The sequence below is a fragment of the Eumetopias jubatus genome, unplaced genomic scaffold, assembly GCF_037043125.1.
Source record: "Eumetopias jubatus isolate StellerSeaLion01/CBP00866 unplaced genomic scaffold, mEumJub1_p1.0 scaffold_3, whole genome shotgun sequence".
NCBI lineage: Eukaryota > Metazoa > Chordata > Mammalia > Carnivora > Otariidae > Eumetopias > Eumetopias jubatus.
Window position 1 is genome coordinate 4,183,176 of NW_028274809.1, and position 70,207 is coordinate 4,253,382.

At 55.2% G+C, this 70,207-nt stretch overlaps 1 protein-coding gene across 2 annotated transcripts; it reads right to left on the minus strand.

Moving 5' to 3' along the window:
• Window positions 1-8,414: 8,414 nt before the first annotated feature.
• Window positions 8,415-44,451, minus strand: MLPH (melanophilin). Of its 2 annotated transcripts, XM_088022010.1 has the most exons (16): window positions 44,342-44,451; window positions 28,758-28,979; window positions 28,494-28,606; window positions 27,278-27,316; window positions 25,461-25,564; window positions 24,146-24,261; window positions 22,826-23,043; window positions 20,312-20,451; window positions 16,840-17,025; window positions 16,408-16,563; window positions 14,849-14,941; window positions 14,133-14,204; window positions 12,520-12,583; window positions 12,240-12,265; window positions 10,397-10,468; window positions 8,415-8,441 (listed from the first exon to the last, which is right to left on the minus strand). In XM_088022010.1, the coding sequence occupies exons 1-16, from the start codon at window positions 44,449-44,451 to the stop codon at window positions 8,415-8,417; spliced, it is 1,758 nt and encodes a 585-aa protein (XP_087878136.1). The 2 variants fall into 2 exon arrangements, with proteins under 2 accessions (XP_087878136.1, XP_087878137.1); XM_088022011.1 differs by lacking the exon at window positions 12,240-12,265 and having other exon boundaries at window positions 10,397-10,497; window positions 12,526-12,583; window positions 14,127-14,204; window positions 22,826-23,027; window positions 24,145-24,261.
• Between the last annotated feature and the right edge of the window lie 25,756 nt (window positions 44,452-70,207).

A 70,207-nucleotide genomic window follows, 5' to 3' on the forward strand; every position in this document is an offset into this window, starting at 1 on the left:
GCGATGAAGGTTCTGTGGGCTCCCGGGACGATTGGGGGCCTGGGGGCACAGATGAGGGGGCACAGTGTAAGGAGCATGGGGGTGGAGGGCAGGTGGGGGGCTTCTACCCTGAGCTGTGGGGTAAGGACACCGGAATTCCTGGGGCGGCCGTGCTCAAAAGCTCCTGGCCCTCCTAGTGAAGAGTAGTGATGGTGATGCAGGACGCTGTGGGGTGTGGTCCTATCTGGAGGGGGGTCCCCTGGGTGGCCCCCACAGATGTGTGCACAGTCCCAGGGCCCCCTGGGGCAAGAGAAGCGGAGATCACAGGAGCCCTGGGAAGCTTCCTGGCCATCACTGTGGGAGTGTGTGTGTGTGCTTGCACGTATGTGTGCATGCGTGTGCACGTGTGTGCACGTGTACATGTGGGCGAGTGCGTGTGCGTGCGTGTGCACGTGTGTGCATGTGTGCGGGGGATAGTGAATCCTCCCTTGTCAGCTAAGTAGCTCTGTCCCAGCGTGGCGTTGGCGCCTTGCCACTGTGGGGGTCCGCCAGTAGGTGAAGGCCGGCAGGGGGGCTGGGAGGCTGCGCGGCATCGCAGCCTCGCTCCTACCTGCCCTCCCGTCCTTGAACCCTCCGGTGCACAAGCGTTCAAAGCCCTCCCCCACCCCCCACCCCGCACACTTGTCTGTCAGGGGTTGGCTAACCTTATCAGCTCTGCGGGCCGGAGTCCCTGCTGCAGCCACAGGCCACCCCGAAGTGACCGTTGGTGGCTGGGCACCTGTAGGGACTTTTACAAAACCAGACTATGGGCTGGATTGGGCCCCTGGGCGGCAGTGGGCTGCCCCTGTATTTCCAGCAGGAAGATGACTCACTGTAGGTGTGGGCGCATCATAGAGGGAGGCCCTCAGACCCTTGTGGAGAGACCACAGTCTGGTTTCTTGAGGTCGCAGTGACCATGTGTGGGATCAAATGACCTGCTCCCCTTGCTAGTTGAGCGGGGGGCTTTTCATCTGGATCTGGCAGCCCCACTCTAGGTCGGCCAGCGCCTGGGATGCATGTGGCCCTGTGCACCCTGTCTCTTTGTGTCTGGAACCATGAGCTATGGCCACTGCAGAGACAGTCAGGACTGGGGCTGGAGAGGCCGCTGGAGGCCGCCTGCCGAAAAGTCTGCTGAGCGGTTCACAGTCATGAGGGATGCCTCAGAGAGGTCACAAGGGCATGGCTGCCACAGAGCCTCCCCCAGCCCTGCCCTTTCTGAGGCTGGGTCTTGGGTTCCCACTGTCCTGACGGAAAGTGCCATGAGTCTCACACACTCTCTCTCTCGCTTGGGCCGGTTTGAGTGGATTCCACCCCTTGAAATTAAAGGATCCCCACATTGATGAGACCTTCATGAGGGGCTCAACTGTCCCTGTTCTTCACGTTAGCATGATTAAGACGACCACACTTTTGGAGTGAACTGGATGCTTTTGAGATCTTTGAGCTTTTACCCTCAATAAGGTGGGTCTCCAGGCATACTCAGCGGGTAGCATGATGATGGGTGGCTGTTTTGGGGTTTGGGTTTTAGACCATAATGGTGCAATGGGTTGAATAGTGTCCCTCCAAAACTCATGTCCACCAGGAACCTCAGAATGTGACCTTATTTGGAAATAGGGTCTTTGCGGATGTAATCAAATTAAGATGAGGTCATGCTGGAGTAAGGAGGGCCCTGAATGCAGTCACTGGGGTCCTTATAGGAAGAAGACAGACCCTCAGACACATCAGGGGAAGGTGCTGTGAAGACAGAGTTAGAGATGGGAGGGACATGGCCACAAGCCGAGGACTGGCAGCCACCAGGAGGTGGTGGGGAGGGTGACAGGGCTTCTCCCTCAGAGCTTCCGGAAGGAACCGGCACTGCTGGCATCTTGAGCCTGGACTTCCGGCCTCCTGGGCTGTGAGCGGGCAAATTTCAGTTGTTCTCATCTACCCTGCTTGTGTCACTGTGACATCAGCCCCAGGAAACGGATGCTGTGCTCTGTGGGAAGAGTGACTGATGAAACACTACTTCCTGGTGCTTATTTCTAGAAGAAACTAGTCCTTGTGACTTTGGCCTGTGTGTTTTAAATATGGTATCCTTCTGGAGGCCCAGAAAGACAGGCACAGTCTGACAGGGAGGAGGCGGCCTCGGGGACTGGGAGTCAGCAGCGTCCTAGCAGCAGAGTGACCGTGGCGAGTGGGGCCTTCGGTCAGCGGCAAAGCTGCTTCTGACATAGAAGGCTTCTGAAAATCCAAACGCTTAAAAAAAATTTTTTTTTTTACTTACAATCAATTTAACTCACATATAGTGTAACATTAGTTTCAGAGGTAGAGGTCAGTGATTCGTCAGTTGCATACAAGACCCAGCGCTCGTTCCGTTAAGTGCCCTCCTTAATGCCCATCCCCCAGTTACCCCATCCCCCTCCCCTCCCCTCCAGCAACCCTCAGTTTGTTCCCTGTAGTTAAGAGGCTCTTGTGGTTTGCCTTCCTCTCTGTTTTTATCTTATTTTAATTTTCCTTCTCTTCCCCTATGTTCATCTGTTTTGTTTCTTAAGCTCCACATATGAGTGAGGTCATAGGGTATTTCTGTATCTCTGACTGACTTATTTCACTTAGCAAAACACCCTCTAGTTCCATCCATGTGGTTGTAAATGGTAAGATTTCATTCTTTTTGATGGTTACCTAATATTCCATTGTGTGTGTGTCTGTGTGTGTCTGTGTGTGTGTGTGTGTGTGTGTACCATGCCTTCTTTATCCATTCATCTGTCGATGGACATCTTGGCTCTTTCCACAGTTTGGCTATTGTGGACATTGCTGCTATAAACATCGGGGTGCATGTGCCCCTTCAGATCCCTACATTTGTATCTTTGGGGTAAATAGCCAGTACTGTAACTGCTGGGTCGTAGGGTAGCTCCATTTTTAACTTCTTGAGGAGCCTCCATACCCATTTCCAGAGTGGCTGCACCAGCTTGCATTCCCACCAACAGTGTAGGAGGGTTCCCCTTTCTCCGCATCCCCGCCAACATCTGTCGTTTCCTGACTTGTTAATTTTAGCCATTCTGACGGGTGTGAGGTGGTATCACATTGTGGTTTTGATCTGTATTTCCCTGATGCCGAGGGATATTGAGCATTTTTTCATGTCTGTCGGCCATGTGTATGTCTTCCTTGGAGAACTGTCTGTTTATGTCTTCTGCCCACTAAAAATCCAAATTCTTGAGAACATTTTAAAGGACTCATCTTTCAGTTAGCTGTTTCCCAAGTATGTGTCATGTGGGAAGCGAAGTTCCCGAGAACTGAGATCAAGTTTTAGTGAGAGATGAGCAACGTTGGGAGCATCTTCCTGCCCCGAGAGGCAGTGGCTCTGGGAACTTGGCATCGCATTTGTGGTCAACGGAAATGGTGTTCTCCAACGCTTGCACGTGACTCCCACCCAACTGGTTTCTGAGTTTTCAGTGTGGGAAATATTAGACACAGCTATTGGGAACTGTGCATGAGTCAGTTTTCTCCAGAGAAAGGGCACCAATAGTGTGTGTGTGTGTGTGTGTGTGTGTGTGTGTGTGTAGAGATTTAAGGAACTGGCTCATGGGATTGTGGGCCTGGCAAGTCTGAAATCTACAAGGCAAGATGACAGGCTGGGGACCCAGGGAAGAGATGATGTTGCAGCTGGAGTTGGAAGGCAGTCCTGGGGCAGAATTCCCTCTTGGGAGACCTTTCTCGCTTAAGGCCTTCACCTGATTGGACGAGGCCCACCCACATTACAGAGGAGAATCTGCTTTATTCAAAGGTTGCTAACTGTAGTTGTTAATCACACCTAAAAACTATTGTCACAGCAACATCTAGACTGGTGTTTGGTCAAACGTGAGGGCACCATGACCTAGCCAAGCTGATACATAAAGTTGATCATCACAGACTGTTATAAGGGTTTGCAGGGATGTAGTCAAATGCTACTTTCTCCAGCATGACCCTTGCCTTGGGGTTCTGAGCCCGGGCACTACTGAGCTGCAGGTGTGGGAGTACTTGGGCGGTCTGAGGGGACTTGGCTTGTTTAGCTACCTGCAAGGCTGTCTCTGGGCAGACTTCGCTGGAGGTGTCTCCAGGGGAATCTCGGCAGCAAGAGAGGGTAAAACCCTACTTTCCAGAGCCGGCTCCTTCCTGAGAAGCCATAGCTGTGGGGGCAACATCCGGAGTGGGTTTCACCTCCATGCCAGGGAATGCACCTGCAGGAGTTTTAAGTTGGAAGCGAATATACGGAGGGATGTCCGGAGCGACGGACAGGCTTGCTGGTTGGGAGATGATGCTGACTGTTCTTGTTGCCTTAGCTTGTCCACATTTTCTATTTTCTTCCCAACAAAACACAAAGACAGCCCATAGGTCATAATAATTCTGTGCAAAAGCAACTTTGGTGCTATGAGTTTAATGGGCACGTGTAAAGTTCACTTGGCTGGCCCGCGTGCTGGATGCCAGGCATCTGGGGATCAGAAAGCAAGCACCCAAGAATCCCATCCTGTTTTCAGGGTGGGTTATCTGGCCCCCTGTGAAGTGGGTGCTTCCACACCGTGCTGCCGAGACCTACAGAAATCGTGGCTCACTATATCACTGCGGTGGAAGAACCTTGACCCGGGGGTGGCTTGAGGCCTGATGCGCTGGGGACCTCCTGGGAGGCTGCGTACTTCCCCAGCCATCTGCTGGGAGCTGGGCGTGCTGTGGGTGTCTGGGCCTGGACCGCAACGTGTCAGATGCAAGGTGATCTGAGCAGAGAGCCTCCCGCTTCCCGCTCCAGACTCACTTGAAACTCTGAGGGATCTTCGGGAGACCCGTTCATTCAGCTCCTCATGAAGCTTTTCCTCTTTTCCCTGATAAAGAAGACTGTTGGAGAATACAACTCTGGAGAAATTTTAATTTTTTTTTTTTAAAGAGAGTGAGCGAGCCAGGGTGGGGGCAGAGGGAGGGAGAGAATCCTAAGCAGGCTCCACACTCAGCATGGAGCCCGATGTGGGGCTCAGACCCACAACTCTGAGATCATGACCTGAGCTGAAATCCAGAGTCACATGCCCAACCGACTGAGCCACCCAGGTGTCCCAACTCTGGAGACATTTTAAATGCTAACTCGAATATCCATCCGGAGTCATAACAAAAACCACCAACTTCTCTTGCTCTTGGTTAGAAACGAGTGAGTGCCAGGGTCACTGGTCCCTGACCCGTCTGTATTCAGCTTCCAGGAAGGATGTCTCAGGAATGACCATCTGCTGGAAAAAGAGACTCAGGAGAATTCTTCCAAATATTGGAATTTATAGATAGCTTGGGGAATTAAATATGAAAAAAATCACCTCTTATTTGAGACCATGGGGAGCTGTTGGCACAGGCTCCCATATCTCCTGAAGATGCAGGGTACCTGCCTCCCAGCAGGACTCAAACCTTCGCTCTGAGTGAGAGACTGGATGGAGAACAGCCTGGGGAAAGTCCCACTCAGAGGGGGCAGGAAACTCTTCCCCTGGTCACCCCTTGGGGACCAGGCCAACTCTTGTCTCTGCTGCCTGATTCCCAAGGAAGCCCTCCCCAGAGCCAGGGATGCAGCCTCAGGGCTCTGTCTGGGCTGTGAGGAGTAGTGTTAGCCCTGGAAAGGCTGGCACGGAGTGGGCGCTTTGGGGGCTTAACCATTATAGCCACGGGGAGCCCACAGGTGTGGGGTTGTCTTGTGCTCAGGCCCGAGTTATTGCTTGGTGAGGTCACACGCACAGCCGTTGTTCCCGAAGCTTTCTGCTGTGTCAGCGCGCAGGCTGGGCCCTGGGGCATCTGGCCGTGGCCACTCTGCACCCGGTCACCCCTCTCCCCCTCCCCCGTCTCCCTTCCCTGAACTGAACTGGCGGAACTGGAGGTTTACTTGCACAAAATGGGTCCTCTGGCCTTGATGAGGCAGGGAGCGCTAAGTCTGCTCCTAGGTGAAGTAAGGACAGGCATGGACACCGGGGAGTGTCCATGGAGGCGGGGGCTGGGAGGACGGGGGTGGGCAGCTGGCTGTGCGGTGGGCCGCAGGGTGGAGCAGGGAGGGAGGCCCGTTGCCTGTGCTGCGCTCAGAAGGGAAGCGTGTGCCTGCGCCCAGGGGGGGAGGCCGCTCCCCTGTGAGTGTGCAACGCCCCTTCTGCCGGCTCCGTGCTCTTTTAGGGTCTGGGTGGGGGGTTCCACTCTGTCAGCAGACGAGGTTTCCCAACTTAGCTAGAGCGGGCTGAATGGTGGCTCCCCAAACTCTCACCCTTGCTCCTGGACCCTGTGAATGTGAACTCATTTGGGGAAAGGGTCCTTGCACATGTAGTTAGGGTAAAGACCTCCAGATGAGACGATCACCCTGGATATTCGAGATGGGTCCTAAAGCCAATGACAAGCATCCTCATGAGAGAGACCTGAGACGGACACAGAGGGCCATGTGAGGACGGGGTCGCCACCTGGAGTGAGGCAGCCACAGGCTCAGGACAGAGGGAGGCCCCGTGGCTGGAAGGGGCAGAGAAGGGAGTCTGTCCTGGAGCTTCTGCAGGGAGCTGGGCCCTGCTGACCTGCTGATTCTGGACTCCTGGCCTCCAGCACAGTGGGAGAGTCAATTTCTGGTGGGAAGCAGCCCAGATTGTGATCCCTGGTTAGAGCAGCCACAGGGCCCATGGCGATCTGGGCGGGCTGCCATCCCCTACTCCAAGCTGTAACGTCTTCGGTGTTTGCCAAGACTGTGCTAATGTGGGGCGACGCGCCTCTCTCCCAACACGTGGCGGGTGGGTAGTGCAGGGGCGGAGGGTGGCGGAGAGCGTGGGGCGGTGTGTGTGTGTGTGTGTGTGGCTGGTGGGAGGGCAGGCTCGAGAGAAGCTGGTGTGCAGCCCTTGCCCTGGCCAGCCCTGCTGCAGGAGTCAGGGAGTCGGCAACCCCTCCCGTAAGGGGTCGGATGGTAAATACTCAAATGTGTTGTTGCAGCATAAAGACAACCCCCAGACAACGAAGCTCATAGATGTGGCCAGACTCGCAGGCTCAGGCCTAGACCATGCGCAGTGTCCTTGGGGGGAAGCAGGAGCATGCGCTTTGGAGAAAAGAAGCCTGCTTTGGATGGGGTCCCCCAAACCAACAGGCCTCTCAAGGTTCCCGGGTCGCAAAGCTCGCGGTCCAGGGTCTGTGTGGCGGTGCGGTGGGGCTCTGTCCACCATCGGGGGGAGATGGGCTCGCCCCCTTAGGCTCCTGGGTACCACTTCTCCATCTGCTTTTGGTTCCCAAGTTCATTTGCGCACAAACACCAAGCAGTTTAAGAGAGAAAAGTTACAGCTGACCCAAGATCACTTTAGAAAGTATCAGGATCACCTGGTAGCTTCTCGCTCCAGGCGAGGCTGCCTCACACTCGGGGCTCAGTGTCCTTCTCTACAAGATGGGCTTTAACTTAATCCAAAGATTAAACATGTGAGTCCCTGTGAAGCACGTAACAGTGCTCAGTTGGGGAGGGGGTGCAATTACAGTTACTTGTTCCAAGCGGCCCCGAGGGTCCCAGCGGGCTCCCCTGAAAACCGGATGAGCCACACAGACACCCAGAAGTAACCGTGAATCCCAGACTGTCCCAGGTGGAGGGACTTGGAGCTCACCCACAGCACGGACGGCAGGTGCCCAGCAGGCATCCCTGGTTGGTCCTGGCCCCGTCCCGCTGGATGTCACCACAGCAGCGGCAGCACCAGGCCGGACCCCACCCTCCTGCCTGCATGTCCTGGGCTCCAGCATCCGCCTCTCCCACAGGCCCGCCGCGCCTGCGCCTGGGCATCGACCTGAGGCTCACCTGCCGCCACGTGCTCGCTCTGCCCTTGACCACAGTGTAATTCCTCCTGGGCTGTGAGCTACAGGTGAACCCACAGAGTAGCTGCGAGGGGGTCGGGGGGTCAGCCGGCCATGAGTTCAATCACTCGTCGGGATGCCGGATTTCCTTGTCCGACAGCACACGCGTGCACACGCGTGCACACAAAGGCACATGCACGCGCACATGCGCACACACGCCCATGCACACAGGCACTCTGACACCGCGTGGAATACACACAGAGCAGGTGCTGCACCGAGCCAGCAGGGAAAGGGCTAAAAGATCACACTGAAAGTGTTGTTCTTTGTGTCCTTCAGAGTTTAACGCCACCCTAAAGGAAAACCAGGTCAGCTTGGATGTTTCTCACAGATCAGAGCGGGTCGGCAGGGGTGGGGGCGGAGGTCGTCTGTGAACGTGGGTGAGGAGCCGAGGGTCTGAGAACGCTGGTCCCTCGCAGGTGGGGGTCCCTGGTGGATGGTGCTGCGTCCTGTCTTCTCCCCGGACTGCGTGCGGCCCGGAGCGCGGGGCGGACGGAGGGACGGGGCGGTGAGGCGAAGGGAAAGAGGGCTGGGGCCCCTGGGCCACTCCGTCCCGTTCCCACAAAGCGCCCCCTTTAGGGCTGGTGGGTCATCACGGGTTTCTGTGGAGCACAAATACACACACACACAGTTGTGCGCAGATGGGTGTGCACACAGACACGTGCAGAGACACGCCTGTGCACACACACGAGCGTGCACACACGCACAGGCACACGTGGGCACATAACACAGACACAGGAGTGTGCACACGCACAGGCATGTACACATGCACAGAGACACACGTGGGCACGCACACATACAAGCGCGCGCACACACAGAATGCACACACTCAGAGACGTGTGCACGCACACACACAGAATGCACAATCACAGAGACGTGTGCACGCACACACATACAAGCGTGCACAGAATGCACACACTCACAGACGTGTGCATGCACACACAAGCGCGCACAGAGTGCACACACACAGAGATACACGTGTGCACACACAGACATGAGCGTGCAGAGTGCACACACGCAGACACGTGTGCACGCACAGAGTGCACACGCAGAGACCCATGTGTGCACGCACACACAAGCATGCACACAGAGTGCACACATGAAGAGAGACACGTGGGCATGCACACAAACATGGGCATGCACACACACAGAGTGCACACACAGAGACGTGGGCACACACAGACATATGAGCGTGCACACACACACACAGAGATACACGTGGGCACACAACAGATATACAAGCATGTACAGAGTGCATACATGCACAGACACATGGGCACGCACACACACACACACAGGAGTGCACACAGCAACACGCAGACACACAAACACGTTGATCAGAAGGTGCTGGTCAATCCCTGTGTGGTTTCTGCACAGCGTCTCTGTCCCTGCTCCCCCAGCTGGGTTAGCGGCACCGGCCCCTCATCAGAGGGGGTGCACGGATGGACAGTATCCGAAAATGTAAGGCTCTGAAACACGAGGAACTGTATCCTAACCTGAAAGCATTTAGATTCTCAAGTCCCTGTTGGCCAGTTTCTTATTAGTGGTCATCAGCCCTCCGTCTGGGATGGCCCTGCACTGGCCACAGTCCCGATACCTTCTGGTTAAGGTGGGCTCGCGGGCACCTCTACTCTGTGCCATCTCCCCCTACACACGTCCCCTCGTCCCCTTGTTGGGGCAGCCAAATGATGGCGGTGTCACCCACCTCCCTGTCGGCCGGCATAAGCTCACACAGTTAGGATCAGCCTTTTCCCTGTAGTTGTGCATCCCTGGCGTGAGATGCTTGGAAACGCTTTTTTAGAATGGAGTTCACGGAGAGAATCAAGCGCCGGCAGGAGGTGCGAGTGGAGAGCCACCAGGGTCGCGGGGGTTTGGGCCTTGACTGTGGCCACCAGCACCGAGTTGTCATGCCCATCCCCAGGCTGTGGGCGTGACCTTGAGGTCCTAAAAGATGGGCTCTTCTGAGCAGTCACGGAGCCATGTCTGCGAGGAGCTGCTGGGGTTGCCTCGGGCAGGCAGCGCCCATGCGGGGGGAGCTGGTGCTTTCACCGGCTCTCGAGAGGGGGTGCCAGGATGGGGCATTCTGCAGAACGCTCTCTCCCACAGAACCTGGGGGACAGCCTTGACCCCAGCATCTGCACATGCGGTTTGCTGAATGACCTTTACAGCACTCGTGAGCTGCTGGGGCTGTGAGGAGAGTGTCCTGTCTTTCTCTTGTGGACAGTCCCCTCCCCCGAGTGTCCTCACTGTCTCGTGGGCAGTCCCCTCCCCCGAACATCTTCACTGTCTCGTGGACGGTCCCCTCCCCCGAGTGTCCTGTCTGTGTCTCGATGGTCCCCTTCCCCAAGCCGAGACCCACCCCAGGGAAAGCGGGAACCCCTATCACTGGTATATGCTGGTACCTTTAAGAAATGGTCTCAATTTTTCTATAAATCTTTTGCTGATTTCACTTGTTAGTTTATCCCCATTTTCTCTGCTCTGGAGTCTTAACACCAACATGTAAATCTGACGGTCAGGGAGCTTCCAAGCCGCCACAGGAGGGAAGAGACAGGCTTACCGCAAAGCTGTGGTTGGCCACCCCTTTCCTGCCGTTGGGGTTTCTCTGCGTCAGGGATCCCCGGTACACCGACTGCCGACCAAAGGAGGCCCCGTCTTTACCTTCAGGGGCACAGAAGCGTGTCAGCAACTGTGCAAACACACTTCTTTCTCCCTTGCCTCGGAGCAAGCATTAAAATCCTATCTCGCGGCTCCAGAAATGCTCCCTCGGGCAAAACACAACACACCATTGCATTTCCTTTAATTCTTGAAGTGCCATGGGCCTGGGGGGCCTAGGGACCCTGCCCCTCAGAAGAGGGTCCCCCCACCCAGGGCTTCAGTTTAAAGCTGCGGCATTTGGTCTCACATCCTAGTCAACCGTTTGTGTTCATGGGCACGTGAGCAAATCTCGGGGGTCTTCCTCCTCTGGCAGGTGTGGTGGGGGCCCTGCCTGACATGCACCTGCTCCTCGGGGGGGGGTGCTGGGCCACGTCTCCTCTGCCCAGCCCTGTGTCCCTTGACGTCAAGGCGGCAGCTTGACATCAGCCGTGGCAGAGTGTTTACAGCATGGAAACTGGCAGAGGCTACATAGTAGGGCTGAGTGTCACGTTTTGGCAGCGGGGCTGGCGAACGAGCTCAGGGTTCCATTGTGGGCAGAGAATGAGTTGCCGGGCTTTGCCCCCGTTCCTGCTCCTAAACTCTGTGGAGGGCGCTGCTAACCCAGCGATCCCAGCTACGGGGCACTGAACCCTTCCTGTGTGGGGACGGACGTCTGGCACACGGGTGAGAAGCCACCCCGCCGAGGCTGGCCGTGGTGACTGGAGAGGCGTGTGGGGACCAGCAGCTGCAGCTGGGCCGTTTAGCCCCTGGAAAGCCCACCGCTCCAGGGGGCCTGGGACCAGGTGAGAGGCTTCTGACTGACACAGGCGCTCACCCCGTGGCCCCCCGCTGTAACCGTGAGCCTTCACTTGGGTGGTAGCCATGGGGCCTGCTGGAAGCTCCCCCCAGCGCTGGTGTATGTGCGCCAGGAGCCTCCTCCCAGCCCCGCGGCAGGTGGCCTCGCTGACAAAGTCCGTCACCCCGCTCGTGGCCCTGAGTCAGGGATTCGCCTCAAAGGGCCTTGGGACCAACTCTGTCTCTGGCCTGACCTGCCTGGGTACGGGGAGCTCTGGGGTGCAAAGAGGAAGCTGCACGGAGGGGAGCTGGGTGCAAACAGGGGTGTGCAAAGATGTCCCCTGAGGAGGTGGTGGAGAATGTTCTGGAGGTGGTGGAGAACCTCCTGGGGGGGGACGCTGCACTTGGCCTTCAGAAGGCAGAGGCGGGTAGGAAAGGGAGTGAAGAGCCCTCGGGGCAGAAGGCCCGGCCCAGGCCAAGGTACGGAGGTGTGTGTGCACAGAGCGCTCGACAGCCCCATGTGCCTGTGAGGTGTGTGTTGTTCACCCAGGGGTCCCATGTGGGGCAGAAAGTGAGGGTCTGGAAGGCTGTGCTAAGAAATCCCACTCATTCTGCAGGCAGGTGGGAGCCAACGATTATTTGGGAGCAGAAGAGGAACACAGCGCTGCGCGCTGGGACCGTGGCTGTGGGTGGTGAGGGCAGAGCTCAGATGCAGGGACAAGAGGAGATGCCACGGTGGCTCAGAGGCCTGACACAGCAGCAGAGGGACTGGATCCTGACCCGGGAAAGGGGCTGCTTCCCTCTGTGATCCTTGGTCGGGCTGCAAGGGGAGCAAGACATGATTCCCCGACAGCCTGGCCGTGCACTGTGGATGAGGCAGCCAGGCCTTTCACCCTGTTTGCGGAGCAAAGTTGATGTCCTTGTCGCCACTGAGACATCAAGGGAAGCGAAAGTTACGTTCTGTGCTTTGCATGAGAAGGCTGGGAGCTGCTTAAGCCTCAGAGCCGTTTACAAGGCAAAACGTGGAAAACACCAGCACCACCCCCATTGCGTGTTCAACCAGGCGGGTTCCAGAACACCAACCCACTGGAATGCTTCCTGGCAGGAGCGGTTTGGGGAGTCGTCCTTCAGGCCCCGGGGGCATGAGATGCTGTGTCCCAGAGGTTACACAGAAATGCAGAACACCCACTGGCCACTTTCACACCCTCGAGCTCATCTCCCAGGCCCTCGGGGTTGAGGGAAGTCACTAACTCTTACCTTGACTTTTCGGGGAATTACTGAACTTCCTTCTGAGAAGATAGGGCCCTGTCATCACCTAGAAGAAAGAAGACATCTCAGGGCTTCACTGAATTACTGTAATCCTTAGCAACACTGGGAGCTAAATTGGGACTTCTTAGGGTTCTTCCAGATTCTAGTGAATCCGGTCAGCTGTCTTCTGTTCTTTGTCGGAACTTTTGTCAATATTAAAATACACGGTATCAATAAACGAAGCACCAAATGCCAGAGCACAAAAGAGATGCTTACATTTGTCAACGGTGGGTGGGAGGGCAGGGAGAGCACGCATCTCAGCCCCGCAGACCTGGGTTCAGATCCAGGTACCCCCCACCCACCCCCGTGATGTAGACGACTGTGTGTCCTCTCTGAACTTGTCTGGAAAAGGGGCCACTAGCCCCTTCTCAGGATTACTGGGAGCCTAGCTGCTCCTCACATGTCCCCAGCTCCCATGGCTGTTGGTCCCCATGCCTTCCCTTCACTCTCCCGTTGACAGCCTCTCCGCGATGGCATCATCTGCTCCCTGTTCTGCCTCTCCGGGCACGAGCAGGTGGCCTGACCCCCCCTGGAAATCTTCCCAACGTCCGGCCCCCGAGATTCTGCCTGGCTGGTTTTGTGGGCTGCCCCTGGAGGCTGAGCTTCCCTGAGCCAGTTAGGAAGCACTGTGGCCCCCAGGAGAGGGTGGGAGGTCAGGGCCAGGGGGCCTGGGCTGAGACCCCTCCGTCCCTTATGGTCTGCGTGATCTCAATCAAGTACGTCAACCTCCCTGAGCTTGGGTTGCCTCATCGGGACAATAGGCTTAATCCCAATGCCTCCTCACCAGGTTTGTGAACCTCAAATGGAAGGGCGGGAAAAGCACTGTTTTTACCTGTAAAGAGCTACCCAGCGTCCTTGTCGCGATACACACGTGACCGCGTGTTCGCTATGGCTGCTGGTGGCATCAGGCAGCAGGCAGAACTGGGAATAGACACCACTCTTTCTGGGGCACCGGGGATGGCGCCTCCCACTGCACCCCTAACCGCACAGCCTGCACCTTGGAGACTGGGCTCCCTCCTGGCCGGCGCCTCCCCTGCACGCTGTGAACGGGGCCACCGTCTCCCACACCCCTGGTCCCCGTGCCACACTGCACGCGCCCTGGCTCCTGATGCGTCCACTGCTAGAGCTGGCACCTGCATCTCCCAGATGGGGCCTGTCCCCAGGCCGCTGGAGCCCGCCTGCCTGCGCAGGGCCAGGAAGAGCCCGGAATGGACGGCGTCCATGAGTGACAGGTGTGCAGGGGTGCACGTGGCCTCCTTGCCCCCACGCAGGACAACGCCCCATGCGTCCCTTTGAGCCAAACATACCTTGAGTGGGGTTTGCCGAGGTGGGAGGCTTGCTTCTCCTTCCCTCTCTGCCCCACCTCCCCCCTCCCCAGCTGGGTTTTCCTGGGTTTCCCCCACAGTCTGACGCCAACCCTGTCCCAGCATGAGCCTCTGAGGACGCCGTCCTGTGGGGCTGGCAGAGCTCACACGGTCCGTACGGGTCAGCCCACTACCACCCGGGCTCGCCCCACTGCTGGAAGAGCCGCCCCACTCTCTCGGGACGACCCATACCTCCTCCGCAGGGTCTGCATTCAGATCCTTAGGACTCTGGTCCAATCTCCCAGCAAGTCGGGGAAGAAATATCTGGAGGACAAGGAAAAAGCCTGTACCTGATGGCTGCTTGTTTGACCCCTGTCACAGGGGGGCCAGCCGGACAGAGGGATGGCCCTTCTCCCTGAACACGGGGCCAGGCGCTCAGGGACGGCCCGTCAGCCCCCAGCGCACCATGTTCAGCGAAGTAACACACGGAGTAGCCAGTTAGCTTTGAAGTTCAGATAAACAACGAATAACGTTTGTTTATAAGTATGTTCCAAGTATTGCACAGGGCATACATATGCTCGAAAATGATGTGTCATTTATCTGAAGTTCAAATGTACTGAGCATCCTGTATATCACCTGCAGCCGGACCTGGGGCTCTCCCGGGACCACCTTGTGTTCGGCTGCCAGGTTATTACCCCACTGGTGTGACCGGCCTGGGGACCCCAGCTTGACCTTGGGGAGAAGGGTGCTGGTCCCAGACCTGCAGCGGGGCTGGGGGGGCAGCCCCCTCGCTGCCATCCCTGGAGAATCTGTTCCAGTCACATCCAGCCAGGCTGGTGGGGCTGGAAGGGAGGTGGTCAGCCAGCCTCTTGGTTTCAGGCCCCGGGGTGTGGGGGGGACAGCGGCTGGGGGGCCGGGGTGGCCGGGGCTCTGGGCACAAAGCCGGGTGCCAGGGCCCCTGCACTCACCGGGAGGTTGGACTTCCTCCGGGGCTTTCCCGACGGCTTCACCGAGAGCCCTGCAGCCTGCAAGGCAGCAATCTTGGACTTGATGTTGGAGACCTGGCAGGAAAAAGGAAGGACACACGACGTTACTCTGATGTGCCAACTCGAAGTCACAGTCCAGGAAGAGAAGCTGCCCGCTCACTGATTTTGTTACGGTCCCCTTAAGATGGGGGTCCCGACAAACGTGCTTCCTGGGGGCCCATTTTCATGCATCTTCCATGGTTGTCGGGGAGGGGGCTGCTGTTCCTTGTGGGTCACCCTCCAGGCAGGAGCAGGGGGGCTCTGCACACTTTCTGGCACATCAGAAAGTCTGGCTCCCCCCAGGCATGGCGAGGCGGGGCAGTGCCAGGGACAGTGTCACCATAGTTCTAAGGGACGGGGCTACACTCTGGGCAAAGGCTTGGCTGGCATCTGGCAGAGCCTGGCTTCCTGACATCATTTTAAATTGGCCCCCACAGCAGCCGGAGGAAACTTCTGGAAACAGAAACAAGGCCCCATCACCCCTGTTCTGATCCCTCCAATGGCTCTCTAGACTCTGCCCTCCCCTTGGACCTGCCTCCAACCCTCTCCCCCTTACTCCCTCTGCCCCAGGCTCAGGGTTTCACTGCTCCTTCCTGAACAACCAAGTTCAAGACCACCCCAGGACCTTTACACACGTGTGCTGCCTTCTTCTTGTAATATCCCTTCCTGAGCAGCCCACCTGGGGGCTCCACCGAGCCACCCTCACTTCCTGTTTGCCCAGCTTGCTTCAAGAACCGAGCTCCTTGGTCGTTGGCTTGTCCTCTATCTCCTCCCACGAAAGCATAAGCTCCACGAAGGCAGGGGCTCCATCTAAGAATGCGACAGCTGTGTCTTTTGTGTCCTGCCATTTGCAGGAGTTTGAAATCATTTGCCGAGCAAGAAGGAATAAAAGAACGCAAAGTCTTTGGGCTGGCTTGTCCCCCTAATGAGCACAGCTCTGGAGACATGCTCCTTACTCCCGGTGGGCACCTGATGATGAGCAGAAGTGAGAGGTGGCCGTGGGTGCTGGCTCCCCTTGCAGCCTGAGGGGCAGACCCTCTTTTCTCTGGGGGCCCCCAAGGAGAGGGCAGAGCAGAGCCCAGTCACCTCGGCTGTCCCTGAGAGACCCTGGCTCTGTCCTTTGACCTTTATACGCTACTGACACAACCCTCACCCGAACTCAAGTCCTGGACCCACACTCGGGCTCACAGGATGGCCTTTGTGTCAGAGTCCAGTCCTGAGCCCCAGGGCTGTCCTCAGACCTAAGCCTGCTTCTGAAGAAGCCCCCTCCTCCTGGGACAGAGAGGGGTAAGCGTCAACGTCATTCCTGTAGGGATGAAAACCCTGCCTGCCTCTCACCAAGGCAAATGGGATGAAGACAGGGGTGGTGGGATGGGCTATTCCCACAGAAACCCTCAAGCTCCTGTCCTGGAGCTTCGGGTAGGCTGTCCACAGCCTCCAGAACTTCAGGGCCCACCATGATTCCACTTGGGGAGCCCCCCACCCCCTGGGCCTGGTGCTACCTCGCTCTCCACCTGCTGAACCTCAGAGGCCGTGAGGGCCACTCTGTCCTCCAGCTCCAGCAGGTCCTTGTCTGTGGTCCTGCCGGGCTGCACGAGGTCCTGAGGGTCCTGGGGGGTGGTTTCCTGTCTGTACGTCTGGCCGGCAGCCACGCTCACCTAAGAGAGGGAAGCATGGAACATAACCGCCAGCAGGAGAGACGTCAGGGCCCTCCCCAAGACGAGCCCATCCTACGACACTCTTTCTTCTGAACTCGGGGCTGGTTGACCAGCTGGCTGGCCAAGGGTTAAGCATCCCATGCAGCTCTTGTTGGCCCCCAGGGCCGACTGGGCGTTGCCTGGCTGCCTGGGGTGGGCCAGTGGCTTAGTCACAAACTCTTGCCCCCTGGGCCCACCTCTGCCCAGGTCCTGCCGAGCCCACTCGGGCGGCCTCACCTCCGGCGCTGCCCCAGGGAGGTCCTTGATGGAGGGGCTCCTGTCCAGGTCTGCCTCTTCCTCCCTGCTCTCCTCCTCGTCGGATGAGGCCCCCTGGTCACTGATGTGGCTGGTCAGCTCCTCCAGCTTCCTCCTGAGGGTCTCTTCTTCTCTGTCGGCATCTGTGGGCTCGTAGCTGGTGAGACACTGAAACCAACGAACAGATCTGCGCTCAGCTGGTCATCCGTGTGCACCGTGCTCAGAGGCAGGGCTCTGGGGAAGTCTCCACCCCTTCTCCAGAAGAGCTTGCCCGCAGTGCCCGTGCTGGGGCCAGTCCCGGCCCTCAGGAACTGGGCTCTGCAGGGTGGGGCACTCCTGGTGATCCTGTCGCCACCCAGGCCAAAGACCCACCTTTTGTGAACCAGACACCGAGCTTTCCCTTGTGGACACTATTACCATGGGAGGACAGTTCTTCCCTCTGACCCTAAATGGGGTCCCCAAGCTGAGGGACTGGCCGGAGGACAACGCCACCAGCAGGAATCTGGGACCCATCACTGCAGAAGCACCGAATTCCCAAGCACTGGAAGGAAAGCTAAGGCCGCGATCTGTAACATGACCTGGGGAGGGGGCGTGAAGCCCATTTTGACACCAAGAGTTCTAGAATACCAAGCGAACCATGGGAGTGGCACCAGAAGAGAGGGTAAAGGGGTGAGCGCAGAAAAAGAGGTGACAAATTCAGTGAGCAAGGAAGCTGAATCTGAAAGGGATGATACGTCATGACCGAGGGCTAGCTTGTCTTGTCACCGCTGCTCCTGATCAGCACAGGAAGGCGCCTGTTCATGACGTCAGGCTGCTCGAACCCAAAAGTCATTAGCTGGCAAGAGCCTCGGGTCACTGTGGGCCAGGAGGTGCCAGGTAACAGCCTCAAGTGACTAACATTACAACTTCCTCTCCCCCTGAGTCACCAGAGGCTATTAGCGCCCAGACCGAGACCCGAGAAAATCAATTCTTCCATCTTCTTCCAAGCCCAGCAGGTACGTCTTTCCTGCCATTATCTGTGGCTCACCTTTTTCAAAGGGGAATGGCCCTTGAGGGGCGGGAAGATGCTTTTGCTTTGTTTGATGGTTAATGAGATTGATCTGCACAGCTCTGAGGCTTCGAGTGGGCCAATCTGCCCCAAGAAGAACAGGAAGCTGAGAAACGTCAGCACGAGGGTCTCGGCGAGGACTCGGAGCGGCTGCTGGTAACTGAGCCCCCCTCTGGCTGCACTGGGCGGAGAGGTGGGGATCGATACCGGGCTGCAGGAGTGTGCACAGACCGCTTCTGTGTCCTGGAGAGCACGGTGTGCAAAGGACACGTGGTCGCCACGGCAGACCCCCCGACACGGTCACTGTCAAATGTCACCCCCAGAGTGAGAAAGAAAAGCACCCCAAGACAAGGAACTGGAATTCTCATCTGGGGTTGGAGGAGAGGCAGGAGCTGAGGGGCAGCACGAGCCGCGGCCCCTCGCAGGGACCCCTGTAAGAGTCTGCCCCGGGTTTTCCCCGGCGCACCGGGCCTGCTGCCCACTTGCCTTTACACAAAGATGCGAGGGGCGCACGCAGGGTGAGATGCCGGGGGAGGTGGAGTTGGAGATGGGCTCTAAGCATGAAATAGGGAATCGTTCAAGGAGGCAGGAAGGATGGTGGGTACCAGTAGGGCTAGATGCCAGGGCATGTATTTTACTGAAAGTTACTGAAGTTGTTAAATTAAAAACTTGCTGAGAATAGACAATTCTAGTCTTTATTGCCGTCTTCTGACTGGGGGTTTCTCTGCCAGCCGTGGCTCTGGTCTCACCGCCCCTCCACTGCCGTGCCCCAGCCCTCCCGGACACAGAGCCCTGGTCTGATCAAAGGTCACCTTCCCGCGGGATGTTCTCCTCGCTATTCCGTAAAAGGGGGTTCAGGCCCTGAGAAGTGTGAGCCACCCTGGGTGCAGAATGGTAGATGGCTTTCACTGCAGACCTTCTCAGGGCCTTTCACACCCTGCTGTGCTCAGGGCAGAGGGAGAGTGCACTTCTTCCAGAGACGGAGGGAGGGCACAGAGAACTTCGAGCCTGCTGGCTGTAGGAAGCTTCTGGGTGGCATTCCAGGAAAGAGAGTCAGCTGTGCCTGAGGGCACTGACTCTGGGGAGCGAGAGACTCCACATTTCTGTTCTGCTGACATTGTTGAGCCCAATTTTAAAACAAAAACCATACACCGATTCCTCAAAAGCCATGCAAGGAAGGGCTCCTTCTACAAGTCTGCTGCTTGTTTTTGGCAGATCATTTCCTGGGGCTCGGCGAGAGGACAAGAGGTCGGAAGAGCCTTTGACCTTTCCTACGTCAGCTGAGACTGGGGAGCGGCCGGCACCCCACCCGCCTCATGCAGGTCCTGCCCCGTGCGGGTACATCTGCTGCTGGGGAGAGAGTTCAGCAAAGCCTGGGCCCTGTTGGGCAGCTCTACTGGTCACCGACGGCTGTGGGCCATGCTGGTGGAGTGACAGCCAGGACTTTTAGCTGGTGGTGTGGGCTGTGGCTGTGTGAGACCAGCTCCCCCTGGGTTGTCTGAGTGCACAGAGGGGTAAGGGGCTGGGGAAGGCCCCACGCTCAACATCGGTCAGTCCTTCCACCTGTTAGCCCAGGGCTCAGCCCCTGGGTCCCCTGTCCTCGTACGAAGCATTGTCGTCTTCCCCCAGTAAAGTGTACTTGCTCAGCCCTAAATCAGTTGTCTGTAAGCAGGACCACGGTTTAAATTCAGTAAAGGGAACCCGGGGTACTCAGAGGAACCTTGTGGTTTAGGTCATAAATCAGGGTCTGCAATGTGAGGGAGTCGCACTACTTTAACAGGTGTTACATATTCTAAGTTAAATTTTCTTAAAACCTGCATAAGGTCTGCTAAAGGTATAAAAAAATGGAGTATTTCCTTCTCTTGTCAATGACAGAATACCTGATCCAGGATAAAGTATTTGCATCCAAAGGAATCAAGCACTGACATGAGCTACAATATGGACGAGCCTCGAAAATGTGACGCTGTGCGCAGGAAGCCAGGCACGGAAGTCACGTGGCAAACGCTTCTGTCTAGATGCAATGCGCAGAACAGGCGAAGCCAGGAGACAGGAAGCAGGCTGGCGGCTGGCCAAGGCTGGAGGGAGGGGACGGGGCGCGACTGCTCACAGGATCAGTTTCCCTTTGGGCCGATGACATTTGGGGACCAAGAGAAGTACAACGCTGCGAATGTACTAAGTGCGAGTGAATGCCCACTTCAGGACGCTGAATTGTATGTTCTGTGAATTTCACGCTGATAGAACAGTGGCTATTTTGAAGATATCACATGCACGTCTGCTACATAGGCTTGGGCAAACGTGCAGTTTTAAAGTACTGGAAGCTTTGATTTCTCTGACATGACTTGGCGTGGAGGTAAAAAGGCTCCACCCAAAGCAGCAGTAAGAAGGAACTGTTCGCAGCTGCCTTACCTGGCTCTGGGACGGAGAGCGGCCTCTCTGTCCGGAATGGCAGGAGGCCGCGCTGGGGGCCCGGGTGCTCTCGTCATCGGAGGCGTCCACGGCGGCCAGATACCGGGAGGGGAGCTGCTCACTCCCGATGGCACTCGTCCCTTTGGAGTGAGAGTGGGATCAAGTTCCTCAGAGCGAAAAGCCGGAGGCCAGTGGACACGTTTTTCCCAATACGGGAAAACGAGAGATGAGGGAAACCACGGACGTGATTACAGCCCCCTGAGGGGAGGGAGCCGAGAACCTCAGATCCAAGTGGGAACGGAGCAATGGCAAGCCCTCACATGGAAGCTTCAGGAACCAGGGCCCTGCCTGGCACTCTCGGTGGGGCCAGGGGAGCAGACAGGTACATGGTTGGTGGGAGGATCAGAGCGCACCGCATTCCACCGCCGGAACCCGTGTGCCCAGAGTGCGGCCCATGCGGGGCCCAGGGAGGGTCTGTGAGTGGAGGGGACATTGGGAAGTCTTTCCACATTGGTCTCTACGGGCTTTTCCTCATGCCTGACATTATGTGGATCCCAGTCATCCACAATGTGCCTGGAAACGCTCATCCTGGGCTCCAGATGAGGGGGGGAAGCTTACTACCCCCATGGCCTCACCAAAGGTCCCCAGGGCTCCAGGCAGCCCGGACGGCGCCGCACACACCACCCTGGGACATGGAGGGGGAAGGAGGTGCGGCCGGGGCTGACCACACGGGAGCTCCTGCACCAGGGAGTCACTGGGGCTCTTCTGCCCTCAACGGCACCAGGCCCCACTGGCTCGGTGAGCCTTGCCAAACACCTGAGCAAGCTTGGGAGAGGGCCCCGAGTTCCAGCGGGATTCCAGCCCCAGGCCCCACTGGTTTCAGCCTGGGAGCCCGCGCGCTGAGCACACAGTGAGGCTGCGCCCCAGCTCCCGGCCACAGGAATAGACAGGATGGAGGTGCGCTGTTTTAAGCCGATAGGTTTGCGATGCTACGGTCTCGTTTAGTGTCTACAACCATGCCGCACAACGGGCGTGAAGCCCTCTTCACGGTGAGGAGAAACCGAATCACAGTGGCTAAGCAGGTGGATCGAGCGGCATGCCACGTTCCACCAAACCTCAGATGGCGCACCTGCGGGTTGTCTGATGCATCTTTAGACAACGCTACCCATCAAACTCCTACATGTCCCCGTGAGAGGCTCCCAGTTTAAGGGAGGAGGTGAAAACTGTGCTGGTTGGTCAGAAACGCGGTGTCCCTCGGCCTCTCCCTCCCCGCCCGCCGCCCTGTCCGCGTCCTCAGGGGGGCGTGGGATCACGGTGGGGCGGGCGCGGAGTCTGTGCACGTCCCCGTTTGTCCCCGTCCTAGGACTTGTTCAATGTAGATTCATTTATTCACTGTTTAGAGGGAATTAAAGCCCCATGTTCCTCCCAAAATGCCTCCAGCATCCTAATCAGCCTGTGGACCATGAGATTACGGTTCCTATAATATAATGAGAAGGAAAAACAGAAAGGGGACTGAGTTCCTGGCAGACGGTGTCTTAACCACTTTTCCCGGCAGCTGGCCCCACGCGGTGGCCACGTGGGGGCTCGTGAGCGGGAGGGCCGGGCTGCCTCCGTGGTCTCATCTGCTCCTGCATCCGTAGGGTGTCCGAACTCCTGAACCCACACTCCCACAGGGCACAGGAAAAGACAGCAATTCAGGATTTCATTATGAAGCACACTGTCTGACAACAAAATTAAACTGAGCAAGTCTAGGTTCTCAGCACTTGCAGAGACCTCGAGATTCAAAGCTGGGAGCTGGTGGTGGACCAGGGGAAGCAGTGCCCAAACAGAACCTGCCCCACCGTCCCCAAGTGCACTGTCCGTCCCTAAGTGCACCGTCCGTCCCCAAGTGCACTGTCCGTCCCCAAGTGCACCATCCGTCCCTAAGTGCACCGTCCGTCCCCAAGTGCACTGTCCGTCCCTAAGCGCACCGTCGGTCCCTAAGTGCACCGTGCGTCCCTAAGTGCACCGTCCGTCCCCAAGTGCACTGTCCGTCCCTAAGCGCACCGTCGGTCCCTAAGTGCGCCGTCCGTCCCTAAGTGCACCGCCCGTCCCCAAGTGCACTGTCCGTCCCTAAGTGTATTATGGGTCCCCAGGTACAGCGTCAGTCCCCAGGCTTGGACCTGCCCTGTCCTTTGATCAGGATGGTTGGCCCAGGTGACCAGTGATCCCAATCATTTCAGGGACACCTGCATGTCCCTACCCCCAGCCGGCTCAGTACCCTCCCTACAGCCGGTAGCGAGCTGTGTGGCCGCTGAGGCGCTAATGCTGGGACTTCTGAGTGTTAACAAGAGCAGCACCCAGCCTGGGGGGCGGGGAGGAGGCGTGGATGGCGTCTACCAGGACCGCACACGCCGGACAATGCGGTGAAGGAAGGGGTTGCTATCAATCGGCCAGGATGTCTGCACAAATCAGGGCAGTGGACGGGTTTTCCATGGACCCCTTCCCTCACGCAGAGCCCATCAACGGACCTACCGGCTGTGGCAGGAGTCCGTGGGGCTGTCGTGCACGACCCTCCAGGGATGTAGAGCTCAGTGAGGGTGTCCTGTCGCTCAGGTGAGGGGCCGTCCGTCTGCTCTTCTGGACAGGGATGGCACCCAGAGGCGCTGACGTTGGCCTCCTCCAGGACTGTGGCCTCCGCGGAGGTGTCCTCTGCACGGGGTTTATCCGTGAAGGCCTGCGCACACGGGACCGGCCAGGTGCGTGACGTATTACTAGGTCTTACAGCTCCCTGGCATGTGGGTCTTTCCACCCCAGTCTGGAGGGTTTCTAGACATCAAGGAGCCAACGCCAGACACCCCTCAGCTCTGGCCCCTTGCAATTCAGTTCCCTTTACTTCCAGAAATCCTGCTGAAAGCCATTTACTGCCTACTCTGTATCGTGTGTCCGTGGAAGGCTGGGGCTCCCGAGACCCTGAGCCACTCATCGTACAAGGGAACACATCTGACAGTCTTGGGGGCTCCGACCCACCTAGAGACTGAAGCCCTGAGGAGATGGATGGGGAAGTTATTTTTGGGGGGGGCATTGTTCTAACTGCATGCACCTTAATACTCCCAGAAAGGGAAGAGGGGGTGTGGGCAGGGCTCCCGGGGGGCCCCTCGGCTGCAACCCCAGCACTTCCTCCTCTACCCTTCCTCGGGCTGGCAGAGGGTTCTCGCTGTTGTGCCCTCATCCCCAAGGAAACAAGGTGCTGAGGTCTTCTGGAAGCCACATGCCCCAGCTCCTTTCCAGCTTGAGGGGGGCAGGAAGGAAGCAGTCCTCAGGCCCCGGAGGCCGCAGGAGCTGGTCTTGCAGCGGGAGCAGGCTTGTGGCCCAAAGACCACTGCAGTGCCAGCCCGCTGCCCTCCCCGCAAAGTGGTCTGTGGATCAGCCTGGGCAGAGGCATCCCTGCCCCCGCTCTGGCCTGGACCCGCCAGTCGGACGCCCACGCACAGGTCGGGCCCCGAGTCCAGGGCAGATGCCGGCTCCCTGGCCTGCCCTCCTGAATCACAGGGTAGAAGCCTTACTTCTGGGACAAGCAGCCGGCCCGGATCCCTGGCCCCTCATTTGTCCAGCCTGGGTTCCCATCCCGCACTCCCCTTCTCCAAGCTGCCAGACCCATCTCTGCAGAGATGGGGAGTGTGGGAGCGTCTGCATCCTGTGCCCCACCCCAACTCTCCCCTGGCCTGTCATGCCCTGATGCCTGCTATGGCCATCGCACCCTTTCCTGGAGCGCTGTCCCCCACCTGGGGCCTGAGTACCTGTCGCTCAGGTTATCCCGGGAAGGACGGGGGCAGAAACCAGAGCCCACTGACCTGTAGGCTGTCTGTGGCCGCTGGGACTGGGGACGAATATGGGGGGTGACTGCCAGACCAAGTAGAGTCATCGGAGTCTGCCTCAAAGTCCAAGTCGTGAATGGAGAGGCGCTTTTTCTTAGCAGGGGCAGATGTGGGCAAGAGGAGGAGAGTCGGGGTCAGCTTGACAGAGACGACCAGGGGCGTCTCAGCCCCGGGCAGCAGGGTGGGTGCCTCCAGGGGCACATCCACCTCCTGCACTAGAAACAAACCCGAAGGAGCTCGAAGGCAGCTTCAAGGGGCCCAGAGGGCTCCCCCTCCGAATCCCCTGCAAGAGCTGCATCCTCAGCATCTCTTAGAGCAGAAGGAAACACCTGCTCAGCCCGAGGGGCCTATGGCTGCTCAGATGTGCTAAGGACACAGGTCCCGGAGCACTGCAGCCTTGGGATGAGGGGTAGGGAGGACGGGCAGTCTTCTCTAGGGCTGACAGGTACCCTTGGGAGGTGTCGGCAGGGGGAGTTCAGGCAAATGAGGGGCACCCACAGTGAGGCCACGAGGTGGGGGAGAGCTCCATGTTGTTCAGATGAAATCCTCCCTCATGAGAATCTTGATCTTTTAAAGGTACCGTACAGGGAATGTTCCAGACACTGGCTAGTGTTCTTTAAGCTCACTGAGTGGCAGGAATACAACTTTCTCACTGTAGACTGGCCAGACCTGGCCGGTGTCGAATCTCAAGGACGCTGGCCTCCTCCTGGGGTCTCCAACTAAACTCCTTGTGCCCCCCGCCCCAACCTGCTCTCCTTCCGTCATCCCCCCGCAAAACCCCGGGGCATACTCTGCTTGTTGATCACCAAAAATAAGTTACAAAATAAGTAAAGACGGAAATAAACACTAATAAAAGCAAGGCTCGTGGCTGGCTATGAAGAAAAGTAAAATGTTCACAGAGGGCAGTCTAAAGGGGTTCACTTCCCTGAAAGATGCCAAGGCCACCTTGGAGGACAGCAGGGTGCCCTCTGGGACCCCTGCCTGCCCTCACAACCTCACGAGCCTGCCCCCAGGACCCTGACCGGACGGGTCAGGCAGGCTTGCCTGCAGGCTCTGTCTCCCCCACAGCTTGCTTTGGGGTTTCTTATGGTGACACCAGGGGCTGAAAGCATGATCCTCTTTGGTGCTCAGTGTCTCAGAGACTGTCCGGGCACGGCAAAGGAGGCAGGGTCTTTGTGCTCACGCTGCGGGAACGGGCAGAGTCAAGGAGAGCACTGAGATTCTTAGGACATCAGAACCCCAGGCTCCAGCTGGGGGAGGGGCAGGGGCAGAGGTGACTGGGGAAGACTTACCTTGCTGCCAGCGGGCTGGGCCTGGGCCACTATGTCCAGTTCTCCATCCTCATCTGTCTGCTCACTCTCTCCACTTCCCTCACCAAGGCTTGGCTCAGGCCCACCTGCAATGGACCACGCACATGATTCAACCCAGGGTGAAGAAGACTGGGGGCAAACCATCCATCCACCCAACTCACCTACCCATCCAACCATCCAACCCACCCATCTACCACCTGTCCGTTCACCCATCTACCCACCCACCCACCCAACTACCTACTCTTCATCCATCTACCTACCCACCCATTCATTCATTCTCCATCCATCCATCCATCCATTCTCCTTCCATCCACCCACCCACCCATTCATCCATTTTCCATCTGTCCATCCATCCATCCATCCACTCATTCATCCATTCTCCATCCATCCATTCACTCATCCGTTCTCCATCCATCCATCCATCCATTCTCCTTCCATCCACCCACCCACCCATTCATCCATTTTCCATCCGTCCATCCATCCATCCATCCATCCACTCATTCATCCATTCTCCATCCATCCATCCACTCATTCATCCATTCTCCATCCATCCATCCATCCATTCTCCATCCATCCATTCACTCATCCATTCTCCATCCATCCATCCATCCATTCTCCATCCATCCATCTACTCATTCATTCATTCTGCATGCACATATCCATCCATCCACCCACTGTGACACATTCAGGCAAGGCCATCTGCTGGCTTTACAAAGACCTATCCAAGCATCACTCAGACTCGGTCTGAATCCCAGCAGAAAACTATTACTCTGCATCAATTTTGTCGAGGGTCACGCCTATAGGCATTCACCCTCTGTTCATGGACTGTTTCTTGGGCAATCCCCGGCCTTGTGGTGGGTGAAGGAGACCAAGGGCAAAGTCATGTTTTCTCAAACAAACTGCTTTACTTACAGTCCTTTCGTGTGCTTACATGCAGGCTGCAGACATAGCTGGGAAGGAGGTGAGCCTCAGCCCCAGGGCTCCCGCCCCTCCTTTCTCTGCCCCCCAGGCCCCCTGCCTCACCCGAGCACCCAGGTGGCCCCATCACAGCCTCTTCCCTCTGCTCTCCCACTGGCCTGGCCCCTGTTCTCCTTTAGGTCACCAGAGGGGTCCAGGCAATGAGCTCTGGGGTTTTAGAGCATGGATCATCGGCCTTCCCTCGGGGCCACGAGGCCACTCCTGCACTGGGGGAGCATGGGCTGTGGGGTTGGGCCTGCACATACTGCCCCTGCACACCCCCAGCCCGCGCCCAGGCCCTCACTCCCTGTGCCTTTGGGTGGGGGGAGGTCTCAAGTGTGAACAAGCAGGGCATTTCCTGGGCTTGAATGTGCTCTGTAAGCCCTTCTGTACCCCCCGAACTCGGACCCATGCAGCGGGCAGGCTGGGTGATTATTTTCATTCTCTGGACAGTGAGTCTTGAGGAAATTCACCCCAAACCACCAGACAGAAGACACTGAGCTGACCTCTACCTGCACCGAGGGAATGTGGGCGTGGCTCCCGGAGGCCCGGGGTGCACACCTGTGTGTGCATGTGTGTGTGTGGGTGTGCATGTGTGCACGTGGCCTGTCAGTGAGCTGCCCCCAGGACTGAACAGGAACGGGAGCTCTGTGCCCCTTTTGGTTATGGACTCCTTCCATCTCTCTCCACTTGGGACAGCAGTTTGAGAGATACTAACCCATCTCTCAAGAGCAAGCCCAAAGGATGTCCCCTGCTCCTGACACGGGAGAGAGTTCTCAGCCGCTCTTGGCAGGGAGGTGGAAAGAAACACGAACGAACCCCGGTGAGCACCAGGGACTTACTGTGGATGTCAGGTGAGCTTCGCGCTCCGTCAGGGAAACCTGGAACCAGAGGAAAGGCACCGGGGAGAAAGACATCCTCCCGCGACCGTGCTTGAGGACGGGTTTCCTCTCATTTCCTTCCCAGCCTAGGATAACCGCCTCCCGCAGCGTCTGCCCGTCCTGCTGTGGGGGCCTCGGAAAAACCCCCATTGCTCTGCAGGTTCACCCGGAGAAGACCCGGGCCGCCCGCCACCCTCACCCCAGCTGACCAGTCTGCCCTTGGCCCTGGCTGGCCAGGCTTCAAAACAGTGACTTCAGTCATTTCTATTTTTTCAGTTTGTCTACTTGAAAACAAACATGGAACTTTCCTTCCCTGCGCCCTCTCTGTCTTCCAGGCGCCCTGCAAGGAGAATTCAGCCTGGGCATCACCCCAGAGCACGGAACCCAGGGGCCCAGGTGGAGCGGCTGGGAGTCGGGGTTCCTGTTGCCCCACAGCGCCACCTTGCGGTCCTCGGTGGTGACAACTTCGAAACGGGCAGGAGCCGGTTGGTTGGTGTTGGCCCAGCAGCTCTGGACCCTGGCTGGGCATCACGATCCCCACAGCCTTTCACACAACACAGACTCCTGAGCCCACCTGGTCCCTGGAATCGGCACCTCCCAGAGCAAGGTCAGGTCCTCAGGGGTTCCAACGTGGCCTCTGGGAACAGGGCCGCCTTTGGGGTCGAGATCCTTAAACACTTTGTGGTGTGGCTTTCCGCCCTGCTCCCTGTGGTTCTCACCCTTGAGCCCTGTGATGGGGCCAGACCAGCTCCTCCAGCTGCAGGAAGACCCCTCGGCCCATCAGACGCACAGGGAATGTTTGTTGAAAAGAGAAAATCTAGGCCCCACATCAGACGCCCAGGGAGGAAGGGCCTGAAGAACAAGTTGTATTAACCAGCACCTGGTTACTCGACTAGCCACTGAGTTTGAGACCTTAGCTATGAGTTCTCAACCTGCTAGGAAGCCTTGAAAAATAGGATTTCAACTAGTGGGGCTGTCAACAGCATGCAGGACTTCCCGGGGGGCCAGGCCGGGGGTGTGCAGAAATTCACACTACCCAGAGAGTGGCCAACGTCGTACAAAACACCCGCAAGGGACGGACAGGGGCACACACCCATTCCACAGGATCTGCTTGGTCGTGAAACCCAAAACAGGCATGGGAACAAAAAGTGACCCCGGGGAGAGGTGCGCTCCTCACCTCCCCGCTGCAGCCGTCCGCACAGGGAGCGGATCACTTTGGCGCTCCCAAAGCGCTTGAAGCGGGCTCTCAGGTGCTGGTGGTACCATTCCAGGGAGCCGATCTTCACAACCCTGCAGAGACACCGAGCTCAGGCCCGCGGCGCTGTGCTGGGTGGCGCACGTCCGTGCCCACCCTTCTTCAGCCAGCCCCACCGGGGTTGGGGGAGGGGACACATCGGGCCCTAGCACCCCAGGGTCCCTTGGACACCAGGCCGTGGATCACCTGGCCAGGTGGCAGGGGTTGCAGAGCCAGCCCTGCTCCTCAGGGTGGGCGTGGCTGCAGTCTTGGCAGGTGAAGAGGCGGCAGTCCAGGCATTGCCTTTTGGGGGTCCCAAGGAGCCGGTAGGGCTGCAGGCAGTGGGCACAGTGGGTCTCATTCAGGTGCGCCGTGTCCGCAAGCAGCTCCCTCTGGGAATTCTCCTTCTTAATCCGGCCCTTCAAGCCCCTTAGGAAAATATCAGAAACAAGGAATCTATGAGACACCTGCCTTATTTTTGCAACAGGTTTTAAATGTTTGCACGCATGTGTGTGCGACACACACACACACACACACGCAGGAACTTTCTCATATACAGAAACCGGGCCGAGGCACCCCCCCAGGCAGCCGTCACCATCTGCAGAGCCACCTCCACCTTCCCACTCTCTCCCAAGTGGGAAGCCCAGCAAATTGGGGTCAAATGTGCAGTCTGGGTAGGCTGGAATCGAAACACCATATTTTTATAGAAATGAAGTTGCATTTAAACATTTCCGTGACTTTTTACAATCGTACGTTTTTCCAAGCTGCATGCCTGTGACTTTCATCCAGTGCCAAAGGGCCACGACCCATCAAGTCTCAGAATCACGGGCTGGGACTGTTGTCACCGCTTGCCCACACCACCTAACTCAGAATGGAGAGAGGAGGGACAGAGGTCCTGAACTCTAGCTTTGAGACGGAGCCTGGAACTTTTCTGATGCACAGCGCAGAGCTCAGAGACTGTGTTCCGGCACCCCGTTTCACCCGATGAGGGCGGGCTTGCAGTCACCTTCCTTGGAGGGGGTGAGGCTGGTGGCTCTGGGGAGCCCAGCAGGGCCAGGACCAGCTAGGGTCCTGGGGGAGCACCTGGTAAGGTCACATGGTTACTCCCAACCCCAATCTGTTGCCCACTCTAATTGTTTAAGAGGAGGTTAGAGAAGAGAGAGAAATCCAGGTGGTTCACGGGCTGGTCAGAGCTGCCACAGAAACCACAGAGAAGGCAGAGCTAAAGCTCATTACAAGCGCAAGGCTGTGCTCCTCTCTATAAGGCCCTGCTCTGCACGCTGGCCTGAGCTAAGGGCTCTGGGCAGAGGATGACACCAGGCAAGTGGGGGTTGGGCTGGCACCCTACTGAGAAAGTGATGGGTCACTGCACTCTCCCCGGGAGGCCACAAGTGTCCTGGGGACAAAGACGGGAGGCATCTCCTCGCAAACAGTTTTGGGTCCCTTCCAGCAGGGGAGAAAGCTGAGCTGCCCCCCCCCCACCCCGCCCGTTTGTTCCCACAGAGCAAGGCTGCAATGGTCTGGTTTGGAGCGTGTCCGGCGCAGGAAACATCCAGCACTAGGATGTCCCGGGAAAACCACGTTCCCCCCAGACCTTCCCGGTGGGCTCGCCAAATTGAACCAACTGGGAAATGTCCCCTCCACATCATGGACACATTCCACCGTTCTGGATTTTAAGAATGTCTGCAAAATGCAATATTTTTGGTTTTTGATGAGATCCACTTAACTCCATTCTTAGTGACAGACCCTGGATGCCACTGTCCTGTAGGAACTCGGCGCCTGTGGTTTCTGAAGGGGACACCCCAGAGCGTGGTGGAGGCAGGAGACGAGGCAGCACCTCTAGAAAGCTCTGGAACACTACTCCCGGTTTTAAGTGGCGTTGATTGCACTTCACTGATTTCCCGCTCCCCGCTCGTTGTTCAAACACTCTGGAACTCGGGCCCACAAACGAAACTCTCATCTCAGCTTGGACAACCAAGAAAACATGGCCTTGTGCTGGCAGCAATCCGGGGGGGTGGGGAGCTGTCATCCACGGATAAAGCTGCGCGGACATCCTTGCCCCGAGCCCGGGAGCATAGGCACTTGGAGCCAGGTGGGGAGGGCCTAACCTCCCCCATTTCCCCTCAGACAATATCTGCATCAGCCAGAAAATCTAGAGGCCACCCCTTCACCTCTCTATCAGTGAGTGCCCCTCATTCTGCATCCAGGCAAAACCACACCCCAGCCCAGCAGGAAGAAGGATGAGGACCTGTAGGATACACACCGCATCCCGGGGCCGGAAGTCATCTGAGATAAGAGCCGCGTGGGTGGCGGCTGGACACTGACATATTTCAGGGGCAATAACCCCCACCTGGAGCCGCACAGGGAAGAGGCGAGGGGGGCCAGAGCGATCCACACACCCTGCCTGTGGCAAACACTGGGTCGACCAGATGTCACTCCACGATGGCGGCATCAGCAGGCAAAGGCCCAACATGCAGCTATCAGTTCAAGTCAGCCCCAGGAAGAAAAGACACCCTGAATGTGGTCGACTGTCAGAACCAGAAGAAGACTTGAAACAGGCGTGCTTGGTGCACTAACTGGGATGAAGAGAGAGGAGGAGATAAAGAAGGAACCAGGCTGAGATGGAAAGACCACAGGCTAGGCTATGCTCACTGAGGTGGAGGAGAGATGGTCCAAAAAAAGATGGGAAGGGATGGAAACTGACAATGGGCCGGAATTACCGCCGTACATATTACGTCCCACGATTTAGAACAGTGATTCTCAAGGTGTGGTCCAGGGACCTCTGGAGGTTCTCAAGACCCTTTAAGAGGCTCCACAAGGTCAAAACTATTTCAGTGACAATGCGGAGATGTTCTCTCTCTTCTCCAAGATGTTATTTCTCCTGTACTCGTGGAGAAGCAATGGCGGCCAAACAGCTAGGACCTTGGCATGGGTTAAGGCAGAGGTACAAACCGGACCAGTAGTCTTTGCGGTATTTGTCACAAAGGCAAAGACCATGTCTTTGATGAAGTGTGTCCTGATTCAAGGCATGTCCTTGATGCTACAATAACAGTTACTCATCTTACTAACCTTGACCCTTGAGCCCATGTCTTTTTAATGTCCCACGTGAAGAAATGAGAAGCACGTCCTGAAAGCATTTCTGCTACGTCCTGAAGCACCACCGAGGTCTCGATGTAAGGAAGCAGCCAGTTGCTGGAGTTCTGACATGAACTAGAATTTCTTTTTTTCACGAAGCATCATTTTTACTTAAAAGCACAACTGGAAGATAAACTATTCTGACTGGGGTGTTTGCCAGACATTCTTTTAGAAAGGAACACTGTGAGCCCGTCACCTTGAGGAAAACAAGGGACGATATTTGTGGCCCATGACAAAACTCAAGCTTTCGAGCACGAAGAAGAACCTTGGGAAATTTATGTCTGCCACCGTGAGCTTGACAGTGTCCATCACTTAGAGGCTGCTGATGAGATCAGCCGTGACGGTCATCAATGTGATTTTTTCGGTATATAATGAAATGTGTCACCCTTTAGAAACTGTATATGGTGTGACAAAACCTCACACGGATACAAGATGCACTTTGAGCGCAGGACAGATCGATGGATTTTAGTTCACTAATATGCGTTCAGATCCCACCGTGCAACTACCTTGAAGAAATCACCAGTTGCTGGGTTCCCATGTAGTATCAAAGCACAATGTCCACAATCTGGGAAGAGGGCGCCTGCGTGGCTCAGATGGTTGAACGTCTACCTTCGGCTCGGGTCATGGTCCCGGGGTCCTGGGATCGAGCCCCACATTGGGTTCCCTGCTCGGCGGGGAGTCTGTTTCTCCCTCTCCTTCTACTGCTCCCTCTGCTTGTGCTCTCTCACTCACTCTATTAAATAAATAAATAAAATCTTAAAAAAAATCATCTGGGAAGACTACTGAAACATGCCCCATTTTTCCAACTGCATATCGGTACGAGGCTAGATTTTCTTCAAATTCTTCCGCCAAAACAACATATTACAATACATTCAAAACAGAAGCCAAAACGAGAATTCAACCATCTCCTATTACACCAGATGTGGAAGGGATTTCCAAAAATACAGAACATGCCAGTCTTCTCATTTGTTTCAGGAAAAGTTATGTTTCATAAAAATGTCATTTATTGCATGTAAGGGCTTACTGTTGTTATTTTTCAATGAATGAATGAATGAGTATTTTTTTAAAATGCCTGGTTTTAATTTCTGATAGGGTCAATGTTGACATACATAATCCATATGAACATAAGCTCTTTGTGGTTCTCAATAATTTAAGAATGTAAAGGGACTCTGAGGCCAAAATGCTTGAGAACAGCTGATTCTGGAGCAAGTTTGCTGTCCCAGATACAGAGCAAAGGTTGAAGGGAGAGCAATGAGGAGAGAGGGGGTGGCGGTGAAATCAGGGACAGATGGAGGAGAAGCTCAGCAGAGCGGCGGCCCTGGCATCAGAAACCCACAGCACTGTGCTCTGCCCGCTGACTTCCAGCCGGCCCTGGGGTGGGTGCCAACATCCAGAGCCCAGAGTGGAGGGGGGATGCCCGCTGTCCTCAAGAGAGGCTTAGGGACCTCACAGGACGAGGCGGGTCTGGTGTGAGGACAGGGCAGGGAAGGCAAGTTCCTGCTCAGCCGTGACTGGGTGCGGAAGGGAGGAGGGCTAGGGGCGACGTGAAGGGGGCAGACCCATGCATCCTTGCTCTCCCCCCTCAGGGGGGATCTTGAGGGGAGCATGGTGGAAACGTGTGAGTACTGGGGACAGCCCGGGACCCAGGGGTTGGTGGCACACCCTCTAGGGTCAGCTAGGGAGGAACACATGGTGGCCATGGCACCCATGCCCCCAGCAGCTGCTGAAAGAGGCGTGAGCTCGGATCAGGCCTTCTGCTCAGGTGATCCTTAGATCCTGTCCCTGGAGGACAGCATGAGGTGCTGAGAGGCCCGGGGACTGTAAGTCCAGGGTTGGGGTGAAGAGGCCGATGGCTGGGATCAGGGATCTCAGGGGTGGGGGCTAGCCACTCCCAGCGCCCGGCCAGGACGATTCACGAGTGATGGTCTTCATTCGGGAAGCTGGCCTGACCCTCTACTCTGTCTCGGGGACCAGCAAGGAGCCAGTGGGCAGTGTGTGGAGCCAAGACCCCAGCAACTCTGTCACCCCGAGGGCCAGAAGCAGGGGGCGTGGAGATGGGGGACTCTGAAAGACAAGACGAGGCCATAAAGAGTCGGTGTGAGCGAGCAGAGGGTTGGACCCAGACACCAACAAGCTGTAGCCATGTTCCGCTCAGGCGGTGGGGACCCACGAGCAACCTGAGACGGGCAATTAAGGGGCTGCTCTTCTCGGCACAGCTTGGGTGGCTCTGAGTTTTGACCATGCCACGGAAGCAGTGATCACTGGAAGAATACAGGAAACCTCTCCCAAGCAGGAGAAGAAAAGGAGCGGGGTCTTCAGGAGTTGCTGGACTGCAGGCCGCACACACGCGGACGGCCCGCAGCGCTCGGTTGGGATGCGGCGGGCTCGCTCTGCGGAAGCACGAGCCGGCGGGCCGGTGGCTCTCTGCGAGGCGGGGAGAGGAAGCTGGCGGCCAGGGGCAGTTCCCTGTTGCTGCTCTGGCAAATGCCCACACATTTCATGGCTTAAAATAACACCGCCTTTTCATCGGATGGCCCTGGAGGTCAGAAGTCTGACGTGGCGGTCACGGGGCCAAAATTGAGGTGTTGGCAGGACGGTAATCCCTCTGGGACGCTCTGGGGGAGAATCTGTTCTCTTGCTCTTTCCAGCATCCCGAGGGCGTACCGTTGGCCCGCGGCCCCCCTTCCTCTAACCTTCAGAGCCAGCACGGCTGGTGGGGTGCTCCTCACAGTGCTTTCCTGCCTCCCCCCTTCCTTCCTCCTGCTGGGCCCCTTGTGATCACCCTGAGCCCAGCCGGGGGGCCCAGGACCGTCTCCCCAAGTCCAGGCCCACTGATCAGCAGCCTTCACTGCAACTGCAAGCACATCCTCCCTCGGCACATGACTGACTCAATCACAGATTCGGGGGATCAGGAGGTGGGCGTCTTTGGGGGCGCGTTGTTCTGCCAGAGTTCTGAAGGGAACGTGGGCAAGAGGAGCTCTCACTCCCAGCGGTCAACTCCACAGCCCGTGCCCTTCCTGAGAAAATAACCTGCAGATGTGCTCCAGACGGAGAGAAGAATCGCAGGCGTGACCCCAGGGACGCGGTGTTGGGGCCCAAAGGCACTGATGAGTCCCAGAATCAGGATGCTAAATCATTGAAAGCACGGCGCCCAAACTAGGCAGGATGGTCAGTCACAACTGAAGGACAGCGTAGCGTAAGGAGAGCTGAAGGGCAAGTATGTGGATCTAAAGTCCTGACTCTATGAATAAATATCAGGAAGGATAATGACAGGAAACAGAAACTTGCTAACGTTTTGTGAAGTCCTTGGACGAGACTGACCACAGGACGACAAACAGGACACGTCTGACCAGTTTGCTGCTGTGAGAGCCAGAGGCCCCTGGTGTCGCAGGAGCCCCAGGGGCACTCTCCGGCTGAGCCTACCCTCCAGGCCCCGCGCGGCCCCCCAGCTAGGGGGACCTCACATCCCTTGGTAGCAGTATTTCTAACGCCCGCCGCGCTTGCCCACGTCTCACGCTGGGAGAGCTTTCAGAGAGCATTTCAGGAACTCCCATCTGTTTGTAGAGACTGCGAATCCACAGGTCCACCTGTTTGCCTTTCTGGGGAAGGCTCACAGGGCTAATATTTGATTTTCGGGCTGTGCCCTTGAAAACAGGGTGTTCTATTTAGGTGAGCTCTGTCCTCGCCCAGGGGCATGAGTCACTGCCTGAGCTCTCTCGCTCCCCCTGCACTTTGGGGTTACCCAATCCTTCCCAGCGCGGATGCAGTTGAGAAGCTACCTTCATAGATGGGGGTGCTGCTGAGCTGCAAACTCGGGACCTCACTGGAGCCCAGGAGGCAGCCCGCAAACCAGCAGGGAGTACGTACGGCCTCCAGAACGCCAGGTGGAGGCTCGCCTCTCTCTCTGCTGCGCACGGCCGTCGGGTCGAGGATGCAGGTGTCCGTAGCCCCGGCTCTTCTCCAGATGGAGGGAGTTAAAGAGCTGGGTCATTCTCTGCATGTTCCCTTCCAGGTGGTTTCCTTGGGTGCTAGTCTGTACTTATGTACAGACATTAAAAAATTAAATTAAAATTAAGAATTAAAAATTAAAAAAAGATTAAAAAATCACGCCTATCTTTTCTGTAGCGAAGACTCCTTAACAGCCGAGTAGCGAGGATGAATGTTGAGCACAGAGAGGAGCCATATGACAAACCGACGCGCAGCAAGATCTCCCCTCCCCCACACAGTCCCACAGTTAACCATTCATTTCTGGACATTCTTCACAGCCGGGGAGCCTGGCCCATCCTCAGCGGCCTCTCCTGGAAATATGGCTAAGAAGAGCAGCCGCGTGGCAAGCTTGTCTAGGGAGTAAATGACGTAACACAAAGCCCCCAAGTGCACATCCAAAGTGCACTTTGGAGTCTTTCCATGGTCAGGCACTGTTCTGGGTGCTAGTGACAAAACTGAGTCCTCACTGGGCTTAGACATGGGCGGGGAGACAGATTCTACTCAACAAGTACATGACTCATATATTAGATGAGCCCTAAGTGCTGCGGAGGGAGATCCAGCGGGATAAGCAGAAGGAAGTAGTGTTGGGACGGTGGTGGCTGTTTTTAGAAAGGGCAATCTGGGGAGGCTTCTCTGAGGAGGTGATGTCTGAGAAGGGATACGAGCACTGTGAAGGAGGGTGCAATAGGGAGACCTGCGGGAAAGGCGACTCCTGGGGGCCACGGGGAGAAAGACAACAGGGCAGGGAGGGTGGAGGGGAGATGTCCAGCAGAGAGATGGTGTGGCATGAAGCGGGGTGGCTCTGTGTGGCTGGCCAGCCACAGCCGGGATTTATCTTGAGGGCTGAGCCAACAGGGTTTGTTGAGGCATGAAATGTAGGATGAGAGGGAAGGAGTGGAAATGACCGTGATTCCTGAGCACTTGACCTCAGCAACCAGGCTGATTCCAAGATGGGGAGGTGGGGGCCTTGGGGGAATCCAGACCTGTCTTAGATGCGCTGTCTTGGAGATACTGGTTAGACCCCTGGCCGACGTGCTCCGCAGTCGTCTGTCTACCTGCTTCGCAGGTTCTGAGCACAGTTCTCGGCTGAGGGCATACACTGGGACCTGCTCTCTAGACCCGCGCCATCCAATATGGTAGCCACGAGGCACATGGGGCTACTTAACTTAGTTACACTGAGAAAAAAAAAGACAAAGTTGGTTCCCCAGTTGCGACAGGCACATTTCAAGGGCTCAACAGGTGCAGGTGGCTACTGGCCACAACCCTGGGGAGCAGACGTAGCTTAGTTCCTCGTTCCACCAGGCAGGGCGGGTCTAGGGGGCATCAGCACCACGGTGCTGGTGCGCATACCTCAGGGAGTGAGCGTGCACAGAGCAGAGCTGAGGTGGGGGCCCTGGACCCTCCGAACGTGAATACCGGGGGGTCCAGGAGGATCAGCAAAAGGAACAGAAGGGGCTAGACCCCCAGACGTGAGTGCAGGGGAGCAGAGCAAGAAAAAGCTCAGTGAGCGCAGAGCCTCTGTTATTACTAGACCTTTCTCTGCATTTTTAAAAAGTGAAATGTCATAAACCCATACGTTTTCACAATCTGCTTTTTCCACTTAATATCTTAGGACTGGTCATGAAGACTTATTGCTACAACTTTATTTTTAATGGGCGCCAGGTGATCCACTGTTGAATTCATGGTTCAAGTTGGTTACTTAGCGAAACTTGTAATTTTGGACATTAGGGTCTTTCTAGTTCTTCGCCCTTAAGATCCTTGCTGGATCAGAATATCCTCTCTTGCTTCTCTCCTTAGCATGACTTTTAGCAAAGAGTTTGCTGGCTCAAAGGGTGAGCACCAAGGGTGAGCACCCGTTTAGGGCTTTGGCTACGTTAGGCCCGACTGGCCTCTGCAAAGGTCCAATTTATCCCTCTCTTCAGCCCTTGCATTTGCCTGCACCCTGCGGCCGGGCTGACTACTGGGATTCTCATTCATCTTTGGAAATCCGTGAAAACGATATATTTTGATTAATTTGTATTTCTCTTGTTATTCTTTTAGTTATTTCTTCACGTTTATTGGCCAAGGGCATTTCTTATTTGGTGAATTGCCTGTTCATATCCTTTTTCCATTTCATTGTTTTTTTTTTTTTTGTGGTTTTCTAATTTGGAAAACCGACATCTTTCTGATTTTAAGAAGCTCCTTATAGATCAAGGATGGGAATGCTTGCCTTTTCTGTTACATTGTTTCTTCTTTTCAAAAATGAAAATTTTCTTTTAAATTTCATAGGTACATATTTATTTGGTCAATACTTATGAACAGCTTCTATTGTGATTTCTGCCTGTGTTGCCACATGTAGGTTCTTCTACTTCAAGATTCTATACATATTTATGTATATTCTCTCCCAGGAATATCCCTAGTTACGTGTTTTACGTTTTTAACATTTCCATTAAAAATCTGAGATTAACCCTCACCCCTGCTGGTGGTCAACTGTCCCCAGACTAACCTTTCTAACAGGTATGAAATGTTACCTTTGTTGTAGTAGAAATTGTTACACATACTTTGTTGTATTTTAGACCTTTCCATGTTGTTTCATTGGTGACATCTGTGAAGGACCACTTTACTTTAGTTAATGTGGCACTGAAGTAAATTATCTCCTGGAACAAAGCCCTTCTTACTATTTTTATTTAAACCCTCCTACCTTACTTTGTTTTTCCGCAACATTTTCTCATGCTCCCCAAAGTGCCTCAGGAATTTGACCAGGGTTATGGTTCACCGATTCCCGGGCAGCAAGAGGCTTCTGCTATCTAGAGCACATGGTGTCACTTGCTATTTACTTAACATTTTCGAATGTTGCTCCATAATGTTTTGTGCTATTCTTCATACTGCTATCGCACATTTATGATATGTATATATTTCTGGGTACCTCATATTTTTATTGTAAATAGAATTTTTTTCTACCTATTTTCTAACGGATTATTTTTGATGTCTAAGCTTAAAGAGGACCCTGATGTTTCTTTTATATTCTTTTGTAATTAGCCAGGCTACTAAATTCTCTTTTTTCTTGGTTTTACAGAGAACTACCTTGGGTTTTCACATCTGCAGATAATAGCTATGGATCTCCCTGACCACAGGATTTATTTTGCTATCTTCTCTAATCGCATTGGCCAGCACATCGAGAACAATGCTAAATTAGTGGTGACGAGTGCTGATGATAGAAATCCTTTTCTTGCTTCTGATGTTAATAGAGCCTGATGACTGTTGTTTGAGGGGTACTTTTATCACGTTAAGAAAATATTTTTATTTCCATTTTATTCAACAAAATTATCAGAAATAGCATGCTACCACTCTTCTGTGTCACTGAGATAATCCTACTTTTTTTAAAGATTTTATTTATTTGAGAGAGAGTGAGAGCGAGAGCACAAGAGCGGGGGGGGAGGGGCAGAGGGAGAAGCAGGCTCCCCCCTGAGCAGGGAGCAGATGTAGGCAGATCCCAGGACCCCGGGATCATGACCTGAGCCGAAGGCAGATACTTAACCAACCGAGCCACCCAGGCACCCCAAGATAATCCTGTTTTGTCTCCCTAGCACCTGGGATGGCTCGCAGCCCAGGCCCTGCACCAGGTAGCAGACTGGGCATAAAGAGGACCATGCTCTCACACAAGGGTCTGCCCGACTTTCAGGCTCGAAGTTCATCCACAGCAAGACACACGTCCTCATTATATAGGCCACTGCTCAGGACTCGATGGCAGGAAACAGGTAGTAAGTTAAATCCACCCTAAAGCACTTACTGATGCCAAGGTTGTTAACATCCTAATTTTGTATATCTTTGAATTTTTGATTCTTTGGAGCGCAGCATCACATCCTGATGGGAAGCCAGGCATAAAAGGGCACGCTGCACGGTAAACACCCCACTCCCAAGTCCCTGGTCCCACGCGCCAACTGCAGGGAGAGATTTATTTTTTTTTAAATTTTTTATTGTTATGTTAATCACCATATATTACATCATTTGTTTTGGTGTAGTGTTCCATGATTCATTGTTTGTGCATAACACCCAGTGCTCCACGCAGAATGTGCCCTCTTGAATACCCATCACCAGGCTAACCCATCCCCCCACCCCCCTCCCCTCTAGAACCCTCAGTTTGTTTTTCAGAGTCCATCATCTCTCCTGGTTCGTCTCCCCCTCTGACTTACTCCCCTTCATTCTTCCTCTCCTGCTATCTTCTTCTTTTTCTTTTCTCTTGAAATATGTTTCAGAAGTACAGATCTGTGATTCAACAGTCTTGCACAATTCACAGCGCTCACCGTAGCACATACCCTCCCCAATGTCTATCACCCAGCCACCCCATCCCTCCCACCCCCCACCTCTCCAGCAACCCTCAGTTTGTTCCTGAGATTAAGAATTCCTCATATCAGTGAGGTCATATGATACATGTCTTTCTCTGATTGACTTATTTCACTCAGCATAACACCCTCCAGTTCCATCCACGTCGTCGCAAATGGCAAGATCTCATTCCTTTTGATGGCTGCATAATATTCCATTGTGTATATAGACCACCTCTTCTTTATCCATTCATCTGTCCATGGACATCTGGGCTCTTTCCACAGTTTGGCTATTGTGGACATTGCTGCTATAAACATCGGGGTGCACGTACCAGGGAGAGATTTCTATGTGCCTGGGGCCACATCAAAGACGGCACGGCCTCCCCCTTCCTTCTCGTGCATTTCCCGAAACAGCCTACAAGGAAAGCCCCCCATTCAGGATGCTCTCTATGTGGTACCTGCCACTCATGAGTTAGAACCTAGGAAAACTCCTTCCAGTCAATTCGGAGGGAAGGCATCTGTGTTGCCTCTCCTCCCAAATATCAGGGATCTGGGCCAGCTCGTTTGTCACGTGCTTTGACAGAGGAGACCCAAAGATGTGTTGCTCCTACAGCTTGGGAACAGGTGCTGGAGTCTTTACCCCGGCCCTGTCCCAACATCCTTTATAGAGGACTGGCACTTCCACGTCTGGGGAGAAATCCACCTAATACACATTTCTGTTAACTTGTAAATATTAAGAGAAATATCATTGTTGTCTATTTTCCAATTGGTATGTTCGGTGAGCTGGTTGTTTAGCTAACTGCCCCCTTGGCAAATTTGCTCCGGGCGAATCAGGCCTAGACACGGCGTCCACCTGATGCATATTCAGGATAGGAAAGTTCTTTTCATTTAGTGAACGTGTTTCTTGGTTTCACAATTTCTTCCCCGTTCACTCAGTTCCATCAGTGACTGTGGTCGGTTCCTCGAGCCGAGACTTCCATTTGGCGTCCCTTTCGGAGGAAGGCCAAGACATCAGAAACCCATCGGAGCGATTCCCGAGCTGCTCCGGTTTGTCACACGGCTACCCAGCTCATGGTCTCCGGATGACCGATTTCTCCGCTTGGCCCATGACTGGTTCACGGAGCAGAGAACTTGAGTTAGCCAGCTGCTCTGTCAACCAAGTCTGGTGTCAAGAACCCAGAGTCTTTATTTTTAGGCTGGTGTGAGCCGTGCCCTCTCCCAGCAAAGCTGCCTGTCTGGGCTGGACTTGAACCCACGTCCTGACCTCCTGGCGCTCATCACTCCCACCCTTGTGCCTCGGGACCACACGCCCGGGTCCTGCGGCAGCCCGGGGTCGGGGGGACACTGCAGAAGAGGTTCCTCACAGTCAGAGGCAGCTTTAGTTTTTGCTGAATATTTAACTAACAGCACAGTGAACAAGAGATGAAACCATCAAAAATGGTAAGAACTGTAAAAGCCCTTCCCTCCCACCTCCCTCCCAGAATGACTCTTTACGTCCCAAACGTGTCACCTGCTAGAGCCCTGTCTGCATGGCAAGAACCAGTCACGGTGAGGCCAGTGGGCTTCCCTGCGCTTGGCTTAATGTTCGTGTGCCACAGCCTCTCTGCAGCTCGCATTTCCAGGGCCAGGACAGCACTGCACGGCATTGACACCCCCCGGGACAGCCTCCTCCGGTCTGGTAGCGGGTACTTAACAAGCCCACCCCCAAGCACATGGCAGGCCCAGTAGACATGGCAGAGTGGGCCAATCCCCCCACACCCCCGCCTCCCTCTTCCATGACTGGCCCTTTCTGAGCAGACAGCATCAGAAGCTGCTGAATGAGGGGGGGCACCCTGATCATAACTGGCCCCGGGGGCCTGGCCTGGGCCACAGGCTGCACACAGGACCGGGGGAGTCACGGTCCGCATCCTTGTAGGAGCCTTCCGTCTCCAACAGCATCGAGAGGTCAGCTGGGCCTGTCTCCTCTTGGCAATGTGAAATGACCCAAGGAATATGACAATAGGGAATGACGGATGTCAGAAGGGACTCATCTTCACGCAAGAAACGGATTTCTGCGAGACCGCTTCAGCTGTCTAGATGAAGGCAGAGCAGCCCAGCTCAAGGGTCTCTGGGAAAGAGGCTGCCTCTTGGGACCTGGCCCAGGTGGTCCTCCCTCTGCTTCCTGAGAGCTGGGTTCCCCTCCTTCCCATTTATCCGTGTTTCTATATATACTTAAAATAAAAGTCGACAACCGCTGGGTTGCCTGGAGGCAGGGTCTGGTCCATCCCCGGGGAAGGGGGTGCTGTCAAGTGGGAAGGCTAGGCTGCCTTTGCTGGCACGAGCTCGTGGCCCTTGGCAGGGCCTGGCGGCCACGGCCAAGGCAAGGAAGCTGCTGTGGGTAAGGGTGAGAGGGCACTGGAGGGGTCACAGGAAGAAGGGAAAGAGGGAGGGGCTTCACCACGTGGAGAAGTGGGGTCATCAGAAGCAGAGGGAGAAGGGGCGGAGAGCAGGGCGGGCAGCTCTGGCCCCCGCTTGGGACCTGGAGGTCGGGTCAGGTCAAGGCCTCCTGTGGGCTCCAGTGTGAGGTCTCGAGGGGGCGCCTTAGGGGCTGGCAGTCCCCACAGGCCAGCAGGGTGGTAGCGGCTTCATGGCCAAAGCCAGGGGGTGACTAGGAGCCCACGGCAGAAAGGTGGGGGCGGGGGCGGGGCAGGGGGCAGCGGGAGGCCTCGGCGGCACCGACCTGGACCCCTCCCCGCTGACACCGGGGTCGCCTGCCAGAACCACGCCTGTCTCTCTTAGTGGCTTGTCCATTGTTATGGACTTTGTTCTGTGTTGGGACCCAGAGCTCCCCTCCCCGCTGGTCCTTCTCTGTCTCCTTGGGGGCCCCATCTTTCTCTCTCTGGACTCCCTCCTGCAGGGGTCTCCTCCTGCCTGGTGATGACACACTGGGGTCAGTCGAATAACGCTCCTCGCACGTGAAAACTGTCCTACGTTCCTGGTTCCCGGGACCTGTAACTATGTCACCTCACCTGGCAAAGGGGCCCCTGCAGATGTGATTAAGTTAAGGATGTTGAGGCGGGAGGTCACCCTGGATGATCTGGGCGGGCCCAGTGCCATCACGGGTCCTTACAAGGCGCAGAGGGAGGGGGACGAAAGCGGAGTGAGGGCTGGATGCCAGGCTGGCCGCCCTGAGGACAGAGGCAGGGCCGGGCGCCAGGGAGCGGGGGCGCCTCTGGCAGCTGGGAAAGGCACGGACAGATTCCTCCCCGGAGCTTCGCGAAGGAACTCAGGCCTGCTGACACCTTGATCTGAAGACTTCTGACCTCCAGAACCATGAGAAACGGACGCGTCGTAAGCCGCTGAATTCACAGTGATTATAGCATAGCCGCGCCAGGAAACTCGTACAAATACCATCTGCCGGTGACAGCTCCACACTCCCTTCTGAGCTCCCGGCAGCACATGTGTGTTCACTTGTCCACGTGACGTCCCACAGGCAACCTAACCGCGACGTGTCTGAACCCTTTCCTGGTTCCCCCAAACCTGCTCCACCTCGCCTTCCCCAGGGGAGGCAGCGACGACCCATCCTCCCAGCTACTCCGGCCACGACCCTGAGTCGCCCGTGGTACCCGCACGACCGGTTGTGGGCAGACTTGCTGGCTCCACCCTCTTTTCTCGGAGCCCACGGCTTGCGGGGCAGAAGCCGGGTCTCACTGTTCCCCTGCCTGACGGCGGCTGGGACTCCGAAGGTCCGAGTCCTATTGAGGACCCTCACAGCTGGCACCCCACTCCTCTCCTACCTCCTCTCTGCTTCCGCCTGGAGTGCCTGCCCCCTCCTCCATGAATCTTTGCTCCAGGGTCTCCTTCTCAATAGATCTACCAGCCGCCACGGACACCAAGAAAGGGTCAGAAAGGAGCACAGTGCCCAGCTAAGCGTTACAAGTGTAGGGGGGTAAATAATGGTGGAGGGGGCTGGCTCCAACCATGGCCGCCCATTCAAGAATGGGTGCCATCCAACACGCTGGAAGGACAGACAAAGCCAGCCTTGATCCTAAAACCCCTCCATCCCAACATTCTGGGTGTTTCCCTATTTTATCACCTCTAGCTCGCCATGTCATGGGCAAAGCATCACCTGGCTCAGGAGACAACATGACCCTGAAGCTGGGTCAAGAGGAAATAAAACTATTCAGGGGACACCTGAATGCAGGCTGGAAAGTCAGGTCCCCTCACTTTAATTAGGAGGAAGCCGAGCCCAGAAAGCGGGACGTTTCCCAGCGGCCGGCTTCCCATCCGGTGTCCTGCACCCATGCTCCCGGTGTCTGCCCGCCCTGGGCGCCCCACGAGGCCCCTGCGGAAGACACCGGAGGGGCGGGCTCGGCCCCCCACACTTACTCCAGTCTTTCCTCTTCTTTCCTTCTCAGATCAAAGTCCCGCTGAACCACTTCCCAGACGTGCTTGGCCTCTTCGTCCGTGAGCTTGGACAGATCCAGTTTTCTCCCCATCTCTGCTTGTCAGGATCACACCTGGAAAAGACAAGATCACCGGTGGTCACCCCATAAGCCTGTGGACAGCGCCTAAGGCACAAAGAGGCAAAACAGAATGCACCGAGATCCCGGGCAGTTTGTCTGGACCTGGGCGGAGGGCTTTACTAAGCAGATTTGTGTAGCTGAAATGTGTCAGGTTTATGTGTGAAATTCCTGCACTCCTGGGACTCACACACTGAGCCACGGGGCCGCTGTCCCTCCACTGTGAGATAACGCTGGTGATGTCAGTATCTAGGGGCGCACCACTTTCCCCCGTCCCAGGGTCGTGCTCTGCAGTGGGAACCCCAGAAATGCTGGGGAAATGCTGGAGATGTGCTCCATCCATGGGCTTTTTGCCTTAGAACCCTTGGTGGAAGCAACACCGCCGAAAAGAGGCAACATCCCCCCCAGATTCCTGGTCAAGCTGTGGAGTCGCGGGTGCACGCCCTGGCCTGCTGAGCGGTGGCCCCAGCGTGATGCCTGCGAGGTCACTGTGTCTGTGGGGGGCAGGGGGGCGTGCACATTCTTCCCACGGTGGGGCCAAAGTGCCGGCAGATGAGGGAGGGGCTACCAAGCCCGTGGGCAGCACCGTCAGCGGGAGCTCGGTTTACCCAAGGGAGGTTGGCTGTGGGAGCTCTGGAGCCCGGGCGCACATTGGTCGCCCCGATGCCCAGGCCTCACCCTCCTCCAAGATCCTGATGTCATACAACTGCTTAACACAGTGGCACTGTGTGACGCCCTGTTTCTAGGTAACCTGCTGGCCAGGAAGACAGACTTCAGGTGATTTTATGCCCTATTTGTAGACATTACACCGGATCCCAGTCCATGTTAAAAGGACAGAGGAAGGAAAATCCAAATGCCAAAAGCCAAGATAAGCAGAACCTTAGAACCTTGCATGCTATTCAGTTTGCCTCGTATGGGGCGCCTGGGTGGCTCAGTCGGTGAAGCGTCTGCCTTCAGCTCAGGTCACGATCCTGGGGTCCTGGGATCAAGCCCCGTGTCTGGATCCCTGCTCAGCGGGGGGCCTGCTTCTCCCTCTGCCTCTGCTGCTCCCCCTGCTTGTGCTCTCTCGCTCTCTCTCTCAAATAAATAAAATCTTAAAAACAAAACAAAACAAGTGTGCCTCATGGACCAGCAGCGTTTCCTGGGAGCTTGTTAGAAATGCAGATTCTCAGGCCCTGCCCCAGACCTCCTGATTCAGAATTCATATTTCAACGAGATTCCCACAGGGTCGTGTTCACACTGGAGTAGGCCAATGTCGCCGGTCCCAGGACCCCTCTGAGCAGCAAAGCTCTAGTGAAGCAGGACAGGGACAGAGAAGGGGTTGGCTGAGCAGAGAATGAGGATCACAGAGAAGGTACACAGGCCTCACAGATGCCGAGGCTGCCGTTACTCTGGGTACAACATTGAGGCATCACCACATGAGGGAGGTCTTTGCCCGGGGATTCGAGCACACGGGGTTGGGGGTGCTGCCCAGAGGGGACCACCCTGCTCACCCCACCATGCCCATCCTTTGAACATTTCTTTGCCCCTTCTGGTGTGACTGCTGTGGTCACATCCGTCCCTGTCAAGCTCCAGGAGGGACAGAGACTTTGTGTTTTTCCTGGTACACAGCAGGTACTGTTCCGTGCTCCCAGTGCTCTGGTCCCCTACAAGGCTGCACACGGGAGCCCCTCGGCCCGAGGACGAGGCGGCTACACCCACGCCAGCTCTCCTCTGGGCACCAAAGCTCAGGGGAAGATGCGGTTTGGGTGACAGTTGTGCCGTGGGCAAGAGAGTTTGAGAACCGCTGGGTGACTTCAACAAGTCTTCACGGAGGACTGAAATCCGTTTCTCAGGAACGTCAGAGCAGGGGTCCCATCTGTCTGTGCTCCCTGGGAATTCTTCAAGCCCACGAAAGACTTGATTTTGCTTCTGAGTTCTGGGGAGCATCTCTCTTCCAGTTCTGCTGACCATTCAAGCGTTCGTCACGGAGATGTCAACAAAACTTGCTCTGGGCCAGGGATGGACTCTGATTTGTTTCACAAGGGGTCAATTATGACAAGTGACCTTTTCAGGGCGGCATCCACATATCATCTACAAGGAAAATTTCCTCTGAGTTCCCGTGGCCCTCGACGAAAGTATTCCCCGACTTCTGCCTTAAATCGGTGAAAAATAATTTCTTAATATTTTTTGCACCAAACCCTCAGTATTTCCCCCTTCAAGCACGATGCTGACCGTGAACGATGCATTCCGAAGTTGCCTCAATGGGCCAGAGTCATTCAAACTATTTTCATTGACAGCTGAATTTAGATTTTGGACAAGAAAGTGTTAAAACCAAATTCACTGTTGCTGTTCTCCTAGAATACATGATTTCTGGTTTTTAAAAACTGGAAGAAAAAGTTCTTTTTTGATGAATGACTGGGGTTTGTTCATTTTTCTTAAACCATTTTTGAAAAAAAAATGTATCCTAAGAAGCACATTCATTGAGGTTCTCTTTTCAGAGCAGACGAAAGAGCTGTGAGCATCAGCTGACTAGTTAGCGCCATCTCCTCTCCAAAGGGACACAATTCCAGGCTTCCTTTAAGAATCTTAGATGGTGAGGGGTGGGCGCGAGAGAAGCCAAACAAAAGGAAACTAGTATTCTCTTTTTACCATGAGAGCCTAGTGGCGGGTAAGCGATGGATGGGAAGTCTGCTAGCCATCAGAACCGCCCCCCGAGGCTGAGAACATGCGTGTGTCTCCCCCCCCACCCCCAGGGTTCCCTTCCAGACTGTTCCTTCTCTTGGAAGCTTCTTGCTCATAAGGAGGGCTTCTTGGTGTCCCAGCTCGGACAGCAAAGACCACCAAGGCCCCGGGGACCAGATGCATGCTGGACCTGGAGGGTCTGGGCACCTCTGGCGAGGGGGTGCCTGCCAGGAGGGGGTGAGCCCCTCAGAAATAGGCTGAGATGTAAACAGGGGAGACCAGCAGGCCGAGGGCAGCAGGCGGCGGCCCCACTTGCTTCTACAGAAACTGGCTCCATGGCTTAGCTCCCTCTTGGAAGTTCTGATCATGATGCTGGGTTATTACGGAAAGTGAACCTTGTTCGCTATGTTCTGTTTAATAAAGCCAGAACTGACATGATCTCGATGGTGAAAAAGATGCATCCGACACAGCCAAACCAAGCAGTTCAACGTCACCTGAAAATTTTACTCTAGTGTTTTATGTTTAGCTCCGACCCAACTTCGGGGGTAGAGGGAGAGGAAGGAAGGAAGGAAGAGGGATTCCGAAGGTCAGAGTTGCCCGTAGGAGGCTGTGCCATGCTGCGGGGTCGGGGCTGGCGAGGCGCCCAGCACAGCCAGGGGTTGAGAGACAATGGCCCAAGACCCGGGTCTTTATCTGCTGTGACCGAATCTTCCCACTTAGTGAATTAAGGACATGAAGATGCTTTTAGGGCTTTTTGAAAACTATCTTTGAAAAGTAACCTTAAATTGAATGGAGAATACTTTTGACTTGACCAAAAGTCACTGGCATCTTGGGGAGGCTTTGCTGGGCACCCCCTCTGGCTTGCCTCGGGCTGGTACGCTGATGGGGGCCCGTGTGCCAGGTACAGCCACACCGTGGGACCCACATGGGCTCATGGAGTGGACAGCCCTTCAGCCAATTATCAGTCTCCCGTCACTACACACTGTGTTTGCTCCCCGAGACCCCGATCCGCCCCTGGAAACCCTCCACCCTCGACAGTCACGGGGGAGCATGCTTCTGTCCCTGCCCCCGCCTGGGGGAACCTCCCAGTTTGTGTCAGGGGGGAGGGCTGTCTCCACCAGGCTCCAAGTCATGAGGTTCCTGTATGAAATGCTTTCAATTTCGCCCGTTCCACTGCTCAGATTTAATCACATTTTTAATCTCCGAGACGGTGAGCCCTCCCTGATTGTTTCATAGCTGTAATGGAGAAAAGCAAGGATGACATGGAGATTAACGAGTTGCAAAGACAGTGGAACGGGTTTTATAAAATGGATCTCCCAGAGGCACAACACTGAATTTCGATGGTGTGTTGTGTTTATCTGTTAAAGAACTGAGTCCACAGTCTGGTCAAGTTCAGGGGAAGTGTGGGCAGTGGCTCCTCCTACATGACACTTGGCTCGACCAACCTCTTGGGTCAGCTGCCCTCCGAGCCTTGGAACAGTGGTGATTACAAGTGGTCACCCGCCTGAGCAAATAAAACTGGGAAGCAAGTCAAAGTTTCTCATGAAATGCCCAACTCACAAAGGAGGCAGGAATGCTCTCTGACTCAGAGTCGAGGCTGATAGGTGCTCTTGCTGATAGAGGCGCGGGCACATTCCTGGGGGAAGGCGGATGTGCCACCTGTGGGTTGCTCTGTAACCCTGGTGGCTGTTTCTCAAACACCACCCTCTGCGCTGGCCGGTGTGGCTATTTCTGTGGCCAAGGCTTGCTGCTCATTAGGAGCAACCAAAGCCCCAGCCCTTGTCAGTGGCAAAATGAGAGCATTTCCACCCAGAAGCTTCCCCGGACTCCTGCTCGAGGTGCCCCAGGCTCTAGCAGCAACGGCACTGGGTGTGCACTCTGTAGCTTGCCCCCACCTCCCGCCCATTCTCTCTGCTCTCTCAGGTCTCAGGGCGGTTGCTGGTGATGCTCATCTACACACGGACATAGTTTCTGCATGTGCAGCTAAGGCCTCAGCCCCAGGGTCCACAGCAAGAGCGGGTCCTGGGGTGAGGCTGCAGGACGGGGACAGGGCCAAGAGTCAGGAGCTGGCGTCCCATCCCGGTTCAGGCAGCAGCTGGCCCTGTGACCTAGGACAGCTTCCCCGCCTGTCTGGGTCTCAGCTTTCCCATCTGTGTCCCGGACAGGGTTGGGCTCCGTGAGCTCTCTAGCCCTCTCTAGCCCTGCATGACGCCGGGGTGTTGGAATGAAAGGGGAGGCTACAGAACGGGGTGGAGGGGCTCTTCCTCCAGAGGCTGCTTCTCAAACAAACAAGACAGTCAGCCCCAGAAGGCTGACCCAACCACGTGAGCCGGCACACACACGAGCAGGTGCCACGTCGTCATCCAAGGGCACCGAAGTCATCTTTCCCGTGAGTCTTCAGGTCTCTGAAACCTCTTTACCACCCCAAGCCCCGCACCAGCCCCACTCAGCCGGTTTTCATGTTTCACTCTCTAATGCCTTACTCAACAAGACCTGCTGACTTCTCTTCCGTGTTCCTAGAACTGTCCTCCGTCAGTCCTCCAGAGCACCTACCACTGTGCCCATTTTTTGGATGTGGGGGAGGTCCTGGAGGTTTGGGGGGGGATGGGGCTCTTGCCCAGGAAAGCTGTAGCTTTGCTAGGGTCCGCTGAGTGGCCCAACAATGAGGCAGAGGCAGGGACGTCCAGAAAAGAGGTGAATGAGCTGGATCTGAAGGGCAGTGTCACTGGTCAGCTACCCAGGGCCTGCAAGCCCTCGCCCTTTCTGTGGGCTTCACAGCCACCGCCAGTGCCTGCCTCGGCACATGATGGGCTAGTGGGGGCCTCACCTCCCCCATTACCATTCCAACCTCTCAGAAAGAAATACATAAATAAGATTTTAAAAAACACCACACCACATAAAAAAAGAAAATGTGAAAGCCCCAACCCAACTGAAAATGGAATTTTCAATATTGGGTTAAGGTTAGTAGGAAACAGGTTTCTAAGCCTCAGAAACTTTAGGGGATTTATAAGGGAGGTTTAGCTCAGGCCAGGACCTGGGACCCGTGCCTACTATGCGATGCCCATCACCCACCAACCGGTCCCACATCTCTAGAACTAGGTGGATGGGGGGAGGTGGAAGGAGGGAGGGCTGTGTGTAAACAAAAGATGATTCTAATAAAGCTGCGGCTTTTGGAAGCCCCGGAAAAGGTCAGGACCCTCCTCCCGTGGCAAAACATCATCGGGGCTCTGTCCCCTCAAACCGGCACCGCAGTGGACGTGGAAGACTCACAGAAGGCCGTGGGCCCCTGGGAGTCCAGCCTCGAGTCTCCTGGGGTGACCCAAGCCTCAGCCCTGTCTGCACTCGGACCCGCAGTAGGCTCTGAGTGAAACCACTGTTTTGCCCAAAATGGGCTCCCTGAGAACCCAGGCTCTGATCCGGGTATCCCCGAGGCCTGGGTTTGGGGGAAAGGGAGCGCCCTCCTCAACAGCCTGGCCCAAGGCCTGGGTGCCGCCGGGGGCATTTTCACACGGGTGGAGCTGCACACATCACCACGGACCCTCCCTCTGCCTGCGTCCCCAGCCCTGGGCGCCACACTGGCCTCGCCATTCCCCTTTCTGACTGCACACTCACCGGCTCCTTTCTAGGGGCGGGCAGGCCCTGGGGCTGCTCTTGGGGCTGCTCTCTCCGGTCCTGCGAGGGAAAGGAAGGCGACCAGGCGGGTCCGAGCGCACTGGGGCGAGGCAGGACGGTGCAGGCCAGGCGGGGCGCGGGGCGCACGGGGCCAGGTAGGGCGCAGGGGGGCCAGGCGGGGCGCGGGGCACCTGACCTGCGGGGCGGCGGGGCGCGGGCTGGGTCCGGGTGCAGCCGGCCGGGTCACGTGGGCCGAGCCCCGCCCCTGCCCGTCCCGCCCAGCTCCGGGAGCGCCTCCGGGTGCCGCACGTAGGGCGCCCGGGCGCGTGGCGCGGGTGCCGGGAGCGCACCAGACTCCGCGTCCCCAGCCAACCTCCGGGAGAAAGGTGGCGGCGGGGAGGGGAGGGTTGAGCCCACGCCGGGGCGTTGCGGCGACTTCGTCGGGGTGCTGCGGCTGCCGCGGCCCCGCCTCAGCGCCAGGGGACCCGCTGGCCTGAGCGCGCCCTCGGAGCGCGCCGGACTCTTTTTTATTCCTACCCAATTCTGCAGGGGAACGCACTTTACTTCGGCTTTACCGACGGGGAAACCGAGGCTCGGGAAAGAGCTTTACTCAAAGCCACCGACTCATAAGTGGGAATGCCATCTGGTAAATGGGACTTGGGGTCCCGGCCTTCGTCGCGCAGGTCCCGTGCCTCTGGCAGCCCTCCGTCCTGCCCGGCGTCGGGTCGCGGCTGGGCGGGGAAGCCCACAGCGCCAGGAGCCCCGCGCGGGGAGGGCACCGAGGCCTTGCCTATCGAGGACCGTCCTGCAGGTCGCACTGCCGCGGCTCTCGGCGGAATGAGCACATGGGGCGCGCAGACCGGGTGGGGTGCCATCGGAGGACGCGGGGGCGACCCTCCTCCGAGCTCCCCGCACCCTCCCCGCCCGGACTCGGCGCTCAGGGACGCTTCAAACCCAGCCGGCCCAAAGCGCCGCCACCAGCCCCAGCCACCCACCGTGCTTTGGAATTCCCAGGGACCGTTAGGGGACCACCATCTCCCCTCTCTCTTCCGGAGTTGGGCGCCTCAGAGCACTCTCCCCGCCTCCCTCTCGCTTATAAAAATCCTGAAACGGAAAGTACACCGCCCCCCGCCGCAGGAACTGCCTTTGCAACTCAGTTTCCATAGCTATGAAATGGGGATAGGATGATTAATAAATACATAATCGATACTCTTAGGTGAACGCATACTACAGACGAGGACATTAAGCCTTATTAGGATCATTGCGATGTCACATTAGATAATATGTAAGGGGTCTTCAAAAGTCACAAAACGCTACTGCAGTTAGTGTTTGCCTGGCCTGCCCAGGAAGCACTGCAAGTGAATTGGGGTGTTTCAGGCCCTTGCACTGCGTTAGGATAGGAACTCTCACCAGACATCTTCAACTGGGGTGTGTGTGTGTGTGTGTGTGTGTGTGTGTGTGTGTGTGTGTGTAAATAGTTGCAACTTAAAGCCGAGTTTCCACAGCCCATAGGAGCCCGTTCCTATGGTTTTCATTTTCTTACCATATATTTTACTTTTGCTTGTAAAATCAATGAACCTGTTAAAAGTTGGCATCAGGACTGTAAGTTCCTTAAGGGCAGAGTGGGGTTTTTTTTAAACTTTAGTGTTTATTTACTTAAATGAGTGGGTTTTAAAAAATGTACAAAAGTGATAAGTGATAAAGATATATGGTAAAGAATATTAACAGTATAAAATGAAAAGTCAATTTCGCTCTTGTTCCTGCTCCCAACCCCTCTCCGCAGAGGCAATCATTGCTAATGGTGTCTTAGGCGTTGTTCCGGAATTATTGTGGGTGTGGATAAGTACATGAACTGTGGATCCAGCTGCAAGAGGTGGACTCCCAGCTGGGTGTATTACCGTCTAGCTGTGTTAACCCCACGCACGTTACCTCCCCCCCTCCCCCGGGGCTCACTTCTCCCTGTACATGGTGGGGAGAGCAATAGAATCTACATTCTGGATTGTTCTGAATCCATATACATAAAGCTCTTGGATGAGACCTGCTACGTGGTATTTGCTAAATGCTAACTGCTGTTAGTGTAGACCCAATTCATTCTTTTTAAGGGTTGCAGAGTATCCATTGCATGAGTTTATCGTAATTATTTTACAGTTTTCTATGGATGGACAGTGAACTTTTGATTTTTTTTGCTATTTTAAAAATTTCTGTCATCGATATTATGGACAATACTTAGTTTCTTGACATATATGTGGCACAAAAATTTTATTGTACGAACATACCTATCATTGTACATGTATACTCATACCAATATATTTATGGAATAAAATGCTAAAATTGAATTGCTGAGTCAAAGAACATGCAATTTTTATGAGGAAAGTCTAGAATTAAAACATTTTTATGTTGAAACAATCTCAAGATTACAGAAATTTGCAAGTATTACACAAAGATATCCTCCCCTCCTCCATTTGTAAGCTGCTGACATGATTTTTCTTTAGTGTGTATTTTACACAAACAAGGGCAATTTTCTACAAAACTATGGTCTAACCATCAAAATCGTGATACGTTGCTGTCTCTAATCACGAGAACCCTTTCACATTTTGCCAGTCGTCTCAATAATATCCTTTATTGCAAAGGATCCAGTTTAGAATATCCTGATTTCCTACATTAGCTATTTAGGGGAAAGTGGGAGGGGACAGGGAAGAGAGGAAGGGAGAGGTTAGCAGTGGTACTTGACGGCTCCTGGCCAGGATCTTGGGGTGTGCTTGCTTCTCCTCCCCCTGACAGTCCTGCCTTGCCTGGTCCTCACCTTTGGGACTCTGCCCAACCCCATCTGCTCCCCAGCTTCTTGGGGCTCCCAGTGTCCCCTTGGTGCTACCCTCTGGCTCCCTGACAGTTTGCCCCACCCCTATGACTATCCTTCCTTGTTCACTTGCTTAGGGGCTGGTGTTGTCTTTCTCAACCCTATGTGGCTCAATCCTGTCTCTGGATTGAGTGATCGAAGAGCAGTTAACATAGTGATTCGCGTACAACGTAGTGATTCGACAATTCTACACATTATGCCCCACTCACCAGGATAAGTACAGTTATCATCTGTCCCCATGCAATATTGCTATAATACTGTTATACCCCCCATGCTCTACTCTTCATTCCCATGACTTACTTATAACTGGAAGTTTGTACCTCTCCATCACCTTCACCCGTTTGCCCATCTCCCTGTCCCCTCCCCTCTGGCATCAACCAGTTTGTTCTCTGTATTTATGAGTTTCTTTCTGTTTTGTTTTTTCATTTTTTTTAAAGATTTTATTTATTTGACACTGAGAGAGCGACAGTGAGAGAGGGAACACAAGCAGGGGCAGAGGGAGAGGGAGGAGCAGGCTTCTCGCTGAGCAGGGAGCCCGATGCGGGGCTCAATCCCAGGACCCTGGGACCATGACCTGAGCCAAAGGCAGACACTTAACAACTGAGCCACCCAGGCGCCCCTCATTTGTTTTGTTTTGTTTTGTTTTGTTTTTTTTTAGAGTCTACATATAGTTGAAACCATATGGTGTTTGTCTTTCTCTATCTGACGTATTTCACTTAGCATAATGCTCTCTAGATCCACCCATGTTGTCACAAATAGCAAGTTCTCATTCTTTTTTATGGATGAGTAATAGTTCATTGTATGTATATACCACATCTGTTTCATTCATCTCCATCTACTGAGGGACACTGTTGCTTCCATATCTTGGCTGTTGTTAATAACGCTGCAGTACACTTAGGGGTGGATATATCTTTTTGAATTAGTGTTTCCTGTCTCTTACTGATGAGGAAACTGATCCCCAGAGAAGAGGTGGTGTACCAGGGTCAGCTTGCCTCTCTAGCAGTCAGCTTCTCACTAAGCCATCATGGACTTGCCCGGAATCTGGTTGATGGGTGGACACCAGAGGGCAGTAGAGGGCTCCCCCCCACCTCCTTGTCTTCACGGTGGCTGCCTGGAGACCCCGCCTTTTCTGGGACTTAGGGCCAGAGAGGACAAGGAGGGAAGGATCGTTGTCTCGGTCACTCCAGCAGGAAGCTCAGCATGGAAGATGGCCTTCAGAGGAGGATCTTGAATGTCACCTTTTGGGAGGCCCCCATCTCCAGGACTAGTGTGCAGGCAAGTTTCACGGAGGGCTGGGCTTGGACTTAGCCTGGTCTCTGCTCATAGCCGGGGCCCCAGGGGAAGGGAGGCCCCTGGCCCACCGGGGAGTGTCCTACAGTCTCTACGAGATGGCTGAGCCCGGGATTTGTGGGGAAAGGCCTGCTGTCCCTGGCCCAAAGCCCCCTCCCGAGCCCTCTAGGTCGCTGCAGGTGGCTGTTAGAATCCATCCCTCATTCTCCCGTGTTGATTCCTCTGGGCCAGTTTGGCATTGGGCTAACAGGGGCATCTGGATTCTTTTCAGGTGAACATACAGGAAATTGAATACATGCAAAATACTGCCCCAAACCCCGGCCATGTCCAGCAAACTACCTGTACGTTACAAGAAAATATGTTTACATCAGATACTGAATGGCATTTTTTTTTCTTTCATGAATCTGGAAAGTTGGGGAAAATCCCATTTTTGGAAGCATTCTTCTGGCTCTGTGGTTGTGGGACTGGGCAGGGAGTCACAGGGCCTCTGAGGAGGTGTCTCCTGACCCTGCTTCAGCCATCTCCCCAGGGCATGGGGCCCTGGGACTGTCCCCCACACCTTGGGAGACACACACTGACCCTGAGCTGTGTTTCTCGTGGGGTCAGGACCACTGGAAAGCACCTGTCTGCTGTCTCCCAGCCACCGCCCCGCCCACACCCTTGCTATCTGAGCCCTGGCCTCCTCGGACGGCGCCCTCTCCCTTCCCCTGCTCTGGCCCCCCTCCCTTTTTGGTTCTTAGTTCAACAGCCCTCCCTTAGAAAAGCATTTTCTGAGCATCCAGCCCTCCCCACCATCGGACTCTGTTATTCCCTGCACATTCCTGCAGAACCACTCCCATAATTTACCTGCCATGTATGTGGTGACCTGGTTCACATCTTTGCTCCCCTGCTCTAAGCTCTGGGAGTGCTAGGTCTGTGATGTTCATGAACTCTGGTGTGCTTGCTGCCTTACACGATGCCTGGTACATAGTAGGCCTTTGATAACTATTTGTTGAATCAACACTGTTTGATAATCATAATCATGTATTTTGATGATGCCCTTGATCTTTTGTTTATTTTTAAAATTTTTATTTTTAAAAGATTTTATTTATTTATTGAGAGCGAGCGAGCATGAGTGGGTGGGGGCGGGGAGGGGCAGAGGGAGAGGGAGAAGCGGACTCCCCCGCTGAGCAGGGAGCCCAACACGGGGCTCGATCCCAGGACCCTGGGATCGTGACCTGAGCCGAAGGCAGACGCTTAACTGACTGAGCCACCCAGGCGCCCCTGCCCTTGATTTTCTAAAGAAGTTTTACTTTAAATTCCAGTTAGTTAACCTGCAGTGTAATATTAGTTTCGGGTGTACAATATAGGGATTCGGCACTTCCATAGAGCGCCTGGTGCTCATCACGACAGGTGCACTCCTTCATCCCCATCACCTGGTTACCCCATCCCCTCTGGTCACCACCGGTGCGTTCTCTAGAGTTAAGAGTCTGTTTCTTGGTTTGTCTCTCCCTCTCCCCACCCCCCCCTTGCTCCTTTGTTTTGTTTCTTAAATTCCACATATGAGTGAAATCATGTGGTATTTGTCTTTCTCTGATTGACTTACTTGACTTAGCATAACACTCCAGCTCCATCCATGTCGTCGCAAATGATGATGCCCTTGATTTTAACTTTGACTGACGGTCATTTTCCAAACAGCTCTGCCCCCAGCACCCAGTGCTCCTGGCACCCTCCTGGGGAAACGGGTCTGCTGGGAAGAGGCCCAAGAGGGGGCTCATTGCCCTCACCGAAGCCCGAAGCTTCTGCCGTTGTTTTCCTCTTGCACCTGCCGCCCACCGGCCCTTACTGTGTTGTGAGACCCTGGCCCCCAACTCAGCTCAGACTCTGCCTCTCTTGAGTTGGTCTGAGGTCATCCTGGCTTTCCCTCCCCGGGAAGAACGTGCTTGAGGGCAAGAGACGGTTTCCCTCTACTCAAAGCCTGACCGAATTTCATTTGCCTGTTCCTACCCTGGGCTCAAGTTCTCAGAAACATAGGGTCTGCAAATTCATTTTGGCAACGTGCTTTTCCTCATCCGAACACATAGGAATTCGATTTTGATATCGCGTAGAAGAGGCTTTAATTAGCCAGAGAAGCCAAGCCAGAAGAGAGCGGAATCTCCTGAGGAATGAAGCCTGTGACTCTAAGACCGTCAAAGCACTTCCAGGGTTCTGGAAGCTTCAGATCATGTGAGGCAGGGGCCAATGAGCCCTTGCTTTTCCCTCCATTAGCTGAATTAGGGGCTTTTACTCCTGAGGATTCGGGAATCGAGCAGAAATGGTGTGAGCCGAAGAGAAAGAATGCAGGCTTTAGGTTTTAGGCTCTACTCTCAGAAGAAGACCCCGTTGTGAAGGGAGGAGAGCAGGTCCTCACTGAAGACCTACTGGGTGCTGAGCGGGCACTGTGGATGCCTCATGGTGTCAGCAGCGCTTGTGCTGGGCGCCTGGCCCTCGCGGCGTCCCTGGGGCTGCAGGTGAGGAAGCGGAGACACCCGCCGGAGGCCGCAGGGTTAGCGGGGTAGAGCGGGGCCATCAGGTCTCAGCCCAGGCGAGGGTGTCTCTGAGCCCCGGCCCCCGCAGCGCCCAGCACAGCAGGAGGGGCCTCGCCCACTGGGGGCACAGCCAGAGGCAGGAACCTGGGAGGGGCAGACCCAGAAGCTCCGAGCCAGAGGCCCTCTGGAGGCCACCAGCCAGCGCAGGGCTGGGGAGCGGCTGGCCCCGGAGCGCGGACCACGGTCGTCTCCCCTGCTCCTATGTCACCGCGGTTACACCAGGCATCGCGGTAACGACCCTCCCCACCCCTTCTTCATGTCCACACCTCGCAGAGTGACCTCGCTTCGGTTTCGACTGTGTAAGCTGCATTCCACATTTCACATTCCACTCCGGTCCGAATGTTCCTGAACATTTGCAGCGCTGCTAAGGAAACCTGTCACATGCTGGCTTACTTGGGCTGATACCCACCGGACCCTCTCAGGACATCCTGATGCCGGCAAAGCCTCGGAGGTCAGTGCCAACAGGAAACCAACCCAGCACCAGGAGCAAGACTCCAGCCGCGCCTCACCCTGTCCCATCTCCACCCTGTGGTCCACCCTGTGCACACTGACCCTCGCCCTGCCCTTCCCCTATCCCCATACTCACCCCAGTCTTCACGTTAACTAGCTACCCGCTCCCCAAACCTGGTTCAAATGCTCAGCCCCCTCTCCCACAGCTCCTGCCCCCCAAGGCACGCTTGTTTCGGGGAGCACAAATAGGCCTTTGGTCCAGGGTGGACACGTGATGTCCGCCTGCTTCTGTCCTCCACCCCTCCCAAGTTAACCTTCCAAACTGGCCCAGATCCCACCGGCCCAGGAGCCTGGGATAGCTCCCCGGTTTTGAAAGTAGTTTCATAAACGTATTTCGGGGTTCTGGACACACTTGATTAGAATTTTCAGGTATCTAAAGTCATTTAAAAACTGTAATAACAACCTAACGCATACTTGGGAACTAGAATGGCAGGGGCAGGTGTCTCCCAGGGTGTGCTGTGGAGGCCACAAGTCCTCCAGGCAATGTTTAAAGAGATCGCTATCTCTTGACACCTTAGGGCAGACTGTGCTGATCATCAGACCCAGCATTTAATCGTTGAGGATGCCAGTGTAGGTTTTCCAGATAAAATATGGGCTGCCTCGTTAAATTTTATTTTATTTTTTTAATTTAATTTAATTTAATTTTTTTAAGATTTTATTTATTTATTCATGAGAGACAGAGGGAGAGAGAGAGAGAGAGAAGCAGAGGGAGAAGCAGGCTCCCGCGGAGCAGGGAGCCCGATGCGGGACTCGATCCCAGGACACTGGGATCATGACCCGAGCCGAAGGCAGCCGCTTAACCAACTGAGCCACCCAGGCGCCCTGCCTCGTTAAATTTTAATTGTAGGTTAACTGGGAACAGTTTTTTTTTTTTTTTCAAGTATAAGTATGTTCTAAGAGTTTCATGAGGCATACTTATTTTTACTAAAATATTCATTGTTTTTCTGTAATTCAAGTTTAACTGGTCATCTCGCATTGACATCTGGCGAATGTGCCTCAGAGCTACAAAGGGAACACCCTGGGTAGGTTTTCTGTGCTGTAGCCGGGGCCTTGGTAGGGCGGTGGTGGCACCCTGTGACCCGGGATGGGGACATCTGGGTGGATGAGTCTGAGCTTGAACACCCAGGTTCTCCAGAACACTCTGGGCATAAAGAAGCAGCCTCTCCCCTGATTCTCCAGAACACTCTGGGCATAAAGAAGCAGCCTCTCCCCTGATTCTCCAGAACACTCTGGGCATAAAGAAGCAGCCTCTCCCCTGATTCTCCAGAACACTCTGGGCATAAAGAAGCAGCCTCTCCCCTGATTCTCCAGAACACTCTGGGCATAAAGAAGCGGCTCTCCCCTTTTCCCCCTCAGTGCTGGTGCCAGGACACCATGTGGACACGTCCCCTGAGCTAGCTGTCTGCAATAGGATGCTTATTCTCAAGACCTGACCCCACCTGTCCTTTCCTTTAGACCAGTGACTAGGGCTGGGTCTCAGCAAAGCCCAAGTGGGAAAATAAAATTCCTGCTCTGGGCATAAATGGCATCTTCATGGACGTGAGCGCAGGTCCTGGCTTGCACGTGTCGCCGATCAACAGGGGAAATGTGTGGGCGCGGACCTTGAAGATAATGAATTGAGTTTACTGATTTGGGAGAGCTTAGCCATGTCCTAGTGTCTGACCTCCCGGCAAGCATACTTGGGAGTTACCCAAATACACCGCCGAAGTGGCTCTGCAAAGCTTGGGCATGTGTAAGCAAGGTGAAGGTTCTGTGGTTGCCTCGTTAGTGTTGAGAAAGAGTGGAGGCAGTTTGGGGAAGTAGGGATGTGCCAGTGGATTTATCATGTGAGGGCTGAAGGCTCTACCACTTGACTGTGTTCCCTGGAAGGGCCCAGAGGACACTCCCCTCATCAAGGCAGCAAGGAACACAACTATGAGTGCATCTGTATCTCAATGCTGTTATGTTGACGGTAGCTTATGCTATGGAACTTCACGCCCTGGTGTCAAAGGGGATGTTAGGGTCGTCAAGTGGAGTTTAGGTGGAGGTGCTCAGCTATCAGAGGCAAGGTGGGCAAAGTTGCCATAATGGCAGCAAATCCGGAAAAGCGACCATGGCCCATTGGCCCAGTGGTATCAGTGGGGCTGGCTAATAGACCATGGTATTCCCTGGGACTCAAAAGACGAACATCCAACCAGGACATTGCTTGATTGGTATATGCAGAAAAATTCAGGAACTGGTGAACAGAAGGCTGATATCAGATGCTGCAGTGAAAAATCACTATCCCTCCCCTAGTGTCCAGATCTAAACTAGTTTTCAGACCCAGAGCCCACTGGCTAAAGGAGAAGCCAGGCCCCTGGAGGACAGACCTTACAGTGTCACTACGATATACACCATAAATACTCCACATTCCTTGCCCCCAAGGGGCCTACGGCTGCTTACCAGAGTAACTTGTGTACTGGGCGAAGGCAAACGCTCAACCTTTGGAAGGTGATAGGATACAGGCTCTGAGCTGATGCTCATCAGGGAAACTCTACACCCTCATCAGGAAAGAGGATCGGAGCAGTTAGCTTTTAAGCGGGAAGGAAGCAGCGCACCCCCACTCTGCTATCTCAGGGCTATCCTAACTCCTTGATCTGTGTCTTAATATAATCCTCAGGAACCTTGAGCGTGCCTGTCCAACATATCGATATTTTTCTGATTAGACCTGGCACGTTAGAAGTGGCAAGGATGCTGGATGCCCAGCGGAGACTTGAGGATCAGAAGCTAGAAGCAAATCCTACAAGACTCAGGGGTATGCAACTTTGGGGAAATTTTTAGGGGTCCAACAATCTAGAGTAGGCTGGGTTGTGCCTTCTAGGGTAAAGGCAAGTTATTTACTTTGTGGCCCCTACGACAGACACCGAGCCACCAGCACTCAATGAATCTCTGGATTTTGAAGGTGGCACATGCCTCCCTTGGAAATAGGGCTCCAATCTCGTTAGCAAGCGAGTTGGAAGGCTGACAGGTTTGTGTCGGGCTCAGAGCGTGGGAGGATGCTCTTCTGCAGCAGGTCCAGGCAATGATGCAAGGCTCTCTGGTTGGTCAGGGGACCAGAGAGAACCAGAGGAAATAAGATGGGAAGACTGGAGACAAGGAGGCATGAGTCTCCCACGACCCAAGATGGGGGCAGGCGCCGTGTGTGAATCAGTATCTCAGGTCAATGCCCACCAGAGGCCGTCTACTGTAGCAGAGACGCTGAGCCATAGATGCACGCCTGTGGAGTCAGCCTCAGGGACTCATCCTGTGGAGGTCAGCCTCTGTCCTGGGTCACCTGGGTGTCTGCACCGTGGTCCAGCTGCACGGCTTCCTCTCCCCAAGGCGGACCTAACTTTATCTTTTGCTGCCTATCTGACTGGTGATGAGCCCTTTATATGGAACCATCCTCTGAGGAGACCAACCAGCCTGGTGGAACTAGGGTATATTTTATATCATATATATATATATATTTTGGGTCACTTAGTGGGAGTTGGTGAGAGACAGGGTTGGAATGTGCGATTATAAAGAACTTAGGATTTTGATTCTGGAAAAATATGCTGGACTCTCTTTCCCCTGCTCCCCTATTCTAAAAATAACCTAATACCGCTCTGAAAAACAAACTGAGGGTTCTAGAGGGGAGGGGGGTGGGGGGATGGGTTAGCCTGGTGATGGGTATTAAAGAGGGCACGTTCTGCGTGGAGCACTGGGTGTTATGCACAAACAATGAATCATGGAACACTACATCCAAAACTAATGATGTAATGTATGGTGATTAACATAACAATAAAAAATTTAAAGTAAAAAAAATAAAAACATAAAAATAACCTAATACCTTGGAAATTATTCAACCGACCATGATCAAAGGACTCTGAGCATTGGGTGGAAGAGGGTGGAAGGGGCTGGAGATCTCAGGGCTGGAGGAATGATGCTCCCTGGGTTTTCTTTTTATCTGGGTCCCAGAAAGACCTGCGGTCAAAACCTCCCACAGGCAGAGCTTAAAAGAAAACCTCAAAAAGCCCAGTTTCTCCGGCCAAGACCCTGGGAAAGGGGAACCCAACGGAAACTCCGTGAACAGCCCCAGCCTTGCTCAACAACCCAGCCCCAGGAGGCAGTCTGAGCTGTGAGCAGCGACTGTCCCAGCCCCTCCACGACCGGGCCCCCGGCGGGCCCACCTGCCCACAGATGCTGCCCATGGCAGCAGGGGCCACAAAGCCGCGTGCCTCCCTGCCCTCCACCCAGTGGCATTAGGAGACCTGGGCCCAGTGGCTTCTGCCCCTTCCTGCAGCAGTTCACCCAGTGACACAGGTGGCTCAGGGCCGTGCCTTCTGCCCCTGCAGCCGATAAAAACAGGGACAGAGTAGCAGCCCCAGCAACCCTGGGAGAATGAAGAACACCTGAATGATGTGACATGGGCTCAGAGAACTAGGCTGTCCTTGCCTCAACTGAAGTAGGTGATTATCTGCTAAAATAGATTTCGCTGGGATCATGTCTCTTAACATTATAAACCAAATGTCCAGGATACAGCACAAAATCCCTATCATACCAAGATCCAGGAAAACCACCGGCATGGGGCAGAGAGACAGGGCATGGATGTCAGTGCTTAGATGAACCTGATGCTGGAATTATCTGACAGTTGAGAGAAGCTGTCATAAATAGGCTTCAGACATCAGTGTCATAAAAAAGTGTTTCAGCTGGGTTTTCTTTTTATCTGGGTCCCAGATCATCGGCTTATAAAACACGGGTAGTCAGAATCAGGGGGCCAGGATGTCATCACTGGCTGTGTGATCTTGGAAGGTTTTCTAGGAGTGGATTGTCAACTATTACGCTAGGATGCTGGTGACCATCCGCTTAGCCCTGGTGCTGTCCTCCAGGATTTACCCACATGGTCACAGGTCCTCCCCGCACCACCCACGAGGAGGGTACCAGGGCTGTCCCCATTTCCCAGAGGACTGAATGGCGGGGAGGGCACTTGTCTGAGAGGCACAATAAGAATGAGGGCGACCAGGGGCACACACACCCTACCTTCCTGGCATCCGGCCCAATAAACATTAGTGGCTAATATTTTCTTTGTCTTTATTATGGTTGTTTTCTAGGATTTTTAGGGTTTGTGTAAAAACCCTCAGGACAGTGCTCATCACATCGGGACCTCCTCCCTCCCTCCCTCTCCCTCCTGCGTTCTGACCATGTGTCCACCTTTGCTGGGGCTGGAGACACAGCGGCGGATGAAGCTTGGAGCCTCCTCTAGGGCCGATCCCCGACAGCACTAGGACTCGTGGCTGCTCCCTCCAGCTGTCCTGCCCTGGATGGCAGCGTGGGAAGGGACACAGGGAGCCCTGTGAGGCAAAGCCTTAGGGCCAGCAGAGGCGCAGTCCCGAGCCCGCCACTGGGCCATTTCCCGCTGTGACCCCCTCTGCACTGAGAGGGAGTGACAGAGGCCTCCGGCCAGTGGACCCCAGGGCACTTGGTGGCTGGCCTCCTGCCCTAAAGAGGCAGGCAGGGCCAGGGCCGTCATCCTGCTAAGGCCACCTGGCACCTGCCCCTTGCAGCCTCAGCTTCCCGACATTTAACACTGGGACACATTCCCGCGCTCTGGTGTCTGAGCGCAGGGGCAGGGGTTAACCTTCAGCAAAGTGCTGTGGAGTGTGGACGAGGGCCCTGTGCAGCTCGGATGAGGTCCTGGTGCTGAGTGAATGAGATTCCAGTGCGGCTTGGACGAGGCGGCATCTCATCCTCTCACTAGCTGGACTCTCCCTGCACCCACCTCCCCCTAGCCTCCCCTCCCCCAGTCCGGGTCTGGCTGGGGCCTCAAAGGCTTTCCATCTGTGGCCAACAAGCTTCCAGCAAGTTTAACTCAAATGCATAATTAAAGGCAGAGATGCGGTTTCTGTTGGAGGGTGAGCCCCTCACAAGCATGCAGGCGCCCCACCCTCGCACATCTGCCCCCTGGGTGGGACTGACTGTGGCCCCGGTGGCCCCCACTCCTGGAGAAGAGCGGCAGCCGCAGAGACACCAGGAAATGTTAGCCTTGCGCTCTCCGGTCCTTCTCTGTGGACCCCCGGGGGCTTCCGATGCCTTGGAATGCAGTGCCCCCAGCCTCACGCCCTTTTACTAGGAGATCGTCATCACCATCCATGCTTTATGGTGGATCAGTGGCGACGGGGACCTGTTAAGCCCAGAACAGTGGATGTATTAGGTGACTCTGTTCTTACTCCCTCCCAACCAGACCGAGGTGTAGATAAGTTGTAGAAATTTGTTTTATTGTATTAAGATTTTATGTCTTTATTTGAGAGAGAGAGCGAGAGAGAGAGTGCGAGAACACACCAGTGGGGGGCTGGAGGGCAGAGAGCTAGGGAGAAGCAGACTCCCCGCTGAGCAGGGAGCCCAATGTGGGGCTCGATCCCAGGACCCTGGGATCATGACCTGAGTCGAAACCTGAGAGTCTGAAGCTTAACCAGCTGAGCCACCCAGGAACCCCTAAATTATGGAAATTTAGCACTGGGCCCTGCAACTCAGTGTTTTTACCCATAGTAGTTACTTGAATGCTTTTTTTGTTGTTGTTTTTTGTTTTTAATATCAAATTAAAAATCAATCTCATCTCCTGCTGCTCCCTGTGTCTGGCTTGTTGGTGGTCCAAGCCCCCTGCGCTGGGCCCCTTGGGGAGTCACCCGCCAGCAGGCTGTCACGGGCCCTGCTGGGCCCTGCAGCAGCTTATTGCATCCCTGGGCTTCCTGATCCCGGAGGGCAGCTTAGGGAATCCTTGGGCCTTCAAGGGCGGGACCAGGTGGGGGGGGGGGTGATGGGAGTTCTGGGATTTCCCTCCATCCCCACCTACAGGGTCAAGATCCCTGGCCGGGTGCCTTCACAGCCCCAGGACCTCAAGGCCTGCAGAGGCTTCCGGGGACCCACCCACAGCTGCCTGGGGCTGTCCACTCAGGGCTGCCCCCTCTTCCCCAGCCCCAATTAGCAGCTACCACTAGGAACACTGAACCTCCAGCGACTCCCTTTCTGGCCTGAACTGCCCGCAGAGGCCCGGCTCCTGCCTCCTTCCATGGGGCAGACCCGGGGGGAGACCATCTGGCCAGAGCTGCGGGCAGAGGACCACAGGTGGTTGGCCCCAGGGACCTGGGTGGGAGAAGGGGCCAGACAGGACTTTTAATTCTCAGGACGTGAAGGGGTGGGACCTGGGCCTGCCATTTCCCAGGGAACAATGGGAAACTGGCTGTCTCTGTCGACCGCTTAGTCATGTCATGGGTGGTGTGGTTTCTGGCGTGGGGCCGGGCCACTGTGGCTGTGGGAGCATGTGTCCTGGGCTCCAGGCAGTTGAGTGAGGGATCTGCAGAGAAGCTGGGGAGGGCTCCTTCTTGCCGCCCGTTCATACCCAGCACCTACCCCCTGAGGGGGCTTCCCTGGTGGGTGGGTGTCCTCTTGTAGTTGTCACTCACCCTAACTCTCCAGGGTAAGTCTGAGCTGGGGCAGCTCTGGGCCCCCCACCCCCATGCCCTGGGTTTTTTTCCGTCTGCTCTCCACTGGTGGGACATGGTAACCTCAGGGCTCCCTGCCCGAGAACAGAGCTCACACTCTCTCATCCTGGCCTCAGGGGGGCTCCGGGCTGTGCGCCCCATGGGCCTCCTGAGTGCCTTCGCTCTGCCAGCCAAAGTCTGGGCAGGAAACAGCCAGAGGAGTTGCCCCCCGGGCACCCCTGGTGAGGGGTGGGCAGAGTTAAGGGAGCCAGCAAGCGAGGCTGACTTGCTCCCGGAGCTGGTCCCCGGGAAAGCATCGCCCGCTCAGGCCTTGAGGGACAGAGGAAGGAGTGGTTTCCGGAAGTGGCTGGAAGAGAGGCTGCACCACCAGCATGGTGGGCTATGCCCAGCGAGGGCCACGAGGCAGTTGGGTGGGGGGGGATAAGGACCGTGGCCTCTCTCCCCTGCTCTCCAGGTCCTGGCTGGCGCCTCTCATTGGCTGAGCCCACGGGAAAGTCCCCCGGAAGGCAGGCCTCAGTAGATGTGGGCCATAGAGGTCAGAGTCCGGGACACAAAGCAGGATGGAGAGGGGTGGGAGGGCCTCCAGAGGGCCAAACGGAGGTCCTGCCCAGGATTGCCCCACCTGTTCCTGGGCCTCCGAGTTCCCGGCAACCCTTTCTGCCCCTGGATCCTCGGGGTCCCTCAGAAGCAGCCGCTGCCCCGTGAGAGGTCGCTGCCCGAATCCCAGCCACCTGACCACCCTGGTCACATGAGCAGCCTCTGGAGAGACAAAGGCTTCCCCTCCCTGTACGTCTCGCACCCCAGCTGTGGGCCAGGTTGTCTAGAATGGTGTTTGCAGACCGTTGGCGCTCAGCCCAGGTTTGTGGGGTGAATAAGTAAGTAGGTCCTGGGCCTCGCCACCAAGCCTAAGAGAAAGGCCACGACTTCAGGAGTAGGGGGAATATGACCTCAGGCTGGGAGGGAGGCGAGGGGCAACCCAAGAGGTTTCCCCTGGGGCCCTGAGAGCGGGGGGCTGCCCTGGCCCTTGGATGGAGCCCCACCTCTGTGCCTAGGACCCAGCTCCTGTTGCCCATCAGGTGACAGCCATGTGATGCTCAGTGGCTCCCAGCTACTGAGCCTTTAAACCATGTACAGCCCTGTGCTTAGTGTCACTAATATGGTCTCATTTGGTCTCCACAGCACTCCTGTCGGGTAGGCACTGCTCTAAACACCTCCATTTCATGGATCATGAAACTGAGGCTCAGAGGGGGTGAGGGTCAGAGGGGTAAGTGACTTTCCAAAGGCCACTGGACAGCGCAGGCGGACCCGCGGCTCCCACTCAGGTCTGTCTCAGAGCCGAGCGTGGCCTCCTGGTCTCCCTGTTGTGAGGCTTCTCCTGAAAGGCCGCCGGGCCACTGGCACACCTGTCGTGGTCCTTGGGAAGTTGATGGCTGGGGACCAACTCTCCACTGAGCCCCAGTTTGGTGGTGATTGGGCCAGGCCCTCAGGGGGAAGTCACCCTGGGCTCTGTCAGGCACCAGGCCTCAGATGTCTGCCTCTCTAATACTCTGCCCTTGGAGACCCTCCTTCCAACCCCTGGGTCATCGCAGACTGACCCAGGCCCCAGCTCCCCAGCCTGGAATGGACACCCTAGAGATTCCCAGGGCTGCCTTTCTCATCCCTGCAGCCAAATGCCTCACCTCTCTGCTAACGAGATTCTGATGTGCATATCTCTTCCCCATTAGCCCTTCCCCGTTCCCTGGGGCCCCGAGTCCTCCCAGCTCCATGGCCTGGCACCATCTGAGTCCGGCTTTGCACCTCATCCTTGCCACATGCTCAGACTCTGGCCCCGCAATGCTGAGCCTTCAGTGTGGGTCTCCCCCGCGCATCAGGCTGGGGGGTACTTTAGCCTTGGCGTGTAATAGACCACCGCCCTTTAGGAGTTCACGTGGGAGAGCAGCACCCAGGTCTGACCCCGAGGTCTATGCCAACTGGTGGCTCATCCTGGAATGGAGGAAAGAAACATGCATCCCAAAAGGCACACGCTGTAGGAGCCTGATGACTGCCTGCCTCTGTCTACTGGCTTCCCCAGGCTCCTGGGACAGCTTCCTTCTGAGTCTGGGTACACTCAGTCCTTTAAAGATAGCTCCCAGGCCAGCTGGTGCCTGAGCGTGACCCATGGGTTCCTGCTGTCCTCTGATGCCCTCCACTGGCCAGAGCCAGTTACTGAGGCTGACTCTCCAGGCCTGGAGGCCCCAGGGGACGGGGGTGTGGGGGAACTCAGGATCATGCACGCTCAAGAAGAGCGGCCACACATCCCAGGCCTTAATACCAGCCCCACAGCAGCCCCCGATCTGCTCAACGTGCCCATGTGCCCTGACCCGGAAGGCACGGCTAGTCTATGCAACCCTCCCAGCCCACCATGAGAGCTTGGGTGGCTGTAGGCTGCCCATCTGGTCTCCATTAGCGTCTGAGACACCTAGAAACATAGATTTCTCCTGAGCAGACCTAAGTGGCATGCTTTAGTACTTTAGTGTTTATATTCTTTTGCTAAATGGCTTGCCACGTCTTTAGGTATCTGGTTTCAACTTGATGGTCTTTGGAATCTTTATAACGTCTATGCTTGATTTCACAGGCAGAACGATTTCAGACGTCCAGATGCTAGAGTCAGCAGTGGTTCTGCCAAAATGTCCCCTGTGTAAAATCTGGAATGATGTTTGCCAGCCTGGGAAGCACTCCTCCTGCGAGAGCTTCCGAAGTCAGGTGACCACAGCCCGTCAGGTGCATCTGTGTGTCCCTGCGCACGTTGAGTGCAGAGCGCGGAGGGGCCGGCCGAGCCAGCTCCGTCCCCACTGCTGCTCAGGTTTGGGCACACCTGCCCTCTCCCACTGTCAGACTAGGGACTAGGGTGACTGGAAGCTGAGCAGAAGCTTACTTGTGGAGAGGAGTTTACTCCACAAGACCTAGAAAAGATGGCAGAATTCCATAGTCAGGTCTCTTCTTTTAGATCTAAAGGGAAGCATCTCTAGTATTCTAAAGTGTTGTTTAATTTGGTTCTTTTCCCTTGGTTCTATGAGTGTTGATCAAAGCCGACTCTCTGCTTTGGCCTTTCTAAAGAGTGCCATCATTCTCAGTTGTTTTGAGTTAAGGAGATTCTTCGCCAGTATGAGCTAGCTTTCTCTCCTCCCTCCCTCCCTCCCCCTCCTGACTCCCCCCTTTCCCTCCCCACCTACTCTCTCTTCCTCCCTCCCCCGCTAGTCCCACCTCCCTCCCCTCCCTGTCTATTTACTACCTGTATTAGTCTGCCTGGGCCGCTATAACAAAACACCATAGGCTGGGTGGCTCAAATAACAGAAATTTATTTTCTCATAGTTTGGGAGGTCGGAAGTCCAAGACCAAGGTCTCCATCAGTTTGGTTCCTGGAGAGCACTTCCTTCCTGGCTTGCAGATGTTTGTCTTCTTGCTGTGTCCTCACATGGCCTTACCTCCCTGTGTGTGTGTGTGTGTGTGTGTGTGTGTGTGTGTGTGTGTTAGAGATCTGTGGTCTCTCTTTTCCTTCTTATAGGGACACCAATCCTATTAGATCAGAGCCCCACCCTCATGACCTCATTAAAACTTGTAGACCTTCCTATAAGTCCAATATCCAAATACAGTCACACTGGCAGGGGGGCCAAGGCTCAGCATATGAGTTTTGGGGGGACATATTCAGGCCACAGCACATTTTTAAAAGACAAGAACAAAACTCCCAACTCTCCAGGTTAAAATGCCTAAGCTGCAGTTGCTGTCAGCCTACACAGGTGGCTCCATCACACAGGAATCAGAATTTTTAAGGAGCAGCTGGTTTATAAGAATCCAGACATGGAGTGAAAGCAATATGGCACCAACGCAGATTGTAGGCCAAGGGCAACTAGCTCAAAGCCAACCCAGGGCCCCCTGTCTTGGTTTGCGTCCCCTAGAAGCAGACTCTGAGCACACTTGATGCAAATAATTTATTTTTGGAGGCCACCCCAAGGAAGCACATGTAGGGAAGTGGGAAATATAAGACAAGGAACTGGGGTGAAAGGGTGTATGACCAAGATGGTTACCACCGTGGGCAACTGGAGCCTGTGCCTGTTAGGGGTTGGGGAGGCCAGGGAGAACAGGTCTCAGAGTTATTCCAGCCTGGGCTGAGGAAGCTGACATTTTATCCCACAACTCCCTGTCCATTGTTGATTGAAGCTCCTCTTTTCAGGAAAGCTGCCTCAGGCACAGAGTGTTGGGGTTACCAGTAAGTAGCCTCCAGTAACAGCTCCATGTATACCTAAATGTGGCACTGGATATCCCTCTGCTGTAATTCCTTCATGTGTCCTGGGTTGGTCTAGCCCACTGGCAGGGCCTCTATCAAAACTTCCTGCCCTGTGACTAAAGCCCTACCCCACCGCCACCCTGTGGGAAGTGGGCGCCCTGCTGAGCCTTTCTCATCCTCCTCTCCGCACAAGAACTGGACGCCTAGCAGTGGCTGGGCTCAGGACCATCTGTGCTACTTACTTGACTCTCACTTGTGTCCCATCTCTGGCAGGATCTTCAAAGCATCTAAGAGAAGTTAAACAGAAATTTTGTTCAAATTTGTTCAAAAGGAGTGGATTATGATGTTAGGGTCATTATACGGCTATACTAATTGAGACTATGTGGAATTGGCCCCAGAGGGATAGACACATAGATTAATACAAAAAAATGGGGAACCCAGAAATAGATCCACACAAACATGCGCAACTGATAGGTGCCGAAGGCGTGAG

Excerpts from the sequence above, each read along its gene's own strand:
- MLPH (XM_088022010.1), bottom strand. The coding sequence starts at position 44,451 with ATGGGGAGAAAACTGGATCTGTCCAAGCTCACGGACGAAGAGGCCAAG. Across the intron at positions 28,607-28,757 it reads AACCCCTGCCACCTGGCCAG|GGTTGTGAAGATCGGCTCCC; the intron begins GTGATCCACGGC and ends GTGTCTCTGCAG. Across the intron at positions 23,044-24,145 it reads GCGGCCACAGACAGCCTACA|GGTCCCGTGTGCGCAGGCCT; the intron begins GGTCAGTGGGCT and ends ACGCACCTGGCC.